Genomic DNA, 72,089 nt, shown 5'->3' on the forward strand with positions numbered 1-72,089 from the left:
TGTATAATACATAGGGGGGATATGATCTCCATGTATAATACATAAGGGGGGATATGATCTCCATGTATAATACATAAGGGGGATATGATCTCCATGTATAATACATAAGGGGGATATGATCTCCATGTATAATACATAAGGGGGGGATATGATCTCCATGTATAATACATAAGGGGGATATGATCTCCATGTATAATACATAAGGGGGATATGATCTCCATGTATAATACATAAGGGGGGGATATGATCTCCATGTATAATACATAAGGGGGATATGATCTCCATGTATAATACATAAGGGGGATATGATCACCATGTATAATACATAAGGGGGGATATGATCTCCATGTATAATACATAAGGGGGATATTATCTCCATGTATAATACATAAGGGGGTTATGATCTCCATGTATAATACATAAGGGGGGATATTATCTCCATGTATAATACATAAGGGGGATATGATCTCCATGTATAATACATAAGGGGGATATGATCTCTATGTATAATACATAAGGGGGGATATGATCTCCATGTATAATACATAAGGGGGGATATGATCTCCATGTATAATACATAAGGGGGGGATATGATCTCCATGTATAATACATAAGGGGGGATACGATCTCCATGTATAATACATAAGGGGGGATACGATCTCCATGTATAATACATAAGGGGGGATACGATCTCCATGTATAATACATAAGGGGGGATACGATCTCCATGTATAATACATAAGGGGGGGATACGATCTCCATGTATAATACATAAGGGGGATACGATCTCCATGTATAATACATAAGGGGGATACGATCTCCATGTATAATACATAAGGGGGGGATATGATCTCCATGTATAATTCATAAGGGGGGATATGATCTCCATGAATAATACATAAGGGGAGATATGATCTCCATGTATAATACATAAGGGGGGATATGATCTCCATGTATAATACATAAGGGGGGATATGATCTCCATGTATAATACATAAGGGGGATATGATCACCATGTATAATACATAAGGGGGGATATGATCTCCATGTATAATACATTAAGGGGGATATGATCTCCATGTATAATACATAAGGGGGGGATATGATCTCCATGTATAATACATAAGGGGGATATGATCTCCATGTATAATACATAAGGGGGGATATGATCTCCATGTATAATACATAAGGGGGAATACGATCTCCATGTATAATACATAAGGGGGATACTATCTCCATGTATAATACATAAGGGGGGATACGATCTCCATGTATAATACATAAGGGGGGGATACGATCTCCATGTATAATACATAAGGGGGATACGATCTCCATGTATAATACATAAGGGGGATACGATCTCCATGTATAATACATAAGGGGGATATGATCTCCATGTATAATACATAAGGGGGGGATATGATCTCCATGTATAATTCATAAGGGGGGATATGATCTCCATGAATAATACATAAGGGGGGATATGATCTCCATGTATAATACATAAGGGGGGATATGATCTCCATGTATAATACATAAGGGGGGATATGATCACCATGTATAATACATAAGGGGGGATATGATCACCATGTATAATACATAAGGGGGGATATGATCACCATGTATAATACATAAGGGGAGATATGATCTCCATGTATAATACATAAGGGGGGATATGATCACCATGTATAATACATAAGGGGGATATGATCTCCATGTATAATACATAAGGGGGGATATGATCACCATGTATAATACATAAGGGGGGGATATGATCTCCATGTATAATTCATAAGGGGGGATATGATCTCCATGTATAATACATAAGGGGGGATATGATCACCAAGTATAATACATAAGGGGGATATGATCTCCATGTATAATACATAAGGGGGGATATGATCACCATGTATAATACATAAGGGGGGGATATGATCTCCATGTATAATTCATAAGGGGGGATATGATCTCCATGAATAATACATAAGGGGGGATATGATCTCCATGTATAATACATAAGGGGGGATATGATCTCCATGTATAATACATAAGGGGGGATATGATCTCCATGTATAATACATAAAGGGGATATGATCTCCATATATAATACATAAGGGGGGATATGATCTCCATGTATAATACATAAGGGGGGATATGATCTCCATGTATAATACATAAGGGGGGATATGATCTCCATGTATAATACATAAGGGGGGATATGATCACCATGTATAATACATAAGGGGGGATATGATCACTATATATAAATACATTAGTGGTTCATATAGTGAACTCGGTGTAGTTATTCACCCTGAGGTCATCACAGAGGACAAGGCGGCGCCCTTTACTTCTTTTCTTCAAATTGGGTCATGTTTTATTGGGTTTTCTATTTGCATGCTTTTTTTTTAATGTTGGTTGAACATGATGGACTTGTGTGTTTGTTCAGTGTGAATATGTAACCCTTGTGAAATACATTAAGAGTGTGGATGCAACCTTTGAGCCCCAAACGGATCACACAAAATATAATAGAAATACTGTGATTTTCCTTTCCTGCATTCTTTAGCTCAGCTTACCAAGGTGTCATGAGGGCAGGGTCTATGGTATGCCAACATGGGAGGGGGGGGGGCAAGAGATATATATGTAAGGCATGAGTCTTGGAACTCCATACTCACAAGCAACCTCCAGCTTACAATGGCAGCACACACAAGCATCCTACTGCTGGCAGCTCTCTGTGTAGGATCAGGTAAGGGGCACTGGACATCATTAATATTATGATTTTTTTCTGCGGAATTTTACAATTTTATGATACATTTAAATACATTTTTTAAAAAGCAACAAGTAATTTATAGAAGCTACAAACTTGCCATACCCTTTGAGATGACTGCAGTACAGCTACAATTACAATTTTCTTTAAAATGGATTTTAGTATCCTGCTCAAAGGCTACAACCATGCTGAAGTCTGGGGTTTGAGGAAAGAACCCTTAGGACCCCCCCCATTTATGTTCTTTCCCATCTGCCCCTGATATTACCCCCATCCCCCAGTTGCATCCCATTGCCTCTCACATCCCTCTCCAAGCCTACTTCCTTTTCCTTCCCATGTATTCTGGGTCCCTATAACCCGACCTACACCACCTTCCCCTCTCTGTCTTAGTTAACTCTCTAAAATTCTTGCACTGGAATATGATTTTCTTCTACATGCCACCTTCACACTTGCAACTGGTTGCCTTTTGCGCTGATTATGGCCCTACACCTGTAGAATTTAGTCCTTTTCAGAACATTTGTTCAGTTAGAGGGACAATTCAACAATTGGTTTTGACCAGAGCGAGCGAGGAAGCAATCAAAACAAATCAAAGGGCAAGGGAGGAACATTTTTGTAGAATTTAAAGGGAACAAAAACACATTTCTAATTTTTTTATTCACTCACGGCCGATAAAAATTGTTACTAGTCTCATGCGCATGCACTTGTCAAAGCTAATTCTGAAGTAGAACATTCGTTCCATGAGAATGGAGACATTGACATGGTACATCAACAAGAAAGACAATTGAAATTAGTGGAGCCCCTGAAGGCATCACCAAACGGTCAGCTAAGGGATCTTTATACCTGCTAGTCCCAACAAAATTCTACAACAATTAATAAATGTATCATGGCCAGTTTTATGCCGAAATCTTTATATGTCTTAACCACATCCAGACTGGACACTTTTACCCCCTTCCAGTCCGGACACTTTTACCCCCTTCCAGTCCGGACACTTTTACCCCCTTCCAGACCGGACACTTTTACCCCCTTCCAGTCCGGACACTTTTACCCCCTTCCAGTCCGGACACTTTCCCCTCCTTCCAGTCCGGACACTTTCCCCTCCTTCCAGTCCGGACACTTTCCCCCCTTCCAGTCCGGACACTTTCCCCCCTTCCAGTCCGGACACTTTCACCCCCTTCCAGTCCGGACACTTTTACCCCCTTCCATTCCGGACACTTTTACCCCCTTCCAGTCCGGACACTTTCCCCCCCTTCCTGACCAGGGCAATTTTCAGCTTTCAGCGCTATCACACTTTGAATGACAATTGCGCGGTCATGCAACACTGTACCTAAATGAATTTTTTACCATTTTTTTGAGACAGATAAAGCTTTATTTTGGTGGTATTTATTCACCGCTGGGATTTTTATTTTTTTTGCTATGTAAATGAAAATGTCCAAAAATTTTTTAAAAAAGTGTTTTTTTATAAAATTTTGCAAATAAATAATATTTCATCATAAATCTTGGCCACAATTTATTCCGTTATCTTTTTAGTAAAAAAAAAATCCAAATTAGTTTATAACCAAAAAGTATAATTTTTAAACATTTTTTTTTACATTTTTATTTTTTTATATTATTATTTTTTATTTTAATTTTTTTTTTATATACTGTCACCCTAGCAGTACAGTGTCACCATGGTGACACTATACTACTTGTGGGGGGTGATGAAGATTTTTTTTTTTTTACACTGATTGCTTTTACACCCATATAGGATGTAAAAGCAATAATTTCTCTTTCTCTCTGTGTGCATTCTTGCAGTCATTGAGAAGTACTGAGTGAGCTGTGATTGGTCACAGCTTGTCACATGGTACAAGGCTGTTGTGAATAGCCCTGTACCATGTGACCTCTGTGATCATTCACAGATTTCACACGTAGTAAGCAATGATGTCACAAGTGACATCTTGCTTACTACTTTGCATGTGATCACTGATTGGCCAATAAGTGATCACATGATCGGGACCTCGTACAGAGGTCCCATCCGACCATCGGTGTTTCACTGTGTCTGGAGGACACAGCGGGCACCGGATCGCGGTGCTGCGCGCTCCCAAGGAGCACGCACAAGCAGGGTGCGGGGAGGCCATTTATAAACGGCCACCCGACCCTGCAGTGCCACCATCCGGCCGTTTATATGCAATAGCCAGTCGGGAAGTGGTTAATATACTCATCCTTGGCATTTACTTGACAACTGTGTTGCTGCTGCAATCTGCAATGTATACATAAGTAAGAGAAAAATGGTATATTAAAAAGATGGATTAAAAAACAGTTTATTATATTTAACAACATGAACAGTATTTTTTTAACATACAGGTGAAACTCGAAAAATTAGAATATGGTGCAAAAGTTCATTTATTTCAGTGCAGCAACTTAAAAGGTGAAACTAATATATGAGATAGACTCATTCCATGCAAAGCAAGATAGTTCAAGCCGTGATTTGTCATCATTGTGATGATTATGGCTTACAGCTCATGAAAACCCCAAATCCACAATCTCAGAAAATGAGAATATTGTGAAAAGGTGGAATAATCTCGGCTCAAAGTGTCCCACTCTAATCAGATAATTAAGCCATAACACCTGCAAAGGGTTCCTGAGCCTTTAAATGGTCTCTCAGTCTGGTTCAGTAGGAATCACAATCATGGGAAAGACTGCTGACCTGACACCATCACTGACACCCTCCATAAGGAGGAAAAGCCTCAAAAGGGAATTGCAAAAGAAGTTGGATGTTCCCAAAGTGCTGTATCAAAGCACATTAATAGAAAGTTATGTGGAAGGGAAAAGTGTGGAAGAAAAAGGTGCACAAGCAGCAGGGATGACCGCAGCCTGGAGAGGATTGTCAGGAAAGGCCATTCAAAAGTGTTGGGGACTTTCACAAGGAGTGGACTGAGGCTGGAGTCAGTGCATCAAGAGCCACAACACACAGATGGATCCTGGCCATGGACTTCAAATGTCGTATTCCTCTTGTTAAGCTGCTCCTGAACAATAAACAATGTCAGAAGCGTCTTACCTGGGCTAAAGAAAAACAGACCTGGCCTGCTGCTCAGTGGTCCAAAGTTCTCTTTTCTGATTCCAAATGAGATGCAACCTTTGCATCTCATTTGGAAACCAAGGACCCCGAGTATGGAGGAAGAATGGAGAGGCCCAAGGACCCCGAGTATGGAGGAAGAATGGAGAGGCACAAGGACCCCGAGTATGGAGGAAGAATGGAGAGGCACAAGGACCCCGAGTATGGAGGAAGAATGGAGAGGCCCAAGGACCCCGAGTATGGAGGAAGAATGGAGAGGCACAAGGACCCCGAGTATGGAGGAAGAATGGAGAGGCCCAAGGACCCCGAGTATGGAGGGAGAATGGAGAGGCCCAAGGACCCCCGAGTATGGAGGAAGAATGGAGAGGCCCAAGGACCCCGAGTATGGAGGAAGAATGGAGAGGCACAAGGACCCCGAGTATGGAGGAAGAATGGAGAGGCCCAAGGACCCCGAGTATGGAGGAAGAATGGAGAGGCACAAGGACCCCGAGTATGGAGGAAGAATGGAGAGGCACAAGGACCCCGAGTATGGAGGAAGAATGGAGAGGCCCAAGGACCCCGAGTATGGAGGAAGAATGGAGAGGCCCAAGGACCCCGAGTATGGAGGAAGAATGGAGAGGCACACACTGCAAGATGCTTGAAGTCCAGTGTGAAGTTTTCACAGTCTGTGTTGATTTGGGGAGCCATGTCATCTGCTGGTGTTGGTCCACTGTGCTACATTAAGTCCAGGGTCACCGCAGCCGTCTACCAGGAGATTTTGGAGCACTTCATGCTTCCTTCCGCAGATGAACTTTATGGGGATGCTGACTTCATTTTCCAGCAGGACTTGGCACCGCCCACACTGCCAAAACCGCCAAAACCTGGTTCAATGACCGTGGGATTACTGTGCTTGATTGGCCAGCAAACTCGCCTGACCTGAACCCCATAGAGAATCTATGGGGCATTGCCAAGAGAAAGATGAGAGACATGAGACCGAACAATGCAGAAGAGCTGAAGGCCGCTATTGAAGCATCCTGGTCTTCCATAACACCTCAGCAGTGCCACAGGCTGATAGCTTCCATGCCACGCCACATTGAGGCAGTAATTGCTGCAAAAAGGTCCCAAACCAAGTACTGAGTATATATGCAGCTTCTACTTTTCAGAGGTCGGATATTGTTCTATGTACAATCCTTGTTTTATTGATTGCATGGAATATTCTCATTTTCTGAGATTGTGGATTTGGGGTTTTCATGAGCTGTAAGCCATAATCATCACAATGATGACAAATCACGGCTTGAACTATCTTGCTTTGCATGTAATGAGTCTCATATATTAGTGTCACCTTTTAAGTTGAATTACTGAAATAAATGAACTTTTGCATTATATTCTAATTTTTCGAGTTTCACCTGTATGAGGGTTACATTTACAAAGCTATGAACAAAGGATCAAGGTCCTCCTGCGCTATAAAAGGAAGTGTGCCTAACCTAAAGCTGCCAACATTCAAAAAACTGATACCCAAACAGTGTTATTCATTAATATAAATAGTGTAGCGCTCATAAAAATACATAATAAATAATAAAAATTTATAACCCATATACAGTGTAACTCATCACTGCGTTAGTGCTCAACATATATAGTGTCGAACCCAAATGAGTAACAATATCTGTGCCTCTCACTTAAAAGCCCGTGCACACACATTTAACCACTTCCTGTCCGGACACTTTTACCCCCTTCCTGTCCAGGGCAATTTTCAGCTTTCAGCGCTATCACACTTTGAATGACAATTGCGCGGTCATGCAACACTGTACCCATATGAATTTTTTACCATTTTTTTGAGACAGATAAAGATTTATTTTGGTGGTATATATTCACCGCTGGGATTTTTATTTTTTTTACTATGTAAATGAAAAAGTCCAAAAATTTTGAAAAAAAGTGTTTTTTTAAATAAAATTTTGCAAATAAATAATATTTCATCCTAAATCTTGGCCAAAATTTATTCCGTTATTTTTTTAGTAAAAAAAAAAAATCCAAATTAGTTTATAACCAAAAATTATAATTTTTAAACATTTTTGTTTAGATTTTTATTTTATTTTTTTTATATTATTATTTTTTATTTATTTATTTTTTTTACATACTGTCACCCTAGCAGTACAGTGTCACCATGGTGACACTGTACTACTTGTGGGGGGTGATGAAGATTTTTTTTTTTTTTTTTACACTGATTGCTTTTACACCCATATAGGATGTAAAAGCAATCATTTCTCTTTCTCTCTGTCTGCATTCTTGCAGTCATTCAGAAATACAGAGTGAGCTGTGATTGGTCACAGCTTGTCACATGGTACAAGGGTGTTGTGAATAGCCCTGTACCATGTGACCTCTGTAATCATTCACAGATTTCACACGTAGTAAGCAATGATGTCACAAGTGACATCTTGCTTACTACTTTGCATGTGATCACTGATTCGCCAATCAGTGATCACATGACCGGGACCTCGCACAGAGGTCCCGTCCGACGATCGGTGTTTCACTGTGTCTGGAGGACACAGCGGACACCGGATCGCGGTGGTGCGCGCTCCTAGGGAGCGCGCACAGCTAGAAAAGGCGGGTGCCATTTAGGAACGGCAACCCGACCTTGGACTGCCACCGCCCTGCCGTTTATAAACAGCAGGCGGACGGCAAGAGGTTAAAAAAATACTGTATTTTCCAGCGTATAAGATGACTTTTTACCCCTTGAAAATCTTCTCAAAAGTCGGGGGTCGTCTTATACGCCGGTATACGACATACTGACACTTTTTAGGGGGGGCGGCGCGATGCCGCCGCCGCCCCCTCCCCCTTCCAAGGGACACTAAGTACAGGGCTGGGCAGGGGCTGCTGTCTCTTACCTGGCTCCGGTCCCACGATGATCCGGTCCAGGAAGCGCGGCTGCTCCTTCATTCTGTTCAGTCACTGGATGTTCGCGCGGCTGCTCGGCTCCGCCTCCTCACCGGTGATTGGCCGCCAGAACTGTAGCTCAGGAAAGGCACACAGGCGGCAAATCACCGGCGAGGAGGCGGAGCCGAGCGGCCCCGCGAAACCCGAGTGAAGGAGCGGCCGGTAAGTGTGCCGTCCAGAGGTGCTGCTGCAACCACATATGCTGGCTGCAGCAGCACCATACTGGAACAGGGGCCAGCAAGTGTCATTGGTAGGAATAGTGCCCCATCATTGGTGTCACTGATACCAATGATGGGGCACTATTCCTCCCACTGACACCAACGATGGGGCACTTTCCCCCCCCCCACTGACACCAACGATGGGGCACTATTCCTCCCCCCCCCCGCTGACACCAACGATGGGGCACTATTCCTCTCCCCCCCACTGACACCAACGATGGGGCACTTTTCTTCCCCCCCCACTGACACCAACGATGGGGCACTATTCCTCCCCCCCCACTGACACCAATGATGGGGCACTATTCCTCCCCCCACTGACACCAATGATGGGATACTATTCCTCCCACTAACACCAATGTTGGGACACTATTCCTCCCACTGACACCAATGATGGGGCACTATTCCTCCCACTGATACCAATGATGGGGCACTATTCCTTCCACTGACACCAATGATGGGGCACTATTCCTCCCACTGACACCAATGATGGGGCACTATTCCTCCCACTGACACCAATGATGGGGCACTATTCCACCCTCCACTGACACCAATGATGGGGCACTATTACTCCCACTGACACCAATGATGGGGCACTATTCCTCCCACTGACACCAATGATGGGACACTATTCCTCCCACTGACACCAATGATTGGACACTATTCCTCCCACTGACACCAATGATGGGGCACTATTCCTCCCACTGACACCAATGATGGGGCACTATTCCTCCCACTGATACCAATGATGGGGCACTATTCCTCCCACTGACACCAATGATGGGGCTCTATTCCTCCCTCTGATACCAATGATGGGGCACTATTCCTCCCACTGACACCAATGATGGGGCACGATTCTTCCCACTGGTGTGCATTGGAAGAGGGGTAGTCTTGTATGGCAAGTATAGCCTAAACCAGCAATGGGCAAACTACGGCCCGCGGGCCGTATACGGCCCGGCGGACCTTTTAATCCGGCCCGCGGAGCTAGGCTCCCGCAAGGCCAGTGGTCGGCAAGCCGCGGCTCTTTACAATAGATGCGGCTCTCCTGTGTGCCGGGCGCCCGCTCCCCTCCCTCCTCTCGGGCGGGCGGGCGACCTCCTCTCCTCCTCTCCCCTCCCCTCCTCTCGGATGGCCGCCCCCCCTCTAGGATGGCCGCCCCCTCCCTCCTCTCGGGCGTCAGGACTCTGCAGCTGTCAGGATGTAGGCGGGGCAGCCAGGATGTAGGCGGGGCAGCGTGACGAACTCTTCTCTCACAGTCCTCCCTGAAGACCAGAACGGCGCGGGAATACGAGAGGAACGTGCGGAGGAGCAAAGGTAAGTGAATTGACACAGGGGGGACTTACTATATGGGGGACTTACTATATGGGGAATGAATTACTATATGGGGGACTTACTATATGGGGAATGAATTACTATATGGAGGACTTACTATATGGGGAATGAATTACTATATGGGGGACTTACTATATGGGGGATGAATTACTATATGGGGGTCTTACTATATGGGGAATGAATTACTATATGGGGGACTTACTATATGGGGAATGAATTACTATATGGAGGACTTACTATATGGGGAATGAATTACTATATGGGGGACTTACTTTATGGGGAATGAATTACTATATGGGGGACTTACTTTATGGGGAATGAATTACTATATGGGGGACTTACTTTATGGGGAATGAATTACTATATGGGGGACTTACTATATGGGGAATGAATTACTATATGGGGGACTTACTTTATGGGGAATGAATTACTATATGGGGGACTTACTTTATGGGGAATGAATTACTATATGGGGGACTTACTTTATGGGGAATGAATTACTATATGGGGGACTTACTATATGGGGAATGAATTACTATATGGGGGACTTACTATATGGGGAATGAATTACTATATGGGGGACTTACTATATGGGGGACTTACTATATGGGGGATGAATTACTATATGGGGGATGAATTAATATGGGGGATGAATTACTATGTGGGGGATGAATTACTATGTGGGGGATGAATTACTATGGGGGATGAATTACTATATGGGGGATGAATTACTATATGGGGGATGAATTACTATGTGGGGGATGAATTACTATGGGGGATGAATTACTATATGGGGGATGAATTGCTATATGGGGGATGAATTGCTATATGGGGGACGAATTGCTATATGGGGGACGAATTGCTATATGGGGGATGAATTACTATATGGGGGATGAATTACTATGGGGGATGAATTACTATATGGGGGATTAATTACTATGCTTACTATGGGGGAATATTACTATACTTACTATGGATGACACATACACATCATTCATCTACTCTTGGTCCGGCCCCCGGGTCCAATATATGAACCCATTGCGGCCCTCAAGTCAAAAAGTTTGCCCACCCCTGGCCTAAACACTACATTTTAACAGGAAAAGTAGGGGGTCGTCTTATACGCCGGCAAATACGGTATATTAAATAATATATCAGAAACCCCTCAAATCAAAAAAAAGGGGGCTAAACAAAAAGTGCTAAAGTGCAATAAAGTGTCCACACTTCAAAAAATATTCAAATGATCAAAAAATGTCCAAAACAGTATATAAGTGATGAATAAATTCATGCAGTGTGCAATAGTGTTTAACAATTCCGTGATTGTGCCAACACACTTCTTCTGTTTACGGCTAGATTGCCTCCTCACCTCCTCCAAGTGACCCCTAGGGGCCAACCCGCTTGCAGGATCATCCTGGATCCTTAAATCATAAGAGCCAACAGCCTTCTTCCTCCAGTGGATCTCCTTATGGGGCTCCTGTTGCACCTGATCAGACCAGATGTCTCTAAAGGACAGTAGCTCACCAGCCCAGTGAGCCAAGAAAAAAAGACCCTCTAAGTGTAGTATTAAAGCAACCAAGACTCCTTTTATTGAAAGAAAAGGAATACCACTCACATGTCTCGCAGTTCTCCCTCCTCACCGATGTGTGGGTATACTGCATGTGTGTGGGACTTCCTGGGTATACCAAGATGGCGTCGCACGCCGGAAGTGCGTCACCGCGCACCGGAAACTGCGTACTCGCGGACCTACACATTACGTCACTGACTACTCGTGACTTCCTCGGGGTATCGCATTAGGGACGCAGCTCCTCCCTTTATACTGGACCTACTCACTGACGGCAATCATGGCAGTACCGAATCAGAAGAGAAAGCCAAGGTCAGGAGCAAAGCCGAAGTCAGGAACCAGGAGCAGGAGAGCAATCGGAGTCGGGTCAGGAACACGCTGGGTCAGCAACAAAGGGACCGCCAGGAACTAGTGATTTAGTAGAGGACTAAAAAATGTCCGGTGCTTATCTGTTCCTGTCCTAATTTATGACGCTAGCTTTGCAATGTGCGCACATTGGAAGAGACTCACGCTGACACACAAGTTCAGTCTATGAATACTTCTAGTTTATTATAATGAGAAAGTGAACTTATATATGCAAAATGATGCGAGAGTCATGTGAGGACAGCATAAGCATTGTATTAGTCTTTGATTGGTCATTGCCACACGAAAACAATCTCCATCATGGTATAGGTGTGATCTTCTCCCAAGTCTTATCTATAGAAAAACATTCTTTTGTCTTCCAAATCACACGGTGGGAGGGGGTCTGTGTGTGTGAGCAGACATTTCTTAAGCAAGGATTTCTTATAGTACCACAAAGCCCAGCAGGCAGAAAATATTCACACAACATATGTATTAAAGTATAAAAGTAAATATTTATAAATATTTATAACACTTATAGAAATAGCGTATATATATATATTCAATAGGAAACAAAATAGGCATTTTACCAAATCCATCACACTAGCAGGACACGGGGGGGGGAGCTGAAAGAGGGCTACATTTACAAAGCTGTTTATTCTGTTGTTCTGATGGGGTTTTTTTTAAACCAATTGATACCTTGATACCAATTCAAAAACACTGACTGGACTGACCATTTGGAAACTCCGGCACTGCCCGAGGGCCCAGGGTCAGTAGGGGGCCCCATGAGATGCGCCTGGTACCTTTGCTGCCCAAATTATAGGTCTAAAGAGGGTTAGGGAGGGTATTCGGGGGAGGGATTGGGGAGGAGGGATGGGGGGGTGGGGGGGGGAGGGTGGGTGAAAGGTATGGGTAGGGGGTAGGTAGATTAAGACTTTGCGATATAGTAGAAGATATATTAGTTTGGAGAAGTTTTAGAGAACGAAGGGGAAGTCATGGACAAGAGAGGAGGAGAGAGGAGATGGAGGAAAAGGATAGGAGGAAAAGGGAAGAATGGGAGAGATTCATTTTGTGACTTATAATGTTAATGGATTAAATAGCCCTGGGAAGAGATTTAGGAGATTTAAAGAGATTCAGCATAGATTGTCCTCAGCGTTTGTTTTACAGGAGACACATTTGGGGCAAGAAACAAATGTGAAATTCATTCCAGATATTATCCATTATCCAGCATATCTGCGCATGCATGGGATATCCAGAGATGGCAGCACAGAAGAGTGCCAAGCAAAGCAAAAGGGAGCAAAATAAGAGAAGTTCATTGTTCAATGACGTTGGCTCTTTAGCATGTGATCAGCTGTGTCCAATTGAAGGAAGGCCGAGGGCTGGGCCCACAGATTCAGAGGGTACACGATGCCACACAGACACAGACAGCGGTTCTTTTACAACAGTTACGTTTACTGAACAGTTATAGTGATCATGTAGCTGAGCATACGTAAACAGAATGATAACAGCGCATAACCATACAGTAGGAATAATACTGTCTAACACTAACCCCGTACTTGCCGACTTTTCCCCGATGTCCAGAAAGCAGCCTGGCTGCGCCTGAATGTTCCTGAGCAAGATATAACGTTGGGGTGCACCCTAAGTATTGCGCAATACTATTTGTAATCCAAAGGAAAGCGCAGTGTGTCTCTTGTAACTTTCTGGTATATCCAAAATGTCACTGAACGCGTGTGGTGCGATGTGCAGCGGCAAAGCCGCACTTACGGTTCCCTGGCAGGCTCTTGGTGCTTTTTCCTGATCCACTCCAGAACCGGACCATACAGTCACTTGTTTCCTGGTTTTGTTGTGGTGAATCTTCCCTAGGTGCCATCACCAGACTCCACTGTGAGCCGTAAATCCTCTTCCAGGCCCCACACAGATTCTCCAGACCTCTTCAGCATACACCAGCCAGACCCACTGTCAGGGACCATCGCGACGCATGGGTCTACACATGCGTAGGTGTCTGTCAAGACATGCAGGCAGCAGGGCACTAGGACCCAGGCGCACCCGTCGTCTATGACAGTACTGGGCAGGCACTAGGACCTAGGCTGCGCCTATCAGGTGCAGGGCAGGCTACTTAAACCAGCCCTGCACAGACACTTGTTGCGGAATGGTCTTTGCGTATCCTGTTGCCTGTGTTGTGAGTACTCTGATCTGGATTGTCTGACCTTGTTGCCTTCTCCTGTCCTGACCCCTTGGCTTGCCTGACTCTGCTCCTGGATGCTCCCTTATAGATCTGATCTTCTGGTATTGACCCTGCGTGTGACCCGACTATCCCTTGCCTACCGTCTTGTACCGCACCGACCCGCTAGTTACCGACACGGCCTGTTTGACTCTAATCTTGCTCATCCATCCATCCCTCAGGGATCCCTGGGCTCCCTCACATCAGACTCTTAACCCGCAGGAGCCTCTGGCAGACTCCTCTACCTCTGGTCGAGATACCCGGTAGCTGCGACCTGGTCCCGGAGCGCTCCAAGTCCATCCCCACCATCAGGGGCCCTGGTGAACAAGTGTTCCGGTACTTAGACCCCACACTCTGGGGAGGCTCTATCAGGGGACTGATAGAGGTGCTGTCAGGTGGTCCGTTACAGTACCATTCGGCCATGACTGAGTCTGGAGGGGGGCCCTCTCCGCTAGAGGACATTTGCCGACATTTATCCGCCCTGACTCAGGCAGTAACTGCACTTCAGGATAAAGGTTCACGTTTGGAAAATCGTTTTGATACCATGACCATGTCTGAGACTCCTTCCCAGAGCCAGGCTTCGGCCGTCGGCTCTGGGGGAACCTCTGGATCTCCCAGAAGGGCTGCGGCTGCACCTTCACCAGCCAAACCTTGTGTTCCCATGCCTGAATGTTTTCGGGGAGATCGTGCACGATTCAGGTCTTTTAAAAACGCATGTCTGCTATATTTTGACCTGCAACCCCGTACATTCACCACTGAGTCGGTCAAAGTAGGATTCATTATGTCCCTACTACAAGACGAACCCCAGGACTGGGCCCATAGATTAAGGGAAAGTCAGGCTTCCCAGCTACAGTCTGTAGACACATTTTTTGAAGCTATGGCCATCCTTTACGACGACCCCCAACGGGTGGCTTCGGCCGAATCCACCCTTTACTCACTCCGTCAGGGTCGCCGAGCAGCAGAGGAATGTGCCTCTGAGTTCAGGCGATGGATGGGGGACACGCGTTGGAATGACGCTGCCCTGCGTCACCAATTCCGGGTCAGACTCTCGGAGGCGCTAAAGGATGAGCTAGCCTGAGTTGGCCTCCCAGAGTCCTTGGAAGATCTGATCGCACTGGCGATTTAAATCGATCGCAGGTTGCGGGAACGCCGGTCTGAGAGGTCAGGCCAGGGTCAAGGAGTCACATGGGCACCTCCCAGGGGCACAGGTCAAGTAACCTCCACCGATAATCTACCATCCGTTCCCGTGGATACTTCTGAACCCATGCAGCTGGGGTTGGCTCGGCAGACCCTTACCCCAGAGGAACGCCAGCGAAGACGCACCAGGAACCTCTGTTTTTACTGTGGAGAAGCTGGACATGTTGTGTGGACTTGCCCGGTGAAAGCACGTAAGTCGAGAACTTCAGTTCCTTCTTGTTCCATGGGAAATATAAGCCAATCCAGTTACTTAGCGGTGCCCCTCTTTCTTCAGCTTTCAGGAAGGGTCGTGGAAACCACAGCAATCATTGACTCGGGGGCCTGCAGTTGTTTTGTGGACCTTGACTTTGTCCTCTTCACACCGGGAAAAGGTAGATTAACATCCCACAGTACTGCTTCAATCTTCTCCATTTGTTAAGCAGTGAATTGGTTCGCATCAATCTCCATTTGCTCCAAGATTCGCTGGCCATTCCAATCTGGCGTGGGTTCCTCCACCGAGTTCTGGTCCACTGCCAAGGTCCAGACGTTATTTTCAACAGCCCGTAGGGCGAATTGGCTACCTGCGAGTGGTTCTCCTTGCAGCACATATAACTCAGCCACTTTTTCTCCAGCATGAAAGGTAACTTCATGGTCGTGTATGTTGACACACCGGACTAACACTTGGCCGTCCATTACTGTCACAATGGTCTTGGCGACTACTGGGCTCCGTCCGGCTTCCGACACACCTAGAGGCTCTATCAGCACCCCTATCCCATTCAGTTTCCGCCTGCTGCCGACAGACATCCGTATCATCTTCTCCTGCCGTGGAGGTACGGTACAGGCTCCTTCATATGGGGCATACACTGCTCCCACCAGCTTATCTTCCGGGGTACTTTTGCAGATACCGCACGTCCGGATCAACCTCTGGAATGCCTTCTGGGTAGGCTTGTGGGAAGTTGTTTTCTTCCAATATCCCGGGCCCTCCTTTGTAAACATGAGCTGGTCCAGTTCCTGCAGGACGTTCATCCCCAATACAATGGGGGCTTCACACTGAGCCGGTTTCTCTACAAGGACCACTCCCTTCTTGCCGACATCTTGCCCACATAGCTTCATTCTCATCCATGCCACTCCGAACACCGGTATAGCAGTCTGGTTTACCGCCACCAGCTTGATCATGGTGCCCTTGTCAGGCCTCATCAGGTGGCCGAAGTGTCTTTCAAAGAACTCCACTGGTATCGTGGTTACTTCTGATCCTGTGTCTATAAGACATCCCACCATCTGTTCTTCAATCTGCACTTTTAGGTAAGGGCTTTCGGTCACCAGGTCCCGGGGGTTGTTAGGGGTACCCTGGCAACTGGCCTCCCTCGTGATGTGCCCCACTACTGCGAGGGGTTCCCGTTTAACGGCGGCTGTTCGGGATGCAGGACCCTTAGTGGGCATTGATGGGAGATATGTCCTCTTTCTTGGCAAATCCAACACTGCGGTCCCCTCGTTTTCCGGTCCCTTGGAACACCACACAACTGTGCCCCTATGGATGGTTCCAGGCCAGCCCGGTGCATGGTAGAGTCTCTCACTTCAGCCACTTGAGTTGTTCGAAATAGAGGGGGAACCATGGGGACTGTACTTCTCTGCCAGTACTCAGGCCGCACTGGGGCCATTGATGTAGCCTGTTATTGTGCCAACTGTCTCTGAATTTCTCCCAGGGATGCACTAAGTGCCCCCACTGTCTCTCGCAGATCACCCCCGTCAGAGGGAGTACTTTGACTTCCTGCAGCCTGCATCCTCACGGTGTAAGCTCCATACGCTTCTTCTTTGTCTCGGGCCACAGCCTCAGCTTGTATCTTCTGAAACTGCAATGTAGCATCCACCAGGATACGCTCCCTGAGAGCCTGGCGAAGATGATGACTGTGCAATCCAAGGACGAACTGATCCCGGAGGATTGATCTCCATTTCCAAGCACGTTAGCACCGTTGGCCTCTCTCTTCTTTATATGTGCCCATATCTCTTGAAGGACATTGGCGAACTGGGGAATAGTCTCATCTTCCTGCTGGAAGCGCGTGAAGAAATGGGACCTAAGGCTGCCAGTGCCGGCCGTTTCTCCATAAATAGGCTCAAGAATCGGGAATATAACATCCAGTGTCTTCCTTTCCTCCTCCGAACGTAGCATTACAGTGCATCTAGCATCCCCTTCCAGGGAGTTCAGCGCCACATCTGTTTGTAAATCCAGTGCCAAATTATACAATCTGAGGGTGCTTTTAAGACGTGGCCATCAAACCGCACTAGCTGATTCAATATTGTTCCTGCGGGCAAACACATGGTCCTACGGCAGGAGGGGTGACAGAGGCCGCGGCCGGAGCCGCCTCAGAACCGGTTGCGTTCTGCATGGCGATCAATGTACCCTGTTCGCAGCGCCAAATGAAGGAAGGCCAAGGGCTGGGCCCACAGATTTAGAGGGTACACGATGCCACACAGACACAGACAGCGGTTCTTTTAAAACAATTACGTTTACTGAACAGTTATAGTGATCATGTTGTTGAGCATACGTAAACAGAATGATAACAGCGCATAACCATACAGTAGGAATAATACTGTCTAACACTAACCCCGTACTTGCCGACTTTTCCCCAATGTCCAGAAAGCAGCCTGGCTGCGCCTGAATGTTCCTGAGCAAGATATAACGTTGGGGTGCACCCTAAGTATTGCGCAATACTATTTGTAATCCAAAGGAAAGCGGAGTGTGTCTCTTGTAACTTTCTGGTATATCCAAAATGTCACTGAACACGTGTGGTGCGATGTGCTGCGGCAAAGCCGCACTTACGGTTCCCTGGCAGGCTCTTGGTGCTTTTTCCTGGTCCACTCCAGAACCAGACCATACAGTCACTTGTTTCCCGGTCTCGTTGTGGTGAATCTTCCCTAGGTGCCATCACCAGACTCCACTGTGAGCCATAAATCCTCTTCCAGGCCCCACACAGATTCTCCAGACCTCTTCAGCATACACCAGCCAGACCCAGACTTCCTGTCACTTTCTCCTCTGCACCGGAACTCCTCCCCTTCCCATAGAGTTTGTGATGCAGTAAGTCATTTCTTAATTGCAGCCTCAAACCTGCATTTACAGTTCACTATGACCCTTCTGAGGGTCCTACTCGGCCCCTAAATTAGTATTCATTAAACTTTATAGGGTAAATAAGCATTTATCTTGTCTTAGCAAAAGTCACAGCAAAATCGATTCTTGTACCTTGCTGCCATCTACTGACCAAAGAGCATATTACAGTTTAACATTACACCTTAGTATTTCATGCCTCCACACCCTTACACAATCACAGCTGATCACATGTAAACAAATGGCGATTATCGATAACCAGCTTTCCTGTGACAGGGGACATTTACACCGATAACCAGGGCACTGATCATCAGTACAGGCCTATCAGTGCTAATCATTGCAGCATATCAGTTCCCATCAGTGCAGAATATCAGTGCCAATCCATGTCTATCAGTGCAGCATATCAGTGCTTATCAGTGCCACCTATCAGTGCCCATCAGTGCAGCCTCATCAATGCCCATCAGTGCCCCCTCCTCAGTGCCCATCAGTGGAGCTTATCAGTGCCCATCAATGCCACCTCATCAGTGCCCATCAGTGCAGACTCATCAGTTCAGCTTATCAGTGCCCATTAGTGCTGCCTCATTAGTGCCCAACAGTGCAGCTTATTAGTGCCCATCAGTGCTACCTCATCAGTGCAGCCTCATCAGTTTCCCCGTCAGTGAAGCTTCATCAGTGCCCCTCAATGCATTCAATGAGTGCCCATCGGTGCAGCCTTTATCAGCGCACATCACTGAAGAAAACTTCAAATATTTATAACAGAAACTAAAGGTTTTTCTTTTTTCAAAATGTTTTCATTTGTTTAGCAAAAAAACAAAAACTCATTGGTGATTATCATGATATTACCACCAAAAGAAAGCTCTGTCACAAAAAAAATGATAAAAATCGAATTTCAGTACAGCATTGCAGGACCCCGGAATTGTCATTAACCATTTGCCGCCCGGCCAATGGCCGTTTGGCGGCTGCAAAAGCGCTTCAGCATTCTGGGTGCACGCCATTTGGTGTGCTCCCGCACATGAGCAGTTCGCGTGGTTGCAGAGCCGCGCAACGGCGCGATCTGTCACCGGCCGTGTACCTCGGACACGGCCGATGACAGATCTGAGTATGGTCCCCGTTGCTGGTACCATGTGACCTGCTGTGACCAATCACAGTAGGTCACATGACAGTTGTATACAATGGATGGCTTCATTCATGCCATCCATTGTATACTAGTGCCTAGCTGTGAATGGTCACAGCAGGTCACATGAACATGTCATGTGATTAGCTGTGACCAAATCACAGCTAAGCACAAAAAAAAAAAAAAAAAAAAAAAAAAAAAACCCCTGAATGAATCGATGTCATTCAGGTAAATGATTGCTTATAGCAAAGTAATTCTTTGCTATAAGCAAATTGTGTCAAAAAAAAATAAAAAAATACTGATCTCGTCCCCAAAGTAGTACAATGTTACTATGGTAACATTGTACTACTTTGGTCATAGTAAAATATGAAAAAAAAATCTTTAAAAATTTTTTTAAAAAATGTAATAAAAAATTAAAAATAATAAAAAAATAAAAAAAACACAAAAACATTTTTTTTTTCATACTGTCACCAGTCAGTGTCCCTGTTCACTGCCATGCCAGTTATATGATGACGCTGTACTGCACTGGTGACAGTATGTAAAAAAAAATAGTGAAAATAATTTTTTTAACTTTTTCATTTTTCGAAAAATTATGACAAAAAAAATACAACTTCAAAAAACTCGCCATTCCTCTTATGAAGTACGTCAGACTGTCTACTCTGCAAAAAGGGGTCATTTGGGGATATCTGTACTGTTCTGACATTTGGGGGATATCTGTACCGTTCTGACATTTGGGGGATATCTGTACCGTTCTGACATTTGGGGGATATCTGTACCGTTCTGACATTTGGGGGATATCTGTACTGTCCTGACATTTGGGGGATATCTGTACTGTCCTGACATTTGGGGGATATCTGTACCGTCCTGACATTTGGGGGATATCTGTACTGTCCTGAAATTTGGGGGATATCTGTACTGTCCTGACATTTGGGGGGATATCTGTACTGTCCTGACATTTGGGGGATATCTGTACCGTCCTGACATTTGGGGGGATATCTGTACTGTCCTGAAATTTGGGGGGATATCTGTACTGTCCTGACATTTGGATAATATCTGTACCGTCCTGACATTTGGGGGATATCTGTACCGTCCTGACATTTGGGGGGATATCTGTACTGTCCTGACATTTGGGGGATATCTGTACCGTCCTGACATTTGGGGGATATCTGTACTGTCCTGACATTTGGGGGATATCTGTACTGTTCTGACATTTGGGGGTATCTGTACTGTCCTGACATTTGGAGGATATCTGTACTGTCCTGACATTTGGGGGATATCTGTACTGTTCTGACATTTGGGGGTATCTGTACTGTCCTGACATTTGGGGGATATCTGTACCATCCTGACATTTGGGGGATATCTGTCCTGTCCTGACATTTGGGGGATATCTGTCCTGTCCTGACATTTGGGGGATATCTGTACTGTTCTGACATTTGGGGGATATCTGTACCGTTCTGACATTTGGGGGATATCTGTGCTATTCTGACATTTGGGGGGATATCTGTACTGTTCTGACATTTGGAGGATATCTGTGCTATTCTGACATTTGGGGGGATATCTGTACTGTTCTGACATTTGGAGGATATCTGTGCTATTCTGACATTTGGGGGATATCTGTACTGTTCTGACATTTGGGGGATATCTGTACTGTTCTGACATTTGGGGGATATCTGTACTGTTCTGACATTCTTGGACCTCAAGAAATTAGATTGGCCGTCAGTACTTCAGGATTGATCAATATTCAGATCTATACCATAGTTTGTGAACTCTATAACTTTCCTACAAACTAAATAATACATCCTAATTTGGGTTATTTTCCCCAAAGACATGGAGCAGAATACATCTCGGCCTAAATTTATGAAGAACAATTATTTATTTGTAAACTTTTATAACAGAAACAAAGAAAAACGTGTTTTTTTTTCAAAATGTTTGTTCTTTTTTTGTTAATTTAGCAAAAAATAAAAACCCCAGCGGTGATTAAATACCACCAAAAGAAAGCTCTAGTTGTGTGAAGAAAATTTTAGTTTGGGTACAATGTTGTATGACCGCGCAATTGTCATTCAAAGTGTGAGAGCGCTAAAACGTGAAAAATGGCCTGGGGGAAGGAAGGGGGAAAATTGCCCGGTATTGAAATGGTTAAAAGTGCAATAGCACTGAAAGATGAAAATTGTTCTGGGCAGGAAGGGGGCGAAAGTGCCCGGTATTGACGTGGTTAAGAAGGGTTCATCTAAATTCGAGCCTACTGTATATAACCCACCCCAAAGCTGCGTTTTGAATCCATCCAATCCTTCAATACCCGTTATCTGTGCTGAAATCTCTACATCAAACCATCCCACATTTTTTTTCCAGGCCAATGTATGATTGAGTTCATCTATTAAGGATAGAGAAGGAAAAGGAAGGAAAACCATTATATTGGTAAAAACATTGGTGTGCTCGTCCTGTGCTGCTGTTATCAGTGTAAATGTAGAAGTTTTATCTGCTTTTATATTGGAAGGTGGACTCACTTTAAATGGTTCTTTTTCAGCCTATTCCCTGCAATGTTACACATGCACCTCTGAAACCAGTAATAGCAAATGCATGACAGTGACCAACTGCCCATCTAGAGACGGCTACTGCCAGACGGTTGTAGGAACTGCTTCAGCAGGTAAGACTTTACAAAAATCACTAATCCGGCCAATAAAGAGATTCTCTACACACCTACGTCTGCCAACCACCTTGTGAATCTCCAATGGTTAGATGTAGAGATGAGCGAAGTATTCAAAAATTCGATTCGACTGATTCGGCGAATTCGTGGAAAATATTCGATTCGAGTCGAATATATTCGCTGTGAATTTAACTTAAAAAAGGGTGTTTCTAGGCTTCAGAGAGACTTAATATTAGTGCAGAACACTGTACCTTTAATTTAAATGCCCTTGGAGTCTGCTGGGGAAGAGAAATAATACTGTCAGTCAGTATGACATGCAGATGAGTGCCGTCGATCTTAGAATCACCGCACACTTCACTCATTTGGGCAGTCACGGGGCCAAAACCAGTGTTTGGAGCCACAGTGTGGCGGTGGAGGCAGCAGCAATGGGAGGCCATACAGCAACCTATGACAAAATGGAAACCAGCAGGAGTGTGAGGAGACCTGAAAGTGGCACATGGCAGAGTGGCAGCAATGGGAGGCGGTACAGGGACCCATGTCACACTGTGGACCCAGCAGCAGCGTGACCAGGCGGTACCGGGGCCCATGGCAGATTACAGGCCTGGCAGCAGCAATAGGAGGCCCGTGATCTGCCAGCACCCTATGACAAAAAATTGAACACACCAGCAGTGTGTGAGGAGACCTGAAAGTGGCACATGGCAGAGTGTGGCGATGGAGACAGCAGCAATGGGAGGCCGTACAGGGACCCATGAGAGACTGTGGACCTGGCAGCAGCATGAGGAGGCGGTATAGGGGCCCATGGCAGATTAGGGGCCTGGCAGCAGCTATGGGAGGCCCGTAATCTGCCAGCACCCTATGTCAAAAAATTCAACACACCAGCAGTGTGAGGAGACCTGAAAGTGGCACATGGCAGAGTGTGGCGATGGAGACAGCAGCAATGGGAGGCCGTACAGGGACCCATGAAAGACTCTGGACTTGCCAGCAGCATGAGGAGGCGGTATAGGGGCCCATGGCAGATTAGGGGCCTGGCAGCAGCTATGGGAGGCCCGTAATCTGCCAGCACCCTATGTCAAAAAATTGAACACACCAGCAGTGTGAGGAGACCTGAAAGTGGCACATGGCAGAGTGTGGCGATGGAGACAGCAGCAATGGGAGGCCGTACAGGGACCCATGAGAGACTCTGGACTTGGCAGCAGCATGAGGAGGCGGTATATCGGGGCCCATGGCAGATTAGGGGCCTGGCAGCAGCTATGGGAGGCCCGTAATCTGCCAGCACCCTATGTCAAAAAATTCAACACACCAGCAGTGTGTGAGGAGACCTGAAAGTGGCACATGGCAGAGTGTGGCGATGGAGACAGCAGCAATGGGAGGCCGTACAGGGACCCATGAGAGACTCTGGACTTGGCAGCAGCATGAGGAGGCGGTATATAGGGGTCCATGGCAGATTAGGGGCCTGGCAGCAGCTATAGGAGGCCCGTAATCTGCCAGCACCCTATGTCAAAAAATTCAACACACCAGCAGTGTGAGGAGACCTGAAAGTGGCACATGGCAGAGTGTGGCGATGGAGACAGCAGCAATGGGAGGCCGTACAGGGACCCATGAGAGACTCTGGACTTGGCAGCAGCATGAGGAGGCGGTATATAGGGGCCCATGGCAGATTAGGGGCCTGGCAGCAGCTATGGGAGGCCCGTAATCTGCCAGCACCCTATGTCAAAAAATTCAACACACCAGCAGTGTGAGGAGACCTGAAAGTGGCACATGGCAGAGTGTGGCGATGGAGACAGCAGCAATGGGAGGCCGTACAGGGACCCATGAGAGACTGTGGACCTGGCAGCAGCATGAGGAGGCGGTATATAGGGGCCTATGGCAGATTAGGGGCCTGGCAGCAGCTATAGGAGGCCCGTAATCTGCCAGCACCCTATGTCAAAAAATTCAACACACCAGCAGTGTGTGAGGAGACCTGAAAGTGGCACATGTTTGAGGCATGATTCATGGCGGATTTAGTCAGTTGTGTCAGGAACTGGTGGTTTGAAATCCAGACTAATCCACGCCTGATTCATTTTCACAAACGTGAGTCTCTCCACACTTTGGGTGGACAGTCGTGTCCTCCGCGGAGTTACAATACCTCCTGCCGCACTAAACACGCGCTCCGATGCCACGCTACTGGCCGGGCATGACAGCCTTTCAAGGGCAAATTCAGCTAGTTGGGGCCAAAGGTCGAGTTTCGTTGCCCAGTAGTCAAGTGGATTGTCTACCTCGGTTGGCAGGGTGCTGTCCAAGTAGGCCCAAGCCTGTTGTTTGAGGTCCTGCTCCAGGTCCACCTGATGCTGCTGCTGCTGCTGCGGCTGGTTAGTAGTTTCCTCACTGCGCTGGTGAAGAAAGCTACTCATCATCGACTGCAGACTGAGGCAGCCGCTGCTGGTGGAGCTGCCACTGCTCCTACCACCCCACCCCTCCCCTGCTGCCATGGCAGCGGAACGCGAGCGCACAGGGCCCACAGTGTCTGAGGATGGACGTTGGCGCACAAAGGCAGAGACCAACTGACTACATAGGTGGTTTTTATAGTACGTTATTTTGGCCTCCCTCTCAGCAGGTGTGAAAAAGGCCACCATTTTTGAACGGTAGCAAGGGTCCAACAAGGTGGACAGCCAAAAGTCATCCCTCTGTCTGATGGTTATTATTCGGCTGTCGCTACGCAAGCAACCGAGCATGCTATGGGCCATTTGTGCCAAGGAATGCGAGGGACTCCCTGCCTCCATCTCCACAGCATACTGCCACGGTGCGTCTGGGTCCTCTGTCTCCTCCTCCTCCTCCTCTACCAGATGCTCCTGCTCCTCCACTCCTGTCCGCTGAGTGGAAAAACCACCCATTTCACTCAATAATTCCTGAGCACAAATGTCCTCCTCTACCTCCTCCTCTTCTTCCTGTCCTGCCCCCACAGGGGTCATGTGGCGTTGAGATCTGTGCGCCACGTCTACCGCAGCCTGACCAGCCATTGTTAACAGCATTTGTTCCAGGACGTGCAACAGAGGAATGACGTCGCTCATCCCATAGTCCTGCCGACTCACGAATAGCGTGGCCTCCTCAAAGGGCCTGAGCAAGCGGCAGGTGTCACGCATGAGCTGCCAATGGCTGACATCTAAGTTACACAGGGGAGTACCTTTATCCGCTTGTAACATCAGGAAATCGGTGATGGCCTTTCGCTGCTCGTAAAGGCGGTCTAACATGTGTAGGGTTGAATTCCACCTTGTTGCAACGTCGCAGATCAGGCGATGATGTGGAATTCCGTTCTGCCGCTGCAGCTCAAGGAGGATGTGCTTTGCGGTGTAGGAATGGCTGAAATGCATGCAAAGTTTATGTGACATTTTAAGGATGTCTTGCAGTGGGATGGTGGATTTTAGGAACCGCTTGACAACCAGATTGAACACGTGAGCCATGCATGGCGCATGGCACAACCTTCCTTGACGCAGAGCAGACACCATGTTCTTTCCGTTGTCGGTCAACATGGTTCCGATTTTCAGTTTGCGCGGAGACAGCCATCTGTCGATTTCTCTGTTCATTACACTGAGAAGTTCCTCCCCTGTGTGACTACGTTCGCCAAGGCATACCAGGTGCAGAACAGCGTGACACCGTTGCGCCCTGCACATGTGATATGCCGATCGGGTAATGGGACTTGGCACGGGGGTGGCGGCTGAGGACACGGCGGAAGAAGAGGTGGTAGAGGCGGACATCTTTTGTGGACCAAGGACGTGCAAACGTGGAGGCAAAAGCGGCGTGACCTGTCCAAGTTGCTGGTGCGGCTGTGACGGCACCACGTTCACCCAGTGGGCCGTAAATGACATGTACTGTCCCTGACCGTAGTTACAGCTCCACACGTCGGCGCTGCCGTGCACTTTGGCAGAGACCGACATGCTCAAAGACTGGCCCACCATGTCTTCTACATGTGAATGCAGGGCTGGCACTGCCTTTTTGGCGAAGAAATGACGGCTTGGCACTCTCCACCGTGGCGCGGCACAAGCCATCATTTCTCGGAAAGGTGCTGAGTCCACCACTTGGAAAGGGAGGGACTGCAGCACCAGCAACTTGGACAGGAGGATGTTCAGCTTTTGCACCGTCGGGTGCGTGCTCGCAAACTGTTGTCTCTTGGAAACGGATTCCAAGAAAGACTGCTGACGGAATCCGTGAAGAGGAGTAGCAGGAGAAGGAGCATCTGAACGAGCGGAAGATGCCAACGAGCGACAACTCCCCTCAGCAGAGGTGTTGGAGCCTTGACTGGCTGATGGAGGGCGATTGACGTCGGGTGACGGAGCAAGTAACGGAGCGGGTGATGGAGCGGGGGCTGGGGCGGGCAGAACCGCCGTATCTTTATCACGGTTTTCCCAGGCCACCAAATGGCGACGCTGCATATGCTGCCGCAACGCTGTAGTCCCAACATGGGCCCCCTGGCCACGCTTGACTTTCTGGCCACATAGTCGACATACGGCTACGTTTACTTCCTCGGGCGGCTTGATGAAAAATTGCCACACCGCCGAGTAGGAAACTTTGCCCCCGATACTCCTCACTGGCTGACTGCTGCTTCCTCCGTGCACACCGGCACCACTACTGGCCGTGGTGGTAGGCTGCAGTGGAGCTGGTGCTCTACTCCGTGGCCGTTTGGCTCCACTGACACTGCTGCGACCCTGCTGCTGTCTCCTGGGCAACCCACCGACTGTTTCGCTCACTTCCAAGCTGCCACCCTCTTCTCCTGATGATGCGGAAGAAATTGCCTGATGACGACGAGGCTGCCAAGTGCGATCAACCTCCTCATCATCAAGTAGGGTCTCCGCCTCACTACTAGCCCCCTCGGCTGCGTCTGGGTCAGGAGACAGACCTGTCTCTAGACCAGCTACCGGGCCACTCTCCTCGCCACTACTTCTTCGCCTGGCTGCTGAAAAGGCGGATGTCTCCCCCCGTTCCTGACCGCCCTCTGTTAGCTCTTCCTCACTGTACAGTGGGGCTGAGCCCACAGCATGCGATACTTCGCTTGGTGAGGGAACACCAAAGGACAGGGGCAGGTAGAAAACATGTGATTTCAGTGGGCTTGGTCCCGGGCCATGCTAACTAACGGTTGTGTCTGACGTACCCACCGACCGTTGGCTGTAGGTGTCAGAGGTGACCTGGGAAGAGGAAGACGACCGAGCCAACCAATCGATGACGGCAGGGTTGTCGGTGGAGACACGACCGCTGGATGACACCGGGAGCACTGGCCTCTGGCTGCGAATAGTGCTGCCTCGACCCCTTCCTCTGCTGCCACGTCTGCTCGCTCCTAAAACATTGCCTCCTCTGCCACTCCTCTGCATGTTGTCTGACATACTCTTTAATTCAACGATTCTGTGTCCCTGAGTAACAATTCTGTGTCCCTGAGTAACAATTCTGTGTCTGTCCATGAGTAACAATTCTGTGGCCCTAAGTAACGGTTCTGTGGCCCTCAGTAACAATTCTGTGTCCCTCAGTAACAATTCTGTGTCTGTCCTTGAGTAACAATTATGTGGCCCTAAGTAACGTTTCTGTGGCCCTCAGTAACAATTCTGTGTCCCCCTGATTAACGTTTATGTGGCCCTAAGTAACGGTTCTGTGGCCCTCAGTAACAATTCTGTGGCCCTCAGTAACAATTCTGTGTCTGTCCCTGATTAACGTTTACGTGGCCCTAAGTAACGGTTCTGTGGCCCTCAGTAACAATTCTGTGTCCCTGATTAACGTTTCTTTGGCCCTAAGTAACGGTTCTGTGGCCCTCAGTAAAAATTCTGTGTCCCTCAAGAAACAATTCTGTGTCTGTCCGTGAGTAACAATTCTGTGGCCCTAAGTAACGGTTCTGTGGCCCTCAGTAACAATTCTGTGTCCCTGATTAACGTTTATGTGGCCCTAAGTAACGGTTCTGTGGCCCTCAGTAACAATTCTGTGTCCCTGATTAACGTTTATGTGGCCCTAAGTAACGGTTCTGTGGCCCTCAGTAACAATTCTGTGTCCCTGATTAACGTTTATGTGGCCCTAAGTCACGGTTCTGTGGCCCTCATTAAAAATTCTGTGTCCCTCAAGAAACAATTCTGTGTCTGTCCGTGAGTAACAATTCTGTGGCCCTAAGTAACGGTTCTGTGGCCCTCAGTAACAATTCTGTGTCCCTGATTAACGTTTCTGTGGCCCTAAGTAACAATTCTGTGGCCCTCAGTAAAAATTCTGTGTCCCTCAAGAAACAATTCTGTGTCTGTCCGTGAGTAACAATTCTGTGGCCCTAAGTAACGGTTCTGTGGCCCTCAGTAACAATTCTGTGTCCCTGATTAACGTTTATGTGGCCCTAAGTAACGGTTCTGTGGCCCTCAGTAACAATTCTGTGTCCCTGATTAACGTTTAAGTGGCCCTAAGTAACGGTTCTGTGGCCCTCAGTAACAATTCTGTGTCCCTGATTAACGTTTCTGTGGCACTAAGTAACGGTTCTGTGGCCCTCAGTAACAATTCTGTGTCCCTGAGTAACAATTCTGTGTCTGTCCGAGTAACAATTCTGTGGCCCTAAGTAACAGTTCTGTGGCCCTCAGTAACAATTCTGTGTCCCTGAGTAACAATTCTGTGGCCCTAAGTAACGGTTCTGTGGCCCTCAGTAACAATTCTGTGTCCCTGATTAACGTTTCTGTGGCCCTAAGTAACGGTTCTGTGGCCCTCAGTAACAATTCTGTGTCCCTGAAGAAACAATTCTGTGTCTGTCCGTGAGTAACAATTCTGTGGCCCTAAGTAACGGTCCTGTGGCCCTCAGTAACAATTCTGTGTCCCTGATTAACGTGTCTGTGGCCCTAAGTAACGGTTCTGTGGCTCTCAGTAACAATTCTGTGTCCCTCAGTAACAATTCTGTGTCTGTCCCTGATTAACGTTTACGTGGCCCTAAGTAACGGTTCTGTGGCCCTCAGTAACAATTCTGTGTCCCTGATTAACGTTTCTGTGGCCCTAAGTAACGGTTCTGTGGCCCTCAGTAAAAATTCTGTGTCCCTCAAGAAACAATTCTGTGTCTGTCCGTGAGTAACAATTCTGTGGCCCTAAGTAACGTTTCTGTGGCCCTCAGTAACAATTCTGTGTCCCTGATTAACGTTTATGTGGCCCTAAGTAACGGTTCTGTGGCCCTCAGTAACAATTCTGTGTCCCTGAGTAACAATTCTGTGTCTGTCCCTGAGTAACAATTCTGTGGCCCTAAGTAACGGTTCTGTGGCCCTCAGTAACAATTCTGTGTCCCTGAGTAATGTTTCTGTGGCCCTAAGTAACAATTCTGTGGCCCTCAGTAACAATTCTGTGTCTGTCCCTGAGTAACAATTCTGTGGCCCTAACTAATGTTTCTGTGGCCCTAAGTAACAATTCTCTGGCACTCAGTAACAATTCTGTCTGTCCCTGAGTAACAATTCTGTGGCCCTAATAACGTTTCTGTGGCCCTAAGTAACAGTTCTGTGGCCCTAAGTAACAGTTCTGTGGCCCTCAGTAACAATTCTGTGTCTGTCCCTGAGTAACAATTCTGTGGCCCTAACTAACGTTTCTGTGGCCCTAAGTAACAATTCTCTGGCACTCAGTAACAATTCTGTCTGTCCCTGAGTAACAATTCTGTGGCCCTAATAACGTTTCTGTGGCCCTAAGTAACAGTTCTGTGGCCCTCAGTAACAATTCTGTGTCTGTCCCTGAGTAACAATTCTGTGGCCCTAAGTAACGTTTCTGTGGCCCTAAGTAACAGTTCTGTGGCCCTAAGTAACAGTTCTGTGTCTGACCCTGAGTAACAATTCTGTGGCCCTAACTAACGTTTCTGTGGCCCTAAGTAACAATTCTCTGGCACTCAGTAACAATTCTGTCTGTCCCTGAGTAACAATTCTGTGGCCCTAATAACGTTTCTGTGGCCCTAACAGTTCTGTGGCCCTCAGTAACAATTCTGTGTCTGTCCCTGAGTAACAATTCTGTGGCCCTAACGTTTCTGTGGCCCTAAGTAACAATTCTCTGGCACTCAGTAACAATTCTGTCTGTCCCTGAGTAACAATTCTGTGGCCCTAATAACGTTTCTGTGGCCCTAAGTAACAGTTCTCTGGCACTCAGTAACAATTCTGTCTATCCCTGAGTAACAATTCTGTGGCCCTAATAACGTTTCTGTGGCCCTAAGTAACAGTTCTGTGGCCCTCAGTAACAATTCTGTGTCTGTCCGTGAGTAACAATTCTGTGGCCCTAAGTAACGTTTCTGTGGCCCTCAGTAACAATTCTGTGTCCCTGATTAACGTTTATGTGGCCCTAAGTAACGGTTCTGTGGCCCTCAGTAACAATTCTGTGTCCCTGAGTAACAATTCTGTGTCTGTCCCTGAGTAACAATTCTGTGGCCCTAAGTAACGGTTCTGTGGCCCTCAGTAACAATTCTGTGTCCCTGAGTAATGTTTCTGTGGCCCTAAGTAACAATTCTGTGGCCCTCAGTAACAATTCTGTGTCTGTCCCTGAGTAACAATTCTGTGGCCCTAACTAATGTTTCTGTGGCCCTAAGTAACAATTCTCTGGCACTCAGTAACAATTCTGTCTGTCCCTGAGTAACAATTCTGTGGCCCTAATAACGTTTCTGTGGCCCTAAGTAACAGTTCTGTGGCCCTAAGTAACAGTTCTGTGGCCCTCAGTAACAATTCTGTGTCTGTCCCTGAGTAACAATTCTGTGGCCCTAACTAACGTTTCTGTGGCCCTAAGTAACAATTCTCTGGCACTCAGTAACAATTCTGTCTGTCCCTGAGTAACAATTCTGTGGCCCTAATAACGTTTCTGTGGCCCTAAGTAACAGTTCTGTGGCCCTCAGTAACAATTCTGTGTCTGTCCCTGAGTAACAATTCTGTGGCCCTAAGTAACGTTTCTGTGGCCCTAAGTAACAGTTCTGTGGCCCTAAGTAACAGTTCTGTGTCTGACCCTGAGTAACAATTCTGTGGCCCTAACTAACGTTTCTGTGGCCCTAAGTAACAATTCTCTGGCACTCAGTAACAATTCTGTCTGTCCCTGAGTAACAATTCTGTGGCCCTAATAACGTTTCTGTGGCCCTAACAGTTCTGTGGCCCTCAGTAACAATTCTGTGTCTGTCCCTGAGTAACAATTCTGTGGCCCTAACGTTTCTGTGGCCCTAAGTAACAATTCTCTGGCACTCAGTAACAATTCTGTCTGTCCCTGAGTAACAATTCTGTGGCCCTAATAACGTTTCTGTGGCCCTAAGTAACAGTTCTCTGGCACTCAGTAACAATTCTGTCTATCCCTGAGTAACAATTCTGTGGCCCTAATAACGTTTCTGTGGCCCTAAGTAACAGTTCTGTGGCCCTCAGTAACAATTCTGTGTCTGTCCTTGAGTAACAATTCTGTGGCCCTAAGTAACGTTTCTGTGGCCCTAAGTAACAGTTCTGTGGCCCTAAGGTAACAGTTCTGTGTCTGACCCTGAGTAACAATTCTGTGGCCCTAACTAACGTTTCTGTGGCCCTAAGTAACAATTCTCTGGCACTCAGTAACAATTCTGTCTGTCCCTGAGTAACAATTCTGTGGCCCTAATAACGTTTCTGTGGCCCTAAGTAACAGTTCTGTGGCCCTCAGTAACAATTCTGTGTCTGTCCCTGAGTAACAATTCTGTGGCCCTAACGTTTCTGTGGCCCTAAGTAACAATTCTCTGGCACTCAGTAACAATTCTGTCTGTCCCTGAGTAACAATTCTGTGGCCCTAATAACGTTTCTGTGGCCCTAAGTAACAGTTCTCTGGCACTCAGTAACAATTCTGTCTATCCCTGAGTAACAATTCTGTGGCCCTAATAACGTTTCTGTGGCCCTAAGTAACAGTTCTGTGGCCCTCAGTAACAATTCTGTGTCTGTCCCTGAGTAACAATTCTGTGGCCCTAACTAACGTTTCTGTGGCCCTAAGTAACAATTCTCTGGCACTCAGTAACAATTCTGTCTGTCCCTGAGTAACAATTCTGTGGCCCTAACTAGCGTTTCTGTGGCCCTAAGTAACAATTCTGTGTCCCTAAGTAACGTTTCTCTGTCCCTGAGTAACGTTTCTCTGTCCCTAAGTAACGTTTCTGTGGCCCTAACTCTGTCCCTAATACAGAGCGGTCTGCCTCTCTTGAATGATTGGAGGCAAATGAAGAATTCTAAAATGGCCGCTATTTATAGCTCGACCATTACACAGTGCTGGCTGGCTGGCTGCTGATTGGCTAATGCGATCACATGTCATTAAGGAATGCATTATGGGTCAGCGCGCCTTGTCTGCGCGCCTTCCCAGACATCCCCGCTCCGTCGCCGCACATGTCCGCCGCCATTTTAGGAAAAATTTCGATTCGCGCGTCCGAAGTAGGCTATTTTTCGGATTCGGCGCGAATCGAAAATTTTCCAATATTCGACTCGAATTCCACTTCGCCTACTTCGATTCGCTCATCTCTAGTTAGATGATACAAGCATCCACAATAAAGCGTGTTGGTTTTCATGGGACCACACACCATAAAAGAACCCCCCCCACCACACACTTTAGCTGGATTTATGTTAAGAACAGAAGAATCTTGGTCCCAATATATCATGGATTATACACCATGGCCATTCGTAATCCTGCCTACTAGCAATGTATTACATATAGCTGACCTTGGGGTCAAATCAAGTCAGTCCCTAGCCCAAATCGCACTGCACCACAACAAAAGTAGTGCATGCACTACTTTTGTAAATGCAACTGGATCGCATGGCACAAAAGTACCGGTGCAGGCATGTGCACTGTGTTTGTGACCTGCATTTGGGGTGTTGTTCATTTAACAGTGACACCCGCTGTAGTTCGTGGTGAGGGGAACACCTTCTGGTGTTCAGCGGCCCCTTAAAAGTCTGTACACTCTCATGGCACCCCATTGTAAAATTAAAACAAAAACAAAATAATAGTTTTAACCCCCCTTGGCGCCGGCGCCTCCCGGCCCTTTACGGGTTTCAGAAGCTGGGAGGTGGGGCAGGGTTTTAAGGTCATGTGACCGCCGTGATTCGCCTTCACAATGGTCACATGATCAGGAAAGGTCCTGATTGAAAGAGGAGATTGGGACCTTTCCGTGAGTGCCGGACATGTATGCTGGGAGCACGCAGGGCGCACGCTCTCAGCACATATGCTTTTCTTAATTGCACGCAAATGTGTGGCCGCTCAGCGTCAAGGCCCAGATGCCAGGAGGTCGCACATTTGCGTGCAGCCGACGCGAAGAGGTTAAGCAGCAGCATCTACACATCATGTAGGGCCACGATTGAAATTTATTTTGAGAGCCACATTTTTAAAACTGAAAATACATCCCCCATATAGTAATTCATCCCCCATATAGTAATTCATCCCCCATAGTAATTCATCCCCCATATAGTAATTCATCCCCCATAGTAATTCATCCCCCATATAGTAATTCATCCCCCATAGTAATTCATCCCCCATATAGTAATTCATCCCCCATATAGTAATTCATCCCCCATAGTAATTCATCACCCATATAGTAATTCATCCCCCATATAGTAATTCATCCCCCATAGTAATTCATCCCCCATAGTAATTCATCCCCCATATAGTAAGTCATCCCCCATATAGAAATTCATCCCCCATATAGTAATTCATCCCCCATAGTAATTCATCCCCCATATAGTAACTCATCCCCCATAGTAATTCATCCCCCATAGTAATTCATCCCCCATAGTAATTCATCCCCCATAGTAATTCATCCCCCATATAGTAATTCATCCCCCATAGTAATTCATCCCCCATATAGTAATTCATCCCCCATATAGTAATTCATCCCCCATAGTAATTCATCCCCCATATAGTAATTCATCCCCCATAGTAATTCATCCCCCATATAGTAATTCATCCCCCATGGTAATTCATCCCCCATATAGTAATTCATCCCCCATATAGTAATTCATCCCCCATAGTAATTCATCCCCCATATAGTAATTCATCCCCCATAGTAATTCATCCCCCATATAGTAAGTCATCCCCCATATAGTAATTCATCCCCCATATAGTAATTCATCCCCCCTGTAGTAATTCATCCCCCCTATAGTAATTCATTCCCCATATTGTGTCAATTCACTTACCTTTGCTCCGCGCGTTCCTCTCGCCGTGTTCCCGCGCCGTTCCGGTCTTCAGGGCGGACTGTGAGAGGAGAGGAGTTCGTCACACTGCCCCGCCTACATCCTGACAGCCAATGTTTGCCACGCTCCGCGGGCCGGATTAAAAGGTCTGCCGGGCCGTAGTTTGCCCATTGCTGGGCTAGCTGCAGAGTCCTGACTTTTGGGGCGGCCGCCCGAGAGGAGGGAGGGGAGCGGGCGCCGGGCACACAGAAGAGCCGCATTAAAATGTGTAAAGAGCCGCATGTGGCTCGCGAGCCGCGGCTTGCCGACCACTGATGTAGGGCACCCGACATTAGAAGTGATTAGAGCGTACCTTTGCACGCTGGTACTGTCTGGTATTCCAACATTTCTCTTCTTCTTCAGTTCCTCTCCCTCACGCAGCTCACATGACCCCAGTGCTGACAGAGAGGGGCAAAGGAGGGGTAAACAAGGCGCCCACATGGTGATCAAGGTTGTAATGCTGCACAATAAAAACCTGTGGCTTTGTGTAACAATATAGGCAGGCTTCATCCATCCGCCGGCTTGTGGACAATATTTAGGGCAATTTTAAGGTACACCATGGTTGAAAAATGCTGCCTACACAAGCCTATGAGAATGCCAACACCGATGAAATAAATCAGAAGGTTAACTGCGGGTCCAATGGACCTGTCAGTGAATTCTGAATCATCTCAGAAGCATCTCAAACTGATGTCAAAAGCGCCCTACATTTGCCCAAGGAAGTCCTTCAACACAAGTCAGGAACACATAGGGAATCTTAGAAGATGGGGGGGACTAGCTGGCCTTGCATGGAAAAATTCAGGATTGTCTATAAATTCAGATGCTGGATCTATCGATCTTTGGGATTTCACCGAAGGTCACCTTATCATATGCTTAGCGTGAATTGGCCAGGTTTGTGACATGCACACTTTAAGAGGTACAAAGTCTCTAGATGTTAAGAGGTTACATAGTCCTGGTTCCAGGTTTCATCGAAGAAAGATATTTTACTAGAGTTTAAAGACTGTTCCATTTGTTCTGTCTATGTAGAAGGATTAACTGTAACCGTGATCTCCAAGATGTGTGCATCCACCTGCTCACCCATCACCGTCACCGAAAATGGGGCTACAGGCACCGTCACCTGCTGCACCACTGAACTGTGCAATATCAGCGGAGCCATCAGCATCAAGTCCAGCTATGCCGCCATTGTCCTGGCGCTGGGAATCATCCTGATTTTTATCAGTGACTCACTTCTCTAATACATGATGTGAGATAACAGATTGTCCAACCTGCATCAATAAAGCTGTTGCAATAAAAACCTTGGTGTTGTGAGCCTGTCTTTTGCCGTGTCTGTAATATTGGATATCAGGTGCCTGCATATAGGGCCCATATGATACCTTATACATAAATACCTATAGAGCCATTTCTTCCTCTGAAGGACTTTTTATGCTGATTATTAACTGACATCCAACCAGAAGCACTGTACTTAAATGGTCAGCCACCCAATAGTGATGCACAAGTGGAACCCGGTGGGATAACATTTTAAACCCTGATGAAGGGAGTCCTTTCAAATCCCCAAAATGCATTGGACTGGTTTTGGATGTTCAGAATAATAAAAATATTTGGAGTTTAAGAGCTCTTTCACACCAAAACAATGGGGGGATCGGGGCTCAAACTAGACGTCAAAGAAATGACATCACCTAAATCCAATGCAATAAAGAGTGGTGGCGTCAAGATATTCCTCAAAAATAAGTAATAATAGAATATTATTTATCAGGCTTTAGTGCTATTGAATAGTACATTTTACAGCTGAAAAGTTCCTTATGGTTTGGTTGGTGATGAGGAATTTGTCCAATTGGGGTGTGGTGTTGTCAGGATCTGGATCTGAACCTGCTACCTCGAGGTGTGTCTGGTAGTATCTCTTCTTGCTGAGCCCCCTAAGATGCTAATCAAATATTAAAGGCTATTTCAAAATTAAAAGGTATGTTCACAAATGCAGAAAGCCTGGCAAACAAAATGGATGAACTAGAACAGAGGTCTCCAAACTTTCTGAACAAAGGACCAAGTTTAGTGTCCTTCAGACAGAGGGCTGAAACATGGCCTGAGGAAGTAGAAAATGTCCTGACATCAGTGGGAGTAAACTATGCCCCTTCTTTGGTATTAGAGGGAGGAATAGTGCCCCATCATTGGTGTCAGGGGGAGGAATAGTGCCCCATCATTGGTATCAGTGGGAGGAATAGTGCCCCATCATTGGTATCAGTGGGAGGAATAGTGCCCCATCATTGGTGTCAGTGGGAGGAATAGTGCCCCATCATTGGTATCAGTGGGAGGAATAGTGTCCCAGCATTGCTATCGGTGGGAGGAATAGTGCCCCATCATTGGTATCAGTGGGAGGAATAGTGCCCCATCATTGGTATCAGTGGAAGGAATAGTGCCCCATCATTGGTGTCAGTGGGAGGAATAGTGCCCCATCATTGGTATCAGTGGAAGGAATAGTGCCCCATCATTGGTGTCAGTGGGAGGAATAGTGCCCCATCATTGGTGTCAGTGGAAGGAATAGTGCCCCATCATTGGTGTCAGTGGGAGGAATAGTGCCCCATCATTGGTGTCAGTGGGAGGAATAGTGCCCCATCATTGGTGCCAGTCTGAGGAATAGTGTCCCATCATTGGTGTCAGTGGGAGGAATAGTGTCCCATCATTGGTGTCAGTGGGAGGAATAGTGTCCCATCATTGGTGTCAGTGGGAGGAATAGTGCCCCATCATTGGTGTCAGTGCGAGGAATAGTGCCCCATCATGGGTATCAGTGGGAGGAATAGTGCCCCATCATTGGTGTCAGTGGGAGGAATAGTGCCCCATTGTTGGTGTCAGTGGGAGGAATAGTGTCCCATTGTTGGTATCAGTGGGCTTCAAATATTGAGGGTTACACTCTATTTTGGAGGAACAGAATTGGAAGAAGGGGTGGAGGGGGGGGGGTATGTACAGTATGTATGTGCAGCGTTATCTATAGTTGCCGATGCTTGGTGGCTGCTTGCCAATCTGTTATTGCAGGATTCAGTCTCGCATCCTTCTTCTCAAATGCTGGCTCCTTTGGCATGGGGGTTTTTGAAGGTAGTGATTCTGACCATGCTATATGTCACATAAAGGCACATAAGACTCCCTGTAAGGTGCACCCCTGGACTGTGAAAGATTATTTCTGTTGGTGTGAATCCAGGAAACTTCTTCTGTGTAGAATCTACTTGACACAAATTCCTTGCATCTTGCAGCTGGGGGTCATTCGGCACCTGGACCTAAGGGTCAGATGTTGGCCTTGGCTGTCCTTTGGAAGAACCATTGGAAGATGAATACAGAAAAAAATGTACTTCTTCCATATGCTACAGATGTTTCTTCTTTGAACAATAAACTTTGTCCAGGTATAAAAAGATGACGTGAGAATCTGGACAAAATAGTATAAAACATTCCGTACAGCTTTTCAATGCTTGCACATTTACTCATGCTCATGCCAACAAATACTTTTTGATCCCGCCAGAATTGCAGCGCGCTCATATCTCTCTATGCTCTCTGCTCTCTGACTCCGCTGCACCTAAATATCAACCAGTGTGCCCATATGGAAGAAAAATATATTTGAAATATATTTTAAAAATATTCTTCCCAAATATATTGACGTGTATTTGAAATGCTAAAATTTTGGCCATATTCAATATATTTCAAAATATATTTCAATATATATATATATATATATATATATACTGCATGTTGAAATGCGTTTTTATTACAAAATATATGAAAAATATTTTTAAAAATACATTCCAATATACTGGATATGACTTTAAAAATACAAATCTACATTTTTGGAATGCATTTATAAATATGACTTTTTATATGTTAAAACAAATCTGAAGAATATATTTAAAAAATATAGATTTTTCAAAATATTTTTCATACATTTTGTAATATATAAAAATGCATTTCAAAATGCAGTGAAATATATTTTGAAATATATTGAATATGGTCAAAATTGTAGCATTTCAAATATACATTATGTCTATATTTGGGAAGGATATTTGAATATTTTTAAAATATATTTCAAATATATTTTTCTTCCATGTGGGTGTAGCCATCTTTTGGGGGGTTATGGGAAATCACTCTTCTCTAACCGGTTATTGCACTACACTTTCAGGTAAATAAGAGAACCAGAACCTTCACTAAGTGGAAGAGTGGGTTGGATACTAAAGTTGGCAGTGCCTCCACCCAGGGCAGGACATCTGTGAACAGAAGGCGTTCCCTTCTTGGAAAATTAATATTCAGTAATCTAATCCTAGTAATTGGAAGTGGTAGAACTACTGCAAGCAGCATATTACTGCAGCACTACCCCCATAGGAGCTGCTGTATAATTTTCAGCTAGATGTTCAACGGACACACCAACGGTAAGGGTGTTCGGCGGACTGTTCGCCCGCCATGCCCCACAATGCACTGCACCATGACACTGCATTGTGATTGGCCAAAGCAATGCACCTGACCACAGGTCATACTCAGATATGGTAAGATACCCATTAGTGAATTGTCCCTGTTCGAAGTTCGTGGTCAAACTTTCATTAGGTTTGAATGTTCAACTGCGAACTGAACAGGGGGGTGTTCGGACCATCACTACTGCTAATTTTACCTGGTTCTTTCCCAAAACAGTGCAGAGTCAACCGACCAATCACACAGGCAACAATCTATTCACTCTGGCTCCATTTACCAGTTTAGGGCAGGGTCCCCTACTACCAGGGACGGACTGACCATTTGGAAACTGCCCGAGGGCCCGGGGTCAGTAGGGGGCCCCATGAGATGCCCCTGGTACCTTTTTCATAGGCTTATTGAGTTTGGGCAAGGACACAGGGGCCCCATGATCCCCTATTGCCCGGAGGCCCCATGAGTTGTCAGTCCGCCCCTGCCTACTACTGATCCAAGGCCTGTTGATGACCGAGCTGCACAGCAAATGATGAGGTCCAGACAGGACTACCATAGCCAACGATTGCCGCTCACCTCCTGCTGTGCAGCCATGCCACTTAGCCTTTGTGTTCTCTCCTGCATCTCCCGCCTGGCCACCAATGTCATCCTATCAGCAGGGCGGGGAGCGGGAGCAGCTGGAGATCCGCACAGAGAGCGGTAGTCTTTTCATATTAGGTAATCACCCTCTTAACGTAATTAAAATAATAAGTTGGGTATCTCCTGCCCTCCATCCAGTTCTGCAGCTCCTCCTGCTCCCTGCTCTGCTGATAGGGTGACGGGTGGGAGACTCGGGAGAGGACACACAGGCTGATAACTGCCTCTACTTTACCAAAGGTAGGACTGTGCAGGGGAGGCAAAGATTTATAGGGGGCAGTGATGTTAGAGAGGAAAGGGGGGCCATGACTTCAAGGGGCATTGTGATGGGGGGGGGTGTTTGCTAAGGGAGCTGTAATGTAATGGGGGCTGTGATGTCAAGGGCAACTGAGGAAACTGTAGGTCAGCTTTAAAGGGGGAACTGTGGTGTAAAGGGGAACTGTGGACCACTGCACTGATATAAAGGGGGGATTGGGTTGTAAAGGGGAGTTGTGGTGTGAAGGGATCTGAGGACAGACTCCATGAAGCTCCCCCCGGTCCTTGGAAAAATTGGCTGCCACTAAACTGGTCCCTGGTGCCAAAAAGGTCAAAGAGGACATCTTTTTTAAGTTTATTTGCTTGTAGAACTGGTAACAGGAGAGGGAGTGGAGTGGTATATGATACTCCAGAAATACTGACTTGTGACAGGAGGACACACAATCCAAAATGTCTTCAAACAGTCTTTAAGCCAGAAAGAAAGGGGAGGACCAGAGCCGAGACCTTATAGAAGCAGTCTCAGAATGAGCTACAGCTGGCACCCCAGAAGTTACATAGTTACATAGTTATTCTGTCTGAAAAAAGACAAAAGTCCATCCAGTTCAACCATTAAAAAAAAAAAGTTATAATCCTAAACCCACCGTTGATCCAGAGGAAGGCCAAAAAAACCAATAAAGCACGATCCAATTTGATCCTGCAGGGAAATAAATTCCTTCCTGATCCCCCGAGAGGCAATCGGATATTCCCGGGATCAATTTTCCCTATAAATGTTATATCCAGTTATATTCTGTTTATCCAAGAAAGAATCCAGGACTTTCCTACAGCAATCCACTGAGCTGGCCACAACCAACTCTGGAGGGAGACTATTCCACATTTTCACAGCTCTCACTGTGAAGAAACCTTTCCGTGTTTGGAGATTAAATTTCTTTTCCTCCAGATGTAAAGAGCGCCCCCTTGTCCTCTATGTTGACCTCAGGGTGAATAGCTCTACACCGAGTTCACTATATGAAGTAGGACAGCACAGTCACTAAACTTTGAGCTTGGGACAATACTCACAACTGAGTAGGCAGCTGCACACCTCCCAGCTTCCACCAGGCACTCTTCAATGAGTTCTCCTGACCAAATCCTTAGCTCCAGAAGAAATTATGAATAGGCCTGCCAGCTCTGCCATAGCTGGGACCTCGATGACCATCAGCAGACTCCAGCAGGATTGTCTCAAAAAGGCAGCAGCCCCTAAGGCTGCAAACGTCACCAGAAGGACAAGACCCGGGGTCCTCCAAACTCCATTCTATTTATATTCATCTCCAGCCACCTGCTGGGTACACCTCCCCAGGGAATGGCTGAAGCACAACAAATAGCACAATAAGCAACCACTGAGAAGCCAGGCCTTGCATGTTGTCAGTGGAGTGGCTCCCTTCCTGGCCTTCAGGTGTAGTCTACAAAGAGTTGTCGATAAAAGCTGGTGGGAGGACTAGTGTTCTGCACTGTCTCTTTTGAACTGTCTGTGAGTTCTGGACAAAGTGGTCACTGGCAGGAAAGTGTAAGAATGAAGCTTGCCTCTATTGTGGGGCCCCGCTAAGTCAAGATGATCTCCAGTCAGAAGGGGGCGCTAACCCACATGCTAACATACTCCCCAAGGGCTAAATACTGTATGGAGGATGGAGACCCTGCAACTTTTCTCATTAGAACACTGAGAGTGCAGCAGGTGATTATAATGAACCAGACCTTCCCAATCAGAATCAGTCTTCAAAGGACACGGGGAAACAAACAGCTATTTCTTCACAACAGAAAAGGGTAGAACCTTGTGAGCAAGCCAGGAGTGGTGAAATGCATCAAAGCAGGTTGGTTTTTGGGTGGAGACATTGCTGTATGCAGTCAATTCCTTGATTAAAAAAATACTGTAAGAGGAGCTAAGTGGAGTGCAGCTAACATTCTTTCATATTTTCAATGGAGTATGGAAACAGACTACAATGGCTAGCACCGAAGGTTGTCCATGTACAAAATGCCTTGATGGGTGGGTCCAAGTCTGGATGACTGGGTGTACCCAGGTACCTAGGCAGGTTGCATTTGCATACAGACTGCCCTAGGTAATGCCCACATGTAATGTAGGCTGAGCCACCATGATAAAAAGAACTGATATGCAATTGGAAGAAAACTAAGGGTGGGGGGTGATTAAACACATAGAAAATAAATAAATAAAATGGGCATTAAGGTAGAACTATCCGCCAAACTTTTTTTTCATTTTGAATAGAGCAAGGGAGGGCTGTAACCCCTCATTTTTTTTTCCACCATCTGTGTCCCATTGCAAAGATTTTCCTTTACTTCTTGTCTCAAACAGCCATAGACAAGCACAGAAAAAAAAAAATTAACAAAAAAATAAAAAAAAACAAACAACCCCCCCAAAAAAATACTGCAGACTCGATGGGCTACTTGGTCTTTTTCTGACATAATTTTTCTATGTTTCTATTAAACAGGAGATGAGAGGAAATCCCTGCAAATTATCAAGTTCCTTGTGGAACCCCAGATCACCAGAATGAGTGTCCCCATTGGAAGATTACCCCTCTAATACTTTTCTGGGGACAATCCATAATTTGGGATTTTCTTTTACCTTCACTTTCAATGATAACGGTAAACAGGACAGATAGGGAGGGTGAATCTCCTTAACAGGGGCACAGACAGCTATAGAAACTGATAAGCATTCTAATCCCTCTCCGCTCCATCCAAAACTGAAAGAAAGTTTTGCATTTGGTTATACTTTAATCAATATCATTAACCCCTTCCCACTGAGTGTCTGCATATGTGTGGTCTCATGGAGGGGAGTCTGTATCCATGGGGCTGTATACTGTATATGTGTGGTCTCATTGAGGGGAGTCTGTATCCATGGGGCTGTATACTGTATATGTGCTGTTGTGTTTGTGATGAGAGGACACTGCACAGCACGCTCCTAGCACAGAGACCGAGATCTCACTAGGAGGACTGGGTCCCAATCATCTGATCGCTGTATAAATAGTAATAACCAACCGATACCTTACCTACCAATCAGCGACTGCTGCTAGACTCATACACCTTACCAACCAATCAGCAACTGCTGCCCCTCTCTGCCAATCACTTCACTGGCTTCCACTAACCCAACGTATAAAATTCAAAATACTAACCACAGCTTACAAAGCCATCCCCAACACTGCCCCTAGCTACATCACCAACCTCATCTGAAGATATCGCCAAAATCGCCCGCTCCGCTCCTCCCAAGATATCTTCCTCTCCAGCTGCCTCATCACCTCCTCCCACACTCGCCTCCAGGACTTCTCCAGAGCCTCTCCCATCCTCTGGAACTCCCTACCACAGCATGTCCGGTCAGCCCCCACCCTGTCTGCCTTTAGGCGATCTTTGAAAACTCACTTATTCAGGGAAGCCTACCCCACCTCCACCTAAGGACTGTACTTTAATCACCTCCACCACATCATCCCCCACAGCTATCATCTTTTGTATTACCTCTTCCTTCCTTTAGATTGTAAGCTCTACGAGCCGGGCCCTCCTATGCCTTCTGTACTGAATGTATTGTAATTGTACTGTCTCCCATTATATTGTAAAGCGCTGCGCAAACTGTTGGTGCTATATAAATCCTGTATAATAATAAATTCGGTATGCAAAAATTACAATAAATCAAATAACAAAGTGTGACCCTACAAAAAGTCCCACTTTCACCCCTGAAAGTTGAATTATATATAAAAAACTTTTTTGTGTCAATAAATGTGCAAAGTCCAAAATAAAGTCCAAATAAATTAATCCTCTGTGTTCAACTTCAACGTCCCCATATATGCAGATAAGTTGAGTACCTCAAAAAACAGAAAACTAAATGGTGTATTACCTCCAATATAATTAATAGGTATATACTTCACAAATAATTAATCAACAATGTGTGCAAAAAAGAGATTCAAACCATGAGCAACACGTGAATTGTTCAATCACTCTGTGTACACTGTATATACATATGTGAACACTCTGTGAACACTTCTAAATAGCTGAAATGCATACAATTACCCTCAATAGAGTAATAGCAAGCCTTTAGAGTACACCCTGGACTCTCACTCCAGTGTCGCCGTTACTTCCTGGACTCTCACTCCAGTGTCGCCATTACTTCCTGGACTCTCACTCCAGTGTCGCCATTACTTCCTGGACTCTCACTCCAGTGTCGCCGTTACTTCCTGGACTCTCACTCCAGTGTTGCTGTTGTGAGATGGGGAAACAGCTCTCATTGTGAATTAAATGTTTTGAAATGTTTTACTGACATTCTGCGATTTGGCCACAAGATGTCACTGTTTTCTAGCACAGCCTCAAACTGCATAGATATTTCTATATTTAGGAAGGGGTGGGGTTTTATACATGAGAGCTCAGTGAACAGGAAGAGAGACTGCAGCCATGTTTTTGATGATGGTGAAGGAAAAGAGCCATGTGAGCAGAGAATCCGTTGGCATCCAGGTGTGAGAACTGCAGCTAAGTTAAGCTGATGGTGTTCAAGACGCTGATTCTGTTCAGAGAAAGGAAGATTGCGGCCAGGTATGGCTGATGAGATCGCATGCTTGTGAGAGAGACATTTGTTCTGTTCTGAGTCACCAGCGGATTCCAGGCAGACCCGGGTCGGTAAGATCGTGCACGCACCTCATTTCAGTGTTGCCGTTACTTCCTGGACTCTCACTCCAGTGTTGCCGTTATTTCCTGGACTCTCACTCCAGTGTTGCCGCTCCTTCCTGAACTCTCACTCCAGCGTTGCCGTTATTTCCTGGACTCTCACTCCAGTGTCGCCGTTACTTCCTGGACTCTCACTCCAGTGTCGCCGCTACTTCCTGGACTCTCACTCCTGTGTCGCCGCTACTTCCTGGACTCTCACTCCTGTGTCGCCGCTACTTCCTGGACTCTCACTCCAGTGTCGCCGTTACTTCCTGGACTCTCACTCCAGTGTCGCCGTTACTTCCTGGACTCTCACTCCAGTGTCGCCGTTACTTCCTGGACTCTCACTCCAGTGTCGCCGCTACTTCCTGGACTCTCACACCAGTGTCGCAGGTACTTCCTGGACTCTCACTCCAGTGTCGCCATTACTTCCTGGACTCTCACTCCAGTGCCGCCGTTACTTCCTGGACTCTCACTCCAGTGTCGCCGTTACTTCCTGGACTCCCACTCCAGTGTCGCCGGTACTTCCTGGACTCTCACTCCAGTGTCGCCGGTACTTCCTGGACTCTCACTCCAGTGTCGCCGTTACTTCCTGGACTCTCACTCCAGTGTCGCCGGTACTTCCTGGACTCTCACTCCCGTGTCGCCGGTACTTCCTGGACTCTCACTCCAGTGTTACTGTTACTTCCTGGACTCTCACTCCAGTGTTGCCGGTACTTCCTGGACTCTCACTCCAGTGTTGCTGTTACTTCCTGGACTCTCACTCCAGTGTCGCCGTTACTTCCTGGACTCTCACTCCAGTGTTACTGTTACTTCCTGGACTCTCACTCCAGTGTCGCCGGTACTTCCTGGACTCTCACTCCAGTGTTGCTGTTACTTCCTGGACTCTCACTCCAGTGTCGCCGTTACTTCCTGGACTCTCACTCCAGTGGTACTGTTACTTCCTGGACTCTCACTCCAGTGTCGCCGGTACTTCCTGGACTCTCACTCCATTGTCGTCGTTACTTCCTGGACTCTCACTCCAGTGTCGCCGGTACTTCCTGGACTCTCACTCCCGTGTTGCCGGTACTTCCTGGACTCTCACTCCAGTGTTACTGTTACTTCCTGGACTCTCACTCCAGTGTTGCTGTTACTTCCTGGACTCTCACTCCAGTGTTGCCGGTACTTCCTGGACTCTCACTCCAGTGTTACTGTTACTTCCTGGACTCTCACTCCAGTGTCGCCGTTACTTCCTGGACTCTCACTCCAGTGTTACTGTTACTTTCTGGACTCTCACTCCAGTGTCGCCGGTACTTCCTGGACTCTCACTCCAGTGTCGCCGTTACTTCCTGGACTCTCATTCCAGTGTCGCCGGTACTTCCTGGACTCTCACTCCCGTGTTGCCGGTACTTCCTGGACTCTCTCTCCAGTGTTGCTGTTACTTCCTGGACTCTCACTCCAGTGTTGGCGGTACTTCCTGGACTCTCACTCCAGTGTTACTGTTACTTCCTGGACTCTCACTCCAGTGTTGCTGTTACTTCCTGGACTCTCACGCCAGTATATCACTGATACGGTTCCAATCCTTAGGCAAATATCTCCTCACATTTCCATCATCCTCATGAGTAGAGAATAAAGAAGCCCACATAGTGAAGTATTTCAAGTAATAAAAACATTTATTGTAGTGCTTACATTATAATACTTTTCAATCAGCAGCAGATTCCCATGACACGGCCTAGAGCAGCTTCCTGGAATGCTGCAATGCGGATTCCAATAGCAAAGATGGCCGCTCTGCCACTTCCGGTTTGCGCATTACGTCAGACATCAAGTCCCCTGACGTGTTGCGTCACTTCCAGACTTCTTCTAAAGGGATACAGACGGCTGAACGGGGGTTCCCCTTATCTCCAACTGCCTAATTGGCAGGGAGTCCAAATCCTCCATTATTAACCAGGGCAAAGCACGATATTGTCAGGGCAGAGTGCAATATTGCCACAAAATCATCCCAATAACTGAATTGTCAAACTAATTTGTTACAATTTGATCATGGACCACTATAACTTATAACCATAAGATAAGGGTATATGATATCTGTAAAAGGAGTTCAACATGTGTATATATTACAACTCTGGGGAAACATAGATGTAAGATGGATAAGTACACAATACACATATTGAACCTGTGGGGAACAACAATTATAAATAATAAGAATAAATATGTAATTATTAATCCTCTATGACCCTCTATTATATACTACCGATATACTATCCTCATTCTAATAGATAAACATACAGTATATACAGGTGAAACTCGAAAAATTAGAATATCGTGCAAAAGTTCATTTATTTCAGTGCAGCAACTTAAAAGGTGAAACTAATATATGAGATAGACTCATTACATGCAAAGCAAGATAGTTCAAGCCGTGATTTGTCATCATTGTGATGATCATGGCTTAGAGCTCATGAAAACCCCAAATCCACAATCTCAGAAAATGAGAATATTGTGAAAAGATGGAATATTCTCGGCTCAAAGTGTCCCACTCTAATCAGCTCATTCAGCCATAACACCTGCAAAGGGTTCCTGAGCCTTTCAATGGTCTCTCAGTCTGGTTCAGTAGGAATCACAATCATGGGAAAGACTGCTGACCTGACACCATCATTGACACCCTCCATAAGGAGGAAAGCCTCAAAAGGGAATTGCAAAAGAAGTTGGATGTTCCCAAAGTGCTGTATCAAAGTACATTAATAGAAAGTTATGTGGAAGGGAAAAGTGTGAAAGAAAAAGGTGCACAAGCAGCAGGGATGACCGCAGCCTGGAAAAGATTGTCAGGAAAAGGCCATTCAAAAGTGTTGGGGACTTTCACAAGGAGTGGACTGAGGCTGGAGTCAGTGCATCAAGAGCCACCACACACAGACGGATCCTGGACATGGGCTTCAAATGTCGTATTCCTCTTGTCAAGCCGCTCCTGAACAACAAACAATGTCAGAAGCGTCTTACCTGGGCTAAAGAAAAACAGATCTGGTCTGGTGCTCAGTGGTCCAAAGTCCTCTTTTCTGATGAGAGCAACTTTTGCATCTCATTTGGAAACCAAGGTCCCCGAGTATGTAGGAAGAATGGAGAGGCCCAAGGACCCTGAGTATGGAGGAAAAATGGAGAGGCCCAAGGAACCCGAGTATGGAGGGAGAATGGAGAGGCCCAAGGACCCCGAGTATGGAGGAAAAATGGAGAGGCCCAAGGAACCCGAGTATGGAGGGAGAATGGAGAGGCCCAAGGACCCCGAGTATGGAGGAAAAATGGAGAGGCCCAAGGACCCCGAGTATAGAGGAAGAATGGAGAGGCCCAAGGACCCCGAGTATGGAGGAAGATTGGAGATGCACACACTACAAGATGCTTGAAGTCCAGTGTGAAGTTTCCCCAGTCTGTGTTGATTTGGGGAGCCATGTCATCTGCTGGTGTTGGTCCACTGTGCGTCATTAAGTCCTGGGTCAACGCAGCCGTCTACCAGGAGATTTTGGAGCACTTCATGCTTCCTTCCACAGACGAGCTTTATGGGGATGCTGACTTCATTTTCCAGCAGGACTTGGCACCGCCCACACTGCCAAAAGCACCAAAACCTGGTTCAATGACCGTGGGATTACTGTGCTTGATTGGCCAGCAAACTCGCCTGACCTGAACCCCATAGAGAATCTATGGGGCATTGCCAAGAGAAAGATGAGAGACATGAGACCGAACAATGCAGAAGAGCTGAAGGCCGCTATTGAAGCATCCTGGTCTTCCATAACACCTCAGCAGTGCCACAGGCTGATAGCTTACATGCCACGCCGCATTGAGGCAGTAATTGCTGCAAAAGGGGCCCAAACCAAGTACTGAGTACATATGCAGCTTCTACTTTTCAGAGGTCCGATATTGTTCTATGTACAATCCGTGTTTTATTGATTGCATGGAATATTCTCATTTTCTGAGATTGTGGATTTGGGGTTTTCATGAGCTGTAAGCCATAATCACCATAATTATGACAAATCACGGCTTGAACTATCTTGCTTTTTTCAGAGGGATTACAGGGGACGTCCCCCAGGACCCCCTCCCAGAGCCCCATACTATCCACCCAATTGGGAAAGGGGAGCACCAAGGGACCAGCAGAATCAATACAGGGGAGATATAGAAAGAAGATTTATTCTAAGAGAGGAAGAGGGAGAAAAACCTCAGTCAAAGTCCAGAAAATCAGGAACAGGAGATAGGGAAAGGGAACAAAAGGAAAAGGAAAAGAAAAGAAGTATAGGTGAAGGCATCTATAATTTAAGCTCCATTCCATTAACAGAAAATTAAATTAAGGTTTTGGACAGAGGTATAAAATTTGCACCTAAATCCAACCTTCACAAATTTGATACACAGACATTAATAAATATGTGAGGAAACTTAATATAAAGAAGTATTTTGCCTCCCTACCGGGACCAACCAATTCTTCTAATAATATTACAATGTCAAATAATTATATACATAGCGGTTTACGGAATAAATCGACATTTAATCCCCTTATTGTAAAAAATCAGAACATTGAGGTATTCAAACAAATGGTAATTGAAGATCTAAAAGATCTTCATACAAGAAAGTATAGAGAAGAAGAATTCTTTCATCAAGGCCTCCTTTCATTAAAAAATAAAAACAATGTTGTAATCAGACCCGCAGATAAGGGTGGAGGTGTAGTGGTGATGGACAGAGAGAAATATGAGGAAGAAATGGATATAATTGTAAGTGATAGTGATACGTATATCAAAATTCAAAAAAATCCCACACATGTTTACAAAGAGCAGCTCCAAAAATTGATTGAGGAAGCTAAGGAAGATAACATTTTAAATGAAAAAGAAGCTAGATATCTTATCCCCTTACACTGTAAATTCCTATTATATATTTTTTACCAAAAATTCATAAGAGTCTGACCAGACCCCCTGGAAGGCCTATTATCAACGGGATAGGATCTTTACATTCCAGGGTAGGAGAATATGTGGATTTATTTTTACAGCCAGTAGTTAGACAAATGCTCTCTTATTTGAAGGATAGTCAAGATATGAATAATCTCATTGAGGATATAATGGTACCACATGAAATATATTTGGTTACAATAGATGTTAACTCATTATATACTAGTATAAAACACAACGATGGGATTAGAGCTATAAAATGGGCATTAAAGGAATACATGGATTTGTACATTAAACAGAGGAAATGTACTGTACAACTGCCAGAGTTCAGTATGAACAAGAATTATTTTTGGTATAGAGGTGATTATTTTGAACAAAGGAAATGGGCGCTAAATTTGCGCCCAGTCTAGCAAATATTTTTCTAGCAAAATGGAAGCACACAGAGATTTTTGGAAGGAAATGGATAGGTTTAAAATTATGGAAAAGATTTATTGAAGACATCATGATGATCTGGGAAGGCCCTTTTGAAACCCTAGAGATATTTTTACAGCATATTAAAGATAATAACCATGATTTAGGGTTCACTCGTACTATAAGTAAAGAATCGGTCAATTTTTTAGATTTAAATATTTTAAAGCATGAGAATAAATTATTTTCCAAGACATATTTTAAAGAAACAGACAGGAATGGGTATATTCCAACCTGCAGTTGCCACCATCCACAAAGGATTCAAGGCATACCCAAAGGACAGTTCACTAGGATTATGAGGAACTGTGTCAAGATTGATAGATTATATTGAACAATTGAATACTATCAAGGGAAAGATTTATACAAAAAGGATATGATCCTGATAAACTAGAAATAATTAGATTTAAAATTAGCCAGAATTATCTGGGGGATGGTAAGATTAAGGTTAATAATGCTTTAAAAATACAGGAAAAAGATAAAGTGGAATTTGCTTTTATTTCTCATTTTAATTGTCAATATAAAGACATGGAAGCAATTTTTAAGAGATACAGTGAGGAACAGAAGTATTTGAACACCCTGCGATTTTGCAAGTTCTCCCACTTAGAAATCATGGAGGGGTCTGAAATTCACATTGTAGGTGCATTCCCACTCTGAGAGACAGAATTAAAAAAAAAATTTCAGGAAATCCCATTGTATGATTTGTAAAGAATGTATTTGTCTCACACTGCTGAACAGAAGTATTTGAACCCCTGAGAAGATCCGTGTTAATATTTGGTACAGAAGCCTTTGTCTGCAATTACAGAGGTCAGACGTTTCCTGTAGTCCTTGGCCAGGTTTGCACTGCAACAGGGATTTTGGCCGACTCCTCCACACAGATCTCCTCTAGATCTGTCAGGTTTCGGAGCTGTCGCTGAGCAACACGGAGTTTCAGCTCCCTCCAAAGATGTTCTGTTGGATTTAGGTCTGGAGACTGGCTAGGCCACTCCAGACCTTGATATGTTTCTTACGGAGCCACTCCTTGGTTCTCCTGGCTGTGTGCTTCGGGTCGTTGTCATGTTGGAAGAACCAGCCACGACCCAACTTCAATGCTCTGACTGAGGGAAGGAGGTTGTTGCTGAAAATCTCACAATAAATGGCCCCATTCATCCTCTCCTTAATACAGTGCAGTCGTCCTGTCCCCTTCGCAGAAAAGCACCCCCAAAACATGATGTTACCACCCCCATGCTTCACAGTAGGGATGGTGTTCTTGGGATGCAACTCATCCTTCTTTTTCCTCCAAACACGACAAGTGAAGTTTAGACCAAAAAGTTCTACTTTGGTCTCCTCTGACCACATGACTTTCTCCCATGCCTCCTCTGGGTCATCCAGATGGTCATTGGCAAACTTCAGACGGGCCTGGACATGTGATGACTTGAGCAGGGGAACCTTCCGTGCAATGCATGATTTTAAACCATGACGGCGTAGTGTTCTACCGACAGTGACCTTTGAAACTGTGGTTCCAGCTCTCTTCATGTCATTGACCAGCTCCTCCCTTGTAGTTCTGGGCTGATTCTTCACCTTTCTTATCATCAGTGATACCCCACGAGGGGACATCTTGCATGGAGCCCCAGTCCGAGGGAGACTGACAGTCGTCTTTAGCCTCTTCCGTTTTCTAACAATTGCTCCAACGGTTGATCTATTTTCACCAAGCTGCTTTGCAATAGCCCGATAGCCCTTTCCAGCCTTGTGGAGGTCTACAATTTTGTCTCTGGTGTCTTTTGACAGCTGGTCTTGCCCATGGTAGTAGTTGACTGACTGTGGGGTGGACAGGTGTCTTTAAAGAGCTCAGACAGGTGCTACTAAGTTAGATGAATGAGTGGAGTAGAGGTGGACTTTTTAAAGGCGCAGTAACAGGTCTTTGAGAGGCAGAATTCTTGCTGTTTCTTAGGTGTTCAAATACTTATGTTCAGCAATGCAAGACAAATAAATTCTTTAAAAATCATACAATGTGATTTCCTGAATTTTTTTTTTCATTCTGTCTCTCAGAGTGGGAATGCACCTACAATGTGAATTTCAGACCCCTCCGTGATTTCTAAGTGGGAGAACTTGCAAAATCGCAGGGTGTTCAGATACTTCTGTTCCTCACTGTATTGGCCGATTATTAAGATGGATAAAGTTTTAGGGCCGTTTTTACCAGATAAACCAGCATTTATATACAGAAAAACAAATAACTTACGGAATACGTTAGTGAAAGGTGTCATCTCTCCTCCCAAAAAGAATAAAATACAAATGTTTGATCTAAAAGGATTTTATCCGTGTAAAAAATTTAAAATATGCAGAACTACTGGTATAGATAGTAGAGTTATACCTAAATTTATCTCCTGTACCACAGGAGAGGAATTTAAAATTAAGAAATTTATCACATGTTCTACGAAATATGTTACGCATTTCTTGGAGTGCCCTTGCCAGCTCCAATATGTGGGAAGAACTAAAAGACCCCCCCATGAAAGGCTGAGGGAACATGTAGTGTGATCCTAGTATACTGAAATTTTGTGGGATAGACACTGTGGAACCACATTGGAGAGGCGGTAATAAGATCCAAAGTATATAAAAAAATGAAACGTTTTGGATATTCCAGTTGGGAGCTTTAAAACCCAAAGGTTTAAGTATAGAACTAGACCTTAACTGTTTTATTTCTAATTTTTAATTTGTATTTACAGTGTGTTCATAGAAGGAATAAAAATAGGGGAAGGATATATATATATAAAAATAAATAAGTGAATTAATTTTATATACTTTTTAAAATAAGTTTTACATTGTTTATTATTTTAGATGGATTTATTTATAAGGAATATATTTATTAATCATTTATTTATTAGAATTTTATTGCAAGTTTGACCTCATTAGGTTGGTTTTAGAATAAAATAGTTTTATATATATAAAAACAATTTAAAAATAATATTAAGTGGGATTAACAAATAATAATAATTATATAGATATACGTAACTTTTTACAAAAAAGGATTGAGTTATTAATATATGATGTTTATTATGATTGTATTGCTTTTAAATATTTAAATAAATAATATAGTTTTATGTATAATTTAGATATTGTGCAATATAGAGTTTTACCATTAGATGGTGCAGATAGAATTAGTGGTATAGGGAATGGAGTATATACAGTTGTGTTCAAAATAATAGCAGTCAGACATCACTAACCGGATCAATCACTGTTTTTGGTAGAAATGATATTCCTACATGGCAAATAATTTCCTAGCAGGTGTAGTAGAGTCATAGAAATCCAACAGACCCAACAGTCATGACATGCATGCTGCTGATTCTGTGTCATTGAATCACTCATTGAAAGGGGCGTGTTCACAATAATAGCCGTGTGGAGTTCTATTAGTGAGGTCATTCATTCTTTGAAAAACAGGTGGCAATTATTGCCCTTATTTAAGGAAGGAAGGCAGCAAATGTTGGACATGCTGGTTACAGTGCATTTCTCTCTGAAATTCTGAAGAAAATGGGTCGTTCCAGACATTGTTCAGAAGAACAGCGTACCTTGATTAAAAAGTTGATTGGAGAGGGGAAAACATATAAAGAAGTGCAGAAAATGATCGGCTGCTCAGCTAAAATGATCACAAATGCTTTAAAATGGCAACCAAAACCTGAAAGACGCGGAAGAAAGCGAAAAACTACCATTGGAATGGATAGAAGAATAGCCAAAATGGGGCGGACTCAGCCAACAATCAGCTCCAGGAAGATGAAAGAAGGTGTGACGTTCCCTGTGAGGACTGTTACAATTAGAAGACCCGATGTGAAGCCAAGCTATCTGCAAGAAGTCCCCGCAAAGTCCCACTGTTGGGAAAAAGACGTGTGCTGAAGAGGTTACAATCTGCCAAAAAGCACATTGACCGGCCTAAAGAGAAATGACGCAACATTTTGTGGACTGATGAAAGTAAGATTGTTCTTTTTGGGTCTAGTGGGCGGAGACAGTTTGTCAGACGACCCCCAAACACTGAATTCAAGCCACAGTACACTGTGAAGACCGTGAAGCATGGTGGTGCAAGCATCATGATATGGGGATGTTTCTCATACTACGGTGTTGGGCCTATTTATCGCATACCAGGGATCATGGATCAGTTTGAATCCATCAGAATACTTGAAGAGGTCATGCTGCCTTATGCTGAAGAGGAAATGCCCTTGAAATGGGTGTTCCAACAAGACAACGACCCCAAACACACCAGTAAACGTGCAACATCTTGGTTCCAGACCAACAAGATGGACGTTATGGAGTGACCAGCCCTATCCCCGGATCTTCATCCAATAGAAAACTTGTGGGGTGACATCATAAATGCCGTTTCTGAGGAAAAACCAAGAAATAGAGAAGAACTGTGGAATGTGGTCCAATCATCCTGGGCTGGAATACCTGATCACAGGGGCCAGAAGTTGGGGGACTCCATGCAACACAGATGTACAGCAGTTCTCAGAAACAGTGCGACTACAACCAAATATTCATGAAGTCATTCAAAGGAAAGCAAAATCTTCAAACATTTCTCAGTTTATATAGTGAATGTTTGAGTTTGTAAAGAAGAATACAAACACTGCGATTTTTTTGAACCGTCTAATATTCACTTTCCTTCAATTTTTTTCATGGAACAACACAAATTTGATGTATTTTTCTTCATGTTTTGATTTGGAATAGAATGTGTCGTGTTCCCAATGCATTTGTGTGGATGGAAATAAAAGCTATTAGAAGGATTTTCAGCTTTATTCACTTTTTTCAACACACTGCTATTATTTTGAACACAACTGTACTGTATATGTTTATCTTTTAGAATGAGGATAGTACATTGGTAGTATATAATAGAGGGTCATAGAGGATTAATAATAAAATATTTATTCGTATTATTTATAATTGCTGTTCCCCACAGGTTCAATATGTGTATTGTGTACTTATTCATCTTACATCTATGTTTCCCCAGAGTTGTAATATATACACATGTTGAACTACAGATATCATATACCCTTATCTTATGGTTGTAAGTCATAATGGTCCATGATCAAATTGTAACTAATTAGTTTGACAATTCAGTTATTGGGATGATTTTGTGGCAATATCGTGCTTTGCCCTGGTTAATAATGGCGGATGTTGACTCCCTGACAATTAGGCAGGTGGAGATAAGAGGAACTGCCGCTCAGAAATCTGTATCCCTTTAGAAGAAGTCCGGAAGTGACGAAACGCATCAGACGACGTGATATCTGACGTAATACGCAAACCGGAAGAGGCGGGGCGGCCATCTTTGCTATTGGAATCAGCATTGCAGCGTTCCAGGAAGCTGCTCTAGGCTGAGTCATGGGAATCTGCTGCTGATTGAAAAGTGTTATAATGTAAGCACTATTATTATTATTATTATTATACAGTACTTATATAGCGCCAGAAGGTTTGCTCAGCGCTGTACATTATAGTGAGGGACAGTACATGAGACAACACAGTAACAAAACAGAACACGAGGGATTCAAGGGCCCTGCTCTTTGGAGCTTACAATCTAGGAGGGAGGGGATAGTGGTACAGGAGGAAGTGGCTGTGGGGGATGGAGTGGTGGGAGGAGAGGAGGAGATCTGTTGTTAGGTGAGGGCGGGGTAGGCTTCCCTGAAGAGATGGGTTTTCAGGGTGCGCCTAAAGGTGAGGAGGGTAGGTGACAGTCTTATGGATTGGGGTAGTGAGTTCCAGAGGATGGGGGAAGTCCTGGAGAAGTCCTGCAGTCGGGCGTGGGAGGTGGAGACCAGGGAGCTAGAAAATAGGAGGTCTTGTGAGGAGTGAAGATTACGGGTTGGGTGGTATTTGGTTATCAGGTCGGTGAGGTAGTTTGGGGCAGCATTATGAATGGCTTTGTACGTCAATATTAGTAGTTTGAATTTAATGCGTTGGGCAATCGGGAGCCAGTGGAGGGAATGACAGAGTGGGGTGGAGGACACTGAGTGGAGGTCAGTGGAGGGAATGACAGAGGGGGGTGGCAGAAGCGGAGCGGTTGGTGAGGTGGATGAGTCTGGCCGCTGAGTTCAGGATAGACTGAAGCGGGGAGAGTCTGTGATGAGGTAGGCCGGTGAGAAGGGAGTTGCAGTAGTCCAGACGTGAGATAATAAGGGAGTGAACGAGTTGTTTAGTAGTGTCTGGTGTTAGGAATTAACGTATTTTAGAGATGTTGCGGAGGTGGAGCCTGCATGAGTTTGCCAACGATTGGACATGGGGTTGGAAGGACAGGTTTGAGTCTAGAGTGACACGTAGGACTTTGGCTTGTGGGGTGGGACTGATGGTGGCGTTGTTGGTCGTGATGGAGAGGGTGATGTGGGGGGGCGCGGGCTGGGGGGAAAATCAGGAGCTCAGTTTTGGAAAGGTTCAGTTTGAGGAAATGGAGCGACATCCAGTCTGATATGTCGTTCAGTAGGTGGGTGATACGGGCGGAGACTGAAGGGGTGAGTTGAGGGGTGGAGAGGTAAATTTGCGTGTCATCGGTATAGAGGTGATAGTTGAAGCCGTGGGAGTGTATCAGTTTGCCGAGGGAGGAGGTGTAGATGGAGAAGAAAAGGGGCCCTAGGACAGAGCCTTGGGGGACCCCAACGGAGAGGAGGAGAGAGGGGCAGGTGGTAGCATTATAGGCAACGCTGAAGGAGCGTTGGGATAGATAGGAGGAGAGCCAGGAGAGAGCTGAGTCTCTGATGCCAAGGGAGTGTAGTTTATTAAGAAGGAGGGGGTGGTCGACTGTGTCGAAGGCCGCGGAGAGGTCAAGGAGTAGGAGGACTGAGTAGTGGCCATTAGCTTTGGCGGTTAGCAGGTCATTAGTGATTTTGAGTAAGGCGGTTTCAGTGGAGTGTAGGGGACAGAAGCCAGACTGTAGTGGATCGAGGAGGTTGTTGTCAGTGAGGTTGGCGCTTAGGCGACTGTAGACTAAGCACTCAAGGAGTTTGGAAGTAAATGGCAGCAGGGAGATGGGTCTAAGGTTGTTCAGGTCGGTGGGGTCCAGGGAGGGTTTTTTGAGTATGGGGGTGATGTGCGCGTGCTTTAGGGTGGAGGGGAATGCGCCAGTAGAGAGGTAGAGATTAAAGATGTGGGTGAGGGAGCGTAGGATGAAGGAGGAGGGTGACCGGAGGAGTTGTGTGGGGACAGGGTCAAGGGGGCAAGTGGTGAGGTGGGCTTCTGAGAAGACCTTAGTAACCTCCTCAGTGGTAGCAAGGCTGAAGGAGCGGAGTGTTGGGGAGGTTATAGCGTCCGGGATGTTAGGTGTGGTGGGGGGTAGGGCGGTTGCGAGGTCAGAGGAGGGAAGAGTTGATGGGATTATAGTGGGAGGTAGGCTAGGTAGGGAGGTAGGTTGAGCATTGGCGATGTCCTTACGGATTGCGTCGGTCTTATTTTGGAAGTGATTGGCAATCTCGTGGGCGGTGAGTGAGGTACTGGGTGGGGGTGGGGGGAGAGAGTAGGGAGTTGAAAGTGGAGAAGAGCTGGCGGGGACAGGTGGAGAGGGTGTTGATGAGGATTACGAAGTAGGCTTGTTTGGCGGCGTGTGAGGAAGGCGGATTTGTAGAGGGAGAACGCTACAATAAATGTTTTTATTACTTGAAATACTACATTATGTGGGCTTCTTTCTCTCTACTTATGAAGATGATGGAACTGTGAGGAGATGTTTGCCTAAGGATTGGAACCCTATCTGTGATATACTGGAGTGAGAGTCCAGGGTGTACTCTAAAGGCTTGCTACTACTCTATTGAGGATAATTGTATGCATTTCACCTATTTAGAAGTGTACACAGAGTGTTCACATATGTATATAGAGTGTACACAGAGTGATTTCACGATTCACGTGTTGCTCACGGTTTGAATCTCTTTTTCTGCACACATTTTTGATTAATTATTTGTGAAGTATATACCTATTAATTATATTGGAGGTAATACACCATTTACTTTTCTGTTTTTTGGAGTACACAACTTATCTGGATATATGAGGACGTTGAACACGGAGCATTAATTTATTTGGAACTTATTTTGGACTTTGTACATTTATTGACACAAAAAAGGTATTTTATATATCTGATTGCTGTGATAGTCTCTGATTGGCTATCACAGTGATCAGTACCTGTACAGCCCACCGTGTGTTATTTTCTCCTCTTGAATGGAGAAAAACATACATTGTATACATACAAAATACATTATATGATACATTGTATACATACAAGATACATGATATAATACATTGTATACATACAGGATCCATTATATAATACATTGTATACATACAGGACACATTATATAATACATTGTATACATACAGGATCCATTATATAATACATTGTATACATACAGGACACATTATATAATACATTGTATACATACAGGATCCATTATATAATACATTGTATACATACAGGATACATTATATAATACATTGTATACATACAAGATACATTCTATAATACATTGTATACATACAGGACACATTATATCATACATTGTATACATACAGGATACATTATATAATACATTGTATACATACAGGACACATTATATAATACATTGTATACATACAGGACACATTATATAATACATTGTACACATACAGGACATATTATATAATACATTGTATACATACAGGATACATTATATAATACATTGTACACATACAGGACACATTATATAATACATTGTATACATACAGGACACATTATATAATACATTGTATACATACAGAATACATGATATAATACATTGTACACATACAGGACACATTATATAATACATTGTACATATACAGGACACATTATATAATACATTGTATACATACAGGATACATTATATAGTACATTGTATACATACAGGATACATTGTATACATACAGGACACATTATATAATACATTGTATACATACAGGACACATTATATAATACATTGTATACATACAGGACACATTATATAATACATTGTATACATACAGGACACATTATATAATACATTGTATACATACAGGACACGTTATATAATACATTGTATACATACAGGATTGTGATTTCACAATTCATGTGTTGCTCACGGTTTGAATCTCTTTTTTGCACACATTGTTGATTAATTATTCGTGAAGTATATACCTATTAATTATATTGGAGGTAATACACTATTTAGTTTTCTGTTGTTTGAGGTACACAACTTATCTGCATATATGGGGACGTTGAAGTTGAACACGGAGGATTAATTTATTTGGACTTTATTTTGGACTTTGCAGATTTATTGACACAAATATAATTTAACTTTCAGGGGTGAAAGTGGGACTTTTTGGAGTGTCACACAGGGTTATTTGATTTATTGTAATTTTTGGATACCGAATTTATTACTATTTATACAGCAATCAGATGATTGGGAACCGGTCCTCCTAGTGAGAGCTCGGTCTCTGTGCTAGGAGCGTGCTGTGCAGTGTCCTCTCATCACAAACACAACAGCACATATACAGTATACAGCCCCATGGATAAAGACTCCCTTCCATGAGACCACACATATGCAGACACTCAGTGGGAAGGGGTTAATGATATTATTATTATTACACAGTATTTATATAGCGCCAACACTTTGCTCAGCGCTGTACATTACAATGGGAGACAATACATGAGACAGTACAGTAACAATACATGAGGGGTTTGAGGGCCCTGCCCCTTGGAGCTTACAATCTAGGAGGGAGGGGAGAGTGGAACAGGAGGAAATAACTGTGGGGGATGGAGTGGTGGGGAGAGCGGAGGAGATCAGCAGTTAGGTGAGGGCGGGGTAGGCTTCCCTGAAGAGTTGGGTTTTCAGGGTGCGCCTAAAGGTGGGGAGGGTAGGTGACAGTCTGATGATATTGATTAAAGTATAACCAACGGCAAAACTTTCTCTTAGTTTTGGATGGAGTGGAGAGGGATTAGAAAGCTTATCAGTTTCTATAGCTGTCTGTGCCCCTGTTAAGAAGATTCACCCTCCCTATCTGTCCTGTTTACCGTTATCATTGAAAGTGAAGGTAAATGATAATCCAAAATTATGGGTTGTCCCCCAGAAAAGTATTAGAGGGGTAATCTTCCAATGGGGACACTCGTTCTGTTGATCTGGGGTTCCCCAAGGAACTTGATAATTTGCAGGGATTTCCTCTAATTTCCTGTTTAATAGAAACTGTGACGGAGGGTAAGCGGGACAGAACACACAAGGCAGATGGCAAAACACACAAAGCTTTATTGAAACAAATAACTAGTCACTCAATGGGGAAATTTCAGGGCGGGTGACCACATCAATAGGGGAGTAGCAAAGAGAGAGCCCAAAATACTTGTAGTCCAGCCCCGGTGGGCAAAGTTAAAGTCTCTACAGCAGTTTGTAATCCAACAGTGAGGTAGAGGGGCAGTTCACAAACAGTTCAGGTAAACAGGGGGAGCATACACTCATGGATCCGACAGGGTGCGGTCTCTCCCTTGGCTGCGGTCTCAGGCAGAGTTGGTGTGCGGTCTCCCCCTTGGCTGGAGTCTCAGGCAGAGCTGGCGTGCGGTCTCCCTTTGGCTGGGGTCTCAGGCAGAGCTGGCATAGGGTCTCCCCTTTGGCTGGGGTCTCAGGCAGAGCTGGCATGCGGTCTCCCCTTTGGCTGGGGTCTCGGGCAGAGCTGGCATGTGGTCTCCCCTTTGGCTGGGGTCTCAGGCAGAGCTGGCGTGCGGTCTCCCCTTTGGCTGGGGTCTCGGGCAGAGCTGGCATGCGGTCTCCCCTTTGGCTGGGATCTCAGGCAGAGCTGGCATGCGGTCTCCACCTGGGCTGGAGTCTCAGGCAGAGCTGGCATGCGGTCTTCCCTTTGGCTGGGGTCTCAGGCAGAGCTGGCATGTGGACTCCCCTTTGGCTGGGGTCTCGGGCAGAGCTGGCATGCGGTCTCCCCTTTGGCTGGGATCTCAGGCAGAGCTGGCATGCGGTCTCCACCTGGGCTGGAGTCTCAGGCAGAGCTGGCATGCGGTCTTCCCTTTGGCTGGGGTTTCAGGCAGAGCTGGCATGAGGTCTCCCCTTTGGCTGGGGTCTCAGGCAGAGCTGGCATGCAGTCTCCCCTTTGGCTGGGGTCTCAGGCAGAGCTGGCATGTGGTCTCCCCTTTGGCTGGGGTCTCAGGCAGAGCTGGCATGTGGTCTCCCCTTTGTCTGGGGTCTCAGGCAAAGCTGGCATGCGGTCTCCCCTTTGGCTGGAGTCTGTGGCAGGGCTCGTGTGAGGTCACACTAGGCTTCTGGGGTCCCCCGTATCCTTGGAGTGTTTGCAGAGTCTGGCCATGAGGGTCCCGCCACAGCTGGGATAACTCAGTGGCTGCACATCAGAAAGGATACCCGGGAGAGCCTAGCATCGGTCTCTTAAACCGATGCCAGACGCTTCCCGGTCGTCCTGGTAACCGGGGCGGGCCCTGGGCGGCATGCCTCATTGCTTGGCAACGAGGCACGCTCCCCTGGACATGGGTCACGCTCTCATGAGTGCGGCCTTTGTCCGGATGACATTCGTAAGCGTGCGAACTTTAGTGCGCGCGATACGAATGTCCGGACCGTGTGGCGTCACCCTGATGCCGCGGCCCGGATCCTCCCCACAGGAGGTTTGCACCTCTCTGCGGAGAGGTGTGAATCTCACTATCTCTGGGGAGAGATAGTGGCAGGGGCGACAACGGTGAAGACACTTAATTGAATTTGGGGCAGGGATGACAGGGAAGGAAATACATTGATTGAATTTGGGCTATAAAGCAGAATGACAGTGGGGGAAATACATTTAATTGAATTTGGGAACATTTGGCAGGCTGAGAGTGGAGCAGATGCATTGATTAAAGTTGGGAACATTTGGCACAAGAGAGTAGGGAATTAATTAAGGATGTACTTCCTTTGGGCACAAGGGACAAGGGACTGGGTATGGGAATAATAAAGGAATTAATAATTGGGGCTGGCAGAGCACCTATATTGTGACAGAAACATAGAAAAATGACGTAGAAAAAGACCAAGTGGTCCATTAAGTCTGCAGTTTTTTTGGGGGGGGAGGGGAGTTGTTTTTTTTTTGTTAACTCTTTGTTTTGTGTTTGTCTATGGCTGTTTGAGACAAAAGTTATTATTATTATTGTACAGGATTTATATAGCGCCAACAGTTTGCGCAGCGCTGTACACTATAATGGGAGACAGTACAGTGAAGGAAAATCTCTGCAATGGGACACAGGTGGTGAAAAAAAATATGAGGGGTTATAGCCTTCCCTTGCTCTATTCATAATAAACAAAAAAGTTTGGCGGATAGTTCTACCTTAATGCCCATTTTATTTATTTATTTTCTATGTGTTTAATCACCCCCCCTCCCTTAGTTTTCTTCCATTTGGATATCAGTTCTTTTTTTCATGGCGGCTCAGCCTACATTACATGTGGGCATTACCTAGGGCAGTCTGTATGCAAATGCAACCTACCTAGGTACCTGGGTACACCCAGTCGCCCAGACTTGGACCCACCCATCAAGGCATTTTGTACATGGACAACCTTCGGTGCTAGCCATTGTAGTCTGTTTCCATACTCCATTGAAAATATGAAAGAATCTTAGCTACACTCCACTTAGCTCCTCTTACAATATTTTTTAATCAATTAATTGACTGCATACAGCAATGTCTCCACCCAAAAACCAACCTTCTTTGATGCATTTCACCACTCCTGGCTTGCTCACATGGCTCTACCTGTCAGGGATCTCCTCAATCCCCGCCGCGATGGTCCCGGCGCAGGCGCAGTGCGCCGCCCTGTGCAGGGACACGGGCACTAGGTCCGGGCCGGCCGCGGCGTTCGCGCATGCTCAGTAGAAGCCGCGGCCGCCCGCTGGGCACCAACGGCAGCGCAGGGCGGGATATTTAAATGGCCCTGAGCTGTCATTCAGTGCCTTCTGGTCTCCCCTGTATCCTGTACCTGTGAACCTGTGAACTGTAAGTTGCTGACCCGGATTGTGCTCTGACCTTGCTGTATTTCTCCTGCCCTGACCCTTGCTTTGCCTGACCTCTCTCTTGAATGCCCCCTATTGGATCTGACCTGCTGTTGCTGACCTGGCGTGTGACCCGACTATTCTCTGCCCGCTGCCTTGTACCGTACCGTCCTCTCTGTTACAGACCCGGCTTGTCTGACTTTGCACCTGCTCAGCCATCCATCCGTCCCTCCCTCCCTCCCAGTGGGGTCTTCAGACCTCCTCATATCAGGCTCTTCCCTGTGGGAGCCCTCGACGTATACCACTACCACTGACGGGTTTACTCAGTAGCCACGACCTGGTCTCGGGGTGCTCCAAGTCCATCCCCACCATCAGGGGCCCTGGTGAACAAGCACCCTGGGACTTAGATTCCGTGCTCTGGGAACGCCTATTCAGTGGAGTGCTAGTGGTACCTTACACTACCCTTTTCTGTTCTGAAGAAACAGCTGTTTGTTTCCCTGTGTCCTTTGAAGACTGATTCTGATTGGGAAGGTCTGGTTCATTATAATCACCTGCTGCACTCTCAGTGTTCTAATGAGAAAAGTTGCAGGGTCTCCATCCTCCATCCAGTATTTAGCCCTTGGGGAGTATGTTAGCATGTGGGTTAGCGCCCCCTTCTGACTGTAGATCATCTTGACTTAGCGGGGCCCCACAATGGAGGCAAGCTTCATTCTTATACTTTCCTGCCAGTGACCACTGTGTCCAGCACTCACAGACAGTTCAAAAGAAAGTGCAGAACACTAGTCCTCCCACCAGCTTTTATCGACAACTCTTTGTAGACTACACCTGAAGGCCAGGAAGGGAGCCACTCCACTGACTACATGCAAGGCCAGGCTTCTCAGTGGTTGCTGATTGTGCTATTTGTTGTACTTCAGCCATTCCCTGGGGAGGTGTACCCAGCAGGTGGCTGGAGATGAATATAAATAATCTGGAGTCTGGAGGAGCCCGGGTCTTGTCCTTCTGGTGACGTTTGCAGCCTTAGGGGCTGCTGCCTTTTTGAGACAATCCTGCTGGAGTCTGCTGATGGACATCGAGGTCCCAGCTATGGCTGAGCTGGGGGGGGCCTATTCATAATTTCTTCTGGAGCTAAGGATTTGGTTGGGAGAACTCACTGAAGAGTGCCTGGTGGAAGCTGGGAGGTGTGCAGCTGCCTACTCAGTTGTGAGTACTGTCCCAAGCTCAAAGTTTAGTGACTGTGCTGTCCTACTTCATATAGTGAACTCTGTGTAGAGCTTTTCCCCCCGAGGTCATCACAGAGGACAAGGGGGCGCTCTTTACATCTGGAGGAAAATAAATTAATCTCCAAACACAGAAAGGTTTCTTCACAGTGAGAGCTGTGAGAATGTGGAATAGACTCCCTCAAGAGTTGGTTGTGGCCAGCTCAGTGGATTGCTGTAGGAAAGTCCTGGATTCTTTCTTGGATACACGGAATATAACTGGATATAACATTTATAGGGAAAGTTGATCCAGGGAATATCCGATTGCCTCTCGGGGGATCAGGAAGGAATTTTTTCCCTGCAGGAGCAAATTGGATCGTGCTTTATTGGGTTTTTTGGCCTTCCTCTGGATCAACTGTGGGTGTAGGATTATAACTTTTTTTTTTAATGGCTGAACTGGATGGACTTTTGTCTTTTTTCAGCCAGACTAACTATGTAACTATGTAACTTCTGGGGTGCCAGCTGTAACTCATTCTGAGACTGCTTCTATAAGGTCTCGGCTCTGGTCCTCCCCTTTCTTTCTGGCTAAAAGACTGTTTGAAGAAATTGTGGATTGTGTTTCCTCCTGTCACAAGTCAGTACTTCTGGAGTATCATATACCACTCCACTCCCTCTCCTGTTACCAGTTCTACAAGCAAATAAACTTAAAAAAGAAGTCCTCTTGGACCTTTTTGGCACCAGGGACCAGTTTAGTGGCAGCCAATTTTTCCAGGGACCGGGGGGATCTTCACAGAGTCGGTCCTCAGATCCCTTCACACCACAACTCCCCTTTACAACCCAATCCCCCCTTTATATCAGTGAAGTGCTCCACAGTCCTCCTTTACATCATGATTCCCCCTTTAAAGCTGACCTACAGTTTTCTCAGTTGCCCTTGACATCACAGCCCCCATTATATTACAGCGCCCTTAGCAAACGACCCCCCCCATCACAATGCCCCTTGATGTCATGACTGCCCCTTTCCTCTCTAACATCACTGCCCCCTTTAAATCTTTGCCTCCCCTGCACAGTCCTACCTTTGGTAAAGTAGAGGCAGTTATCACCCTGCGTGTCCTCTCCCGAGTCTCCCACCCCGTCATCCTATCAGCAGAGCAGACTGACACCAATGATGGGGCACTATTCCTCCCACTGATACCAATGATGGGGCACTATTCCTCCCACTGACACCAATGATGGGGCACTATTCCTCCCACTGATACCAATGATGAGGCACTATTCCTCCCACTGATACCAATGATGAGGCACTATTCCTCCCACTGATACCAATGATGAGGCACTATTCCTCCCACTGACACCAATGATGGGACACTATTCGTCCCGCTGACACCAATGATGGAGCACTATTCCTCCCTCTAATACCAAAGACAAGGCATTGTTTACTCCCACTGATACCAATGATGGGGCACTATTCATCTCACTGATACCAATGATAGGGCACTATTCCTCCAACTGATACCAATGATGGGGCACTATTCCTCCCACTGACACCAATGATGGGGCACTATTCCTCCCACTGACACCAATGATGGGGCACTATTCCTCCCACTGATACCAATGATGGGACACTATTCCTCCCACTGACACCAATGATGGGGCACTATTCCTCCCACTGACACCAATGATGGGGCACTATTCCTCCAACTGATACCAATGATGGGGCACTATTCCTTCCACTGACACCAATGATGGGGCACTATTCCTCCCACTGACACCAATGATGGGGCACTATTCCTCCCACTGACACTAATGATGGGGCACTATTCCTCCCTCTAATACCAAAGAAGGGGCATAGTTTACTCCCACTGATGTCAGGACATTTTCTACTTCCGCTGGCCATGCTTCAGCTCTCTGTCTGAAGGACACTAAACTTGGCCCTTTGTTCAGAATGTTTGGAGACCTCTGTTCTAGTTCATCCATTTTGTTTGCCAGGCTTTCTGCATTTGTGAACATACCTTTTAATTTTGAAATAGCCTTTAATATTTGATTAGCATCTTAGGGGGCTCAGCAAGAAGAGATACTACCAGACACACCTCGATGTAGCAGGTTCAGATCCAGATCCTGACAACACCACACCCCAATTGGCAAATTCCTCATCACCAACCAAACCAGAAGGAACTTTTCAGCTGTAAAATGTACTATTCAATAGCACTAAAGCCTGATAAATAATATTCTACTATTACGTATTTTTGAGGAATATCTTGACGCCACAACTCTTTTTTGCATTGGATTTAGGTGATGTCATTTCTTTGACATCTAGTTTGAGTCCCCGATCCCCCCATTATTTTGGTGTGGAAGCTCTTAAATTCCAAATATTTTTATTATTCAGAACATCCAAAATCAGTCCAATGCATTTTGGGGATTTGAAAAGACTCCCTTCATCAGGGTTTAAAATGTTATCCCACCGGGTTCCACTTGTGCATCACTATTGGGTGGCTGACCATTTAAGTATAGTGCTTCTGGTTGGATGTCAATTAATAGTCAACATAAAATGTCCTTCAGAGGAAGAAATGGCTCTATAGGTATTTTTGTATAAGGTATCATATGGGCCCTATATGCAGGCACCTGATATCCAATATTACAGACACGGCAAAAGACAGGCTCACAACACCAAGGTTTTTATTGCAGCAGCTTTATTGATGCAGGTTGGACAATCTGTTATCTCACATCATGTATTAGAGAAGTGAGTCACTGATAAAAATCAGGATGATTCCCAGCGCCAGGACAATGGCGGCATAGCTGGACTTGATGCTGATGGCTCCGCTGGTATTGCACAGGTCAGTGGTGCAGCAGGACCTGCTATCTGTAGACCCAGAAATGGTGGTACTGTTGGGTGTGCAGGTGGGTGCACACATCTTGGAGATCACGGTTGAAGTTATTACAACTATGAAGACAGAACAAATGGAACAGTCTTTAAACGCTAGTAAAATATCTTTCTTCGATGAAACCTGGAACCAGGACTATGTAACCTCTTAACATCTAGAGACTTTGTACCTCTTAAGCATATGATGAGGTGACCTTCGGTGAAATCCCAAAGATCAATAGATCTAGCAGCCGAATTTATAGACAATCCTGAATTTTTCTGTGCAAGTCCAGCTAGTCCCCCCATCTTCTAAGATTCCCTATGTGTTCCTGACTTGTGTGGAAGGACTTCCATGGGCAAATGTAGGGCGCTTTTGACATCAGTTTGAGACGCTTCTGAGATGATTCAGAATTCAGTGACAGGTCCATTGGACCCGCAGTTAACCTTCTGATTTATTTCATCGGTGTTGGCATTCTCATAGGCTTGTGTAGGCAACATTTTTCAACCATGGTGTACCTTAAAATTGCCCTAAATATTGTCCACAAGCCGGCGGATGGATGAAGCCTGCCTATATTGTTACACAAAGCCACAGGTTTTTATTGTGCAGCATTACGACCTTGATCACCATGTGGGCGCCTTGTTTACCCCTCCTTTGCCCCTCTCTGTCAGCACTGGGGTCATGTGAGCTGCGTGAGGGAGAGGAACTAAAGAAGAGAAATGTTGGAATACCAGACAGTACCAGCGTGCAAAGGTACGCTCTAATCACCTCTAATGTCGGGTGCCCTACATGATGTGTAGATGCTGCTGCTTAACCTCTTTGCGCTGACCGCACACAAATGTGCGACCTCCTGGCATCTGGGCCTTGACGCTGATCGGCCGCACATTTGCGTGCAATAAGAAAAGCATATGTGCTGAGAGCGTGCGCCCTGCGCGCTCCCAGCATACATGTCCGGCACTCACGGAAAGGTCCCAATCTCCTCTTTCGATCAGGACCTTTCCTGATCATGTGACCATTGTGATGGCAAATCATGGCGGTCACATGACCTTAAAACCCCGCCCCGCCTCCCAGCTTCTGAAACGCTTAAAGGGCCTGTAGGCGCCAGTGCCAAGGGGGGTTAAAACTATTACTTTGTTTTTGTTTTAATTTTACAATGGGGTGCCATGAGAGTGTGCAGACATTTAAGGGGCCGCTGAACCCCAGAACGCGTTCCCCTCACTACTTTCCATGCACGTTCCCTTCACCACGAACTGCAGCGGGTGTCACTGTTAAATTAACAACACCCCAAATGCAGGTCACAAACACAGTGCACATGCCTGCACCGGTACTTTTGTGCCATGCGATCCAGTTTCAGTGCGTTTACAAAAGTAGTGCATGCACTACTTTTGGTGTGGTGCAGTGCGATTTGGGCTAGGGACTGACTTGAATTGACCCCAAGGTCAGCTATATGTAATACATTGCTAGTAGGCAGGATTAAGAATGGCCATTGTGTATAATCCATGATATATTGGGACCAAGATGCCTGTTCTTAACATAAACCCTCCCTCCTAGATTGTAAGCTCCAAGGAGCAGGGCCCTCGAACCCCTCGTGTATTGTATTGTTACTGTCTTGTCTCATGTTCTGTCCCCCACTATATTGTACAGCGCTGAGCATACCCTTTGGCGCTATATAAATACTGTATAATAATAATAATAATAATAAATCCATCTAAAGTGTGTGGTGGGGGGGGTCTTTTATGGTGTGTGATTCCATGAAAACCAACACCCTTTATTGTGGGATGCTTTTATCATCTAACCATTGGAGATTCACAAGGTGGTTGGCAGAAGTAGGTATGTAGAGAATCTCTTTATTGGATGGATGAGTGATTTTTGTAAAGTCTTACCTAGTGTAGCAGTTATTACATTTGTCATGCAGTAGTCGTATCCAGATGAGCAGGTGGTCGCTGTCATGCATTTGCTATTGCTGGTTTCAATGGAGCATGTGTAACATTGCAGGGAATAGGCTGAAAAAGAACCATTTAAAGTGTGAGTCCACCTTCCAATAAAAGCAGATAAAACTTCTACATTTGCACTGATAACAGCAGCACAGGACGAGCACACCAATGTTTTTACCAATATAATGGTTTTCCTTCCTTTTCCTTCTCTATCCTTAATAGATGAACTCAATCATACATTGGCCTGGAAAAAAAATGTGGGATGGTTTGATGTAGAGATTTCACCACAGATAACGGGTATTGAAGGACCTGACTAAAGAGTCTGTGATGACCCACCATGAGGGAAATGCCTGCTGCCTAACCTTTGATGTACCTATCACCTGGGATGTTTGATCATACATGCGCATAACCCATGCGTGTCTGGCGAGTGCGCATTTCTGTTATTTGAAGGAGTAAAGGCCGTGGAAGTTCGCATTTCTCCAGTGAAACACTGTGGATGCTTTATTGACTCTCTGTTATTGTTTATCACATATTTATTTTTCTAAGCGCTGCACTCTGATGTTTTATGGGTATTGAAGGACTGGATGGATCCAAAACGCAGCTTTGGGGTGGATTATATACAGTAGGCTCGAATTTAGATGAACCCTTCTTAACCACGTCAATACCGGGCACTTTCGCCCCCTTCCTGCCCAGAACAATTTTCATCTTTCAGTGCTATCGCACTTTTAATGACATTTGCACGGTCATGCAACGCTGTACCCAGATTAAATTTGTATAATTTTTTTTGTGACAGAGCTTTCTTTTGGTGGTAATACCATAATATTCACCACTGAGTTTTTGTTTTTTGCTAAACAAACGAAAATATTTTGTAAAAAAATCCTTTTTTTAGTTTCTGTTGTACAAATTTGAAGTTTTCTTCTTCACTGATGTGTACTGATAAAGGCTGCATTGATGGGCACTCATTGAGGGGCACTGATGAAGCTGCATTGATGGGCACTGATGAGGCTGCACTGTTGGGCACTGATGAGGCTGCACTGATGAGACAGCACCGATGGGCACTAATAAGCTGCACTGATGGGCACTAATGAGGCAGCACTAATGGGCACTGATGAGGTGGCACTGATGGGCACTGATAAGCTGCACTGATGGGCACTGATGAGGGGGCACTGATGGGCATTGATACGCACTGATGAGGGAGCACTGATGGGCATTGATGCGCACTGATGAGGGGGCACTGATGGGCATTGATGAGGCTGCACTGATAAGGTGGCACTGATGGGTACTGATATGCTGCACTCATGGACGTGGATTCGCACTGATGGGACTGCACTGATATTCTGCACTGATGGGTACTGATATGCTGCAGTGATTAGCACTGATAGGCCTGTACTGATTATCAGTGCCCTGGTTATCAGTGTAAATGTCCCCTCTCTCAGGAAAGCCGGTTTTCAATAACCAGCATTTGTTTACATGTGATCAGCTGTGATTGGACACAGCTGATCACATGGTAAAGAGCCAACGTCACTGGCTCTTTTCCCTGATTACAACATTTAGCGGGCCGCGCAAGACCCCTTCATCAGGTATATTATGATCATCACCTGCCTGGCAAAAAGGTCCCAGACAGCCCCGAAATGTTGTAATCTATTGCTGTGATGTGATCACTTTCAGTAAAACTTTTGGACACGATTCAAAGCTCCATGATGTGCTGGCAAATATGTACATAGATCTAAAAAAAACACTAGACGTCCCATCTGCCATCGTAGCACAAGTGTGGTGACATTACTAGAGATGAGCGAATCGAACTTGGCGAAGTGGAATTCGTTTCGAATATTAGGAAAAATTCGATTCGCACCGAATCCGAATTTTCCCCGATCAGCCGGCAAAAAGTGTCACTGCAGAGAGCTCCGCTATTTCTGACAGTTCTCTGACAGTTCCTTCACATTTACAGCGGTTGAAACATTGTATCTATTTGTTTCCATTTAGGATACAGATGTTTTTATTCGGAAACAAATAGATACAATGTTTCAACCGCTGTAAATGTGAAGGAACTGTCAGAGAACTGTCAGAAATAGCGGAGCTCTCTGCAGATACACTTTTTGCTGTACTGGAATTCTTCTTCTTTTCATTCTTCTTCTTCTTTTCATTCTTCTTCTTCTTTTCATTCTTCTTCTTCTTCTTTTCATTCTTCTTCTTCTTCTTTTCATTCTTCTTCTTCTTTTCATTCTTTTCATTCTTCTTCTTCTTCTTTTCATTCTTCTTCTTCTTCTTTTCATTCTTCTTTTCATTCTTCTTTTCATTCTTCTTTTCATTCTTCTTTTCATTCTTCTTCTCATTCTTCTTTTCATTCTTCTTCTCATTCTTCTTTTCATTCTTCTTCTTCTTCTTTTCATTCTTCTTCTTCTTCTTTTCATTCTTCTTTTCATTCTTCTTCTTCTTCTTCTTTTCATTCTTCTTTTCATTCTTCTTCTTCTTCTTCTTTTCATTCTTCTTTTCATTCTTCTTCTCATTCTTCTTTTCATTCTTCTTCTTCTTCTTTTCATTCTTCTTCTTCTTCTTTTCATTCTTCTTTTCATTCTTCTTTTCATTCTTCTTCTCATTCTTCTTTTCATTCTTCTTCTTCTTCTTTTCATTCTTCTTCTTCTTCTTTTCATTCTTCTTCTTCTTTTCATTCTTCTTCTTCTTTTCATTCTTCTCCTTCTTCTTTTCATTCTTCTTCTCATTCTTCTTTTCATTCTTCTTCTTCTTCTTTTCATTCTTCTTCTTCTTCTTTTCATTCTTATTTTCATTCTTCTTCTTCTTCTTTTCATTCTTCTTCTTCTTCTTTTCATTCTTCTTTTCATTCTTCTCATTCTTCTTTTCATTCTTCTTCTCATTCTTCTTTTCATTCTTCTTCTTCTTCTTTTCATTCTTCTTTTCATTCTTCTCATTCTTCTTTTCATTCTACTTCTCATTCTTCTTTTCATTCTTCTTCTTCTTCTTTTCATTCTTCTTCTTCTTTTCATTCTTCTTCTTCTTCTTTTCATTCTTCTTCTTCTTCTTTTCATTCTTCTTTTCATTCTTCTTCTTCTTCTTTTCATTCTTCTTCTTCTTCTTTTCATTCTTCTTTTCATTCTTTTCATTCTTCTTTTCATTCTTCTCATTCTTCTTTTCATTCTTCTTCTCATTCTTCTTTTCATTCTTCTTCTCATTCTTCTTTTCATTCTTCTTTTCATTCTACTTCTCATTCTTCTTTTCATTCTACTTCTCATTCTTCTTTTCATTCTTCTTCTTCTTT

The 72,089-nt window shown here is 45.3% G+C and overlaps 2 protein-coding genes across 2 annotated transcripts in view; one reads left to right on the plus strand and one right to left on the minus strand.

Annotated features, from left to right (window-relative positions):
- The first annotated feature begins 2,586 nt into the window (after window positions 1-2,586).
- On the plus strand, window positions 2,587-35,850 carry LOC149457147 (lymphocyte antigen 6E-like). Its single transcript, XM_089683997.1, has 3 exons — window positions 2,587-2,743; window positions 22,303-22,422; window positions 35,583-35,850. Exons 1-3 carry the CDS (start codon window positions 2,611-2,613, stop codon window positions 35,789-35,791), a joined length of 462 nt encoding a protein of 153 aa, XP_089540123.1. The 5' UTR covers window positions 2,587-2,610; the 3' UTR covers window positions 35,792-35,850.
- Window positions 35,851-66,696: 30,846 nt separating this feature from the next.
- Window positions 66,697-72,089, minus strand: part of LOC149457148 (lymphocyte antigen 6E-like) — a 39,213-nt gene continuing 33,820 nt past the window's right edge. The window contains exons 2-3 of the mRNA XM_089684003.1: window positions 68,765-68,884; window positions 66,697-66,964 (exon numbers count right to left, since the gene is read on the minus strand). Of these exons, the coding sequence (XP_089540129.1) occupies window positions 66,756-66,964; window positions 68,765-68,884 (329 nt within the window). The 3' untranslated portion in view covers window positions 66,697-66,755. The remainder of the gene's footprint in view (window positions 66,965-68,764; window positions 68,885-72,089) is intronic.

This window comes from Staurois parvus, unplaced genomic scaffold (genome assembly GCF_062004578.1).
Source record: "Staurois parvus isolate SC_StPar_1 unplaced genomic scaffold, SC_StPar_1.0 ptg000333l, whole genome shotgun sequence".
Taxonomy (NCBI): domain Eukaryota; kingdom Metazoa; phylum Chordata; class Amphibia; order Anura; family Ranidae; genus Staurois; species Staurois parvus.

Bases quoted from the DNA above. Each gene is read 5' to 3' on its own strand.
- LOC149457147 (XM_089683997.1), top strand. From the start codon at position 2,611: ATGGGAGGGGGGGGGGCAAGAGATATATATGTAAGGCATGAGTCTTGG. The intron at 2,744-22,302 runs GTAAGGGGCACT...GTTCTTTTTCAG, and splicing joins AGCTCTCTGTGTAGGATCAG to CCTATTCCCTGCAATGTTAC. The intron at 22,423-35,582 runs GTAAGACTTTAC...CTGTCTATGTAG, and splicing joins TGTAGGAACTGCTTCAGCAG to AAGGATTAACTGTAACCGTG.